This window comes from Saccopteryx leptura, chromosome 1 (genome assembly GCF_036850995.1).
Source record: "Saccopteryx leptura isolate mSacLep1 chromosome 1, mSacLep1_pri_phased_curated, whole genome shotgun sequence".
NCBI lineage: Eukaryota > Metazoa > Chordata > Mammalia > Chiroptera > Emballonuridae > Saccopteryx > Saccopteryx leptura.
In genome coordinates, this window is record NC_089503.1 from 244,966,352 (window position 1) to 245,035,834 (window position 69,483).

Genomic DNA, 69,483 nt, shown 5'->3' on the forward strand with positions numbered 1-69,483 from the left:
GAGCGTCGGCCTAGCGTGCGGAGGACCCGGGTTCGATTCCTGGCCAGGGCACACAGGAGAAGCGCCCATTTGCTTCTCCACCCCTCCGCCGCACTTTCCTCTCTGTCTCTCTCTTCCCCTCCCGCAGCCAAGGCTCCATTGGAGCAAAGATGGCCCGGGCGCTGGGGATGGCTCTGTGGCCTCTGCCCCAGGCGCTAGAGTGGCTCTGGTCGCAATATGGCACGCCCAGGATGGGCAGAGCATCGCCCCCTGGTGGGCAGAGCGTCGCCCCATGGTGGGCGTGTCGGGTGGATCCCGGTCGGGCGCATGCGGGAGTCTGTCTGACTGTCTCTCCCCGTTTCCAGCTTCAGAAAAATGAAAAAAAAAAAAAAAAAAAAAAAAAAAAACAACCCAGAAATGAGCTACCCAGCCAGAGCCATGGACTCATTTCTTGACTGCCTTGCAGATATGGGTGAGTTTATGACCACCTTAGCCCGTGGTCTCTAGATGCTGACTTAGACTTCAGACTGACTCCAGGGCACTTTCTGTTACCATTAAGCTTATAGTTAGGGAACTGATTCCACATATTTTCCAACCTTTGGTGCTGGACACAAATCTTTTGCCATGAGTTTTTAAGTTACTTGTGAAAGGTGCTAAATGATGAATGTCAAAACAAAAGGGACTCGCCCGGGCTAGATAGCTCCGTACGTAGGTTAGAGCATCATCCTGAAGTGCAGAAGTTGCTTGTCCAACCCCTGGTCAGGGCACATACAGGGGCAGCTCGATGTTCCTGTCTCTCTCCCTCCCTGCCACTCTCTTAAAATAAGTAAATAAATAAATAAACAAACAAACAGTACTCTTACCAGTTGAAGCTCTTGGTGTATAAAAAACTGAGATCATGACTCAAATTAGCTTAAGTAAAAAAAAAAAGTCAGAATAAAGCTCAAAGGCGTTTTTTTTTTTCCCTGAAGTTGGAAACGGGGAGGCAGTCAGACAGACTCCCGCATTCGCCCGACTGGGATCCACCCGGCATACCCACCAGGGGGCGATGCTCTGCCCATCTGGGGCGTCGCTCTGCTGCAACCAGAGCCATTCTAGCGCCCGAGGCAGAGGCCATGGAGCCATCCTCAGTGCCCGGGCCAACTTTGCTCCAATGGAGCTTTGGCTGCAGGAGGGGAAGAGAGAGACAGAGAGGAAGGAGAGGGGGAGGGGTGGAGAAGCAGATGGGTGCTTCTCCTGTGTGCCCTGGCCAGGAATCGAACCTGGGACTCCTGCACGCCAGGCCGACACTCTACCATTGAGCCAACCGGCCAGGGCTATTTTTTTGAGAAAGAGAGAGATAGGAAGGGAGAGAGATGGGAAGCATCAACTCATAATTGTGTCACTTAGCTGTTCATTGATTGATTCTCATATGTGCCTTGAATGGGGGGGGGGGGAGGTTCAAGCCAGCATCCTTGGATTCAAGCCAGCAACCATTAGGCTCAAGCCAGAGATCATGAGGTCATGTCTATGATCCCACACTCAAGCCGGCAACCCAGTGCTCAAGCTAGTGAGTCTGTGCTCAAGCTAATAAGCCCATGCTCAAACTGGTGACTTTGGGGTTTCAAACCTGGGACCTCAGCATCCCAGGTTGATCTCTATGCCCTGTGTCACCACTGGTCAGGTTCAAATGCTTCTAATACAAGCATGGCTGGATCCAAGTGCTTAAACGAGGTTGTCAATGTATGAACTGCTTTTTCTCCCTGGGATCTGCTCTCTTCAATCTTGGTTTCATTCACAGGCAAGCTCCACTGTTGGGTGGCAAAAATGATTCCTGGCAGCTCCAGGTTTACACCCTATAGCAGAGTGAGAGCAACTCTGCTTATAGTTCAAAGTCCAGGGATGACCGCCATTTGTCTCACTTGAGTCACATGTCTACTTCTGAACCAATCACTGTGTCCAGGGGGAAGAAAATGCTCTGATTGACAGGGTCCTGGCACAGAAACTGAGAGTGGAGGGGGGATGATCTCTCTCACAAAAACTGGGGTGCCAGGTACAGAAAGGGAGTTGGTGCTGAGTGGGCAGAATGAAGACATCACCTGTAGTGGGGCTTCCACTTTAGGGGATGCCAAATCACTTCCACTCCCACCCCAGTCTAAGTCTTGGAAACATAAACTCAGGTGGTTACCTCACCTTTTCCCAATCAGGACCAATGCTGAATAATATTCCACTGTGTGATGAAGCAGATTATGTGTATCCACTCATCTGTTGAGGATTTTTCTTTTCCCTGCAAAAAGCTTTATTGTTTCCACTTGGTTAAATGCATGGGGAAGGACTCCAGGGTGATTAAAAGAATGCCTAGGCCCTGGCCGGTTGGCTCAGCGGTAGAGCGTCGGCCTGGCGTGCGGGGGACCCGGGTTCGATTCCCGGCCAGGGCACATAGGAGAAGCGCCTATTTGCTTCTCCACCCCCCACCCCCTCCTTCCTCTCTGTCTCTCTCTTCCCCTCCCGCAGCCAAGGCTCCATTGGAGCAAAGATGGCCCGGGCGCTGGGGATGGCTCCTTGGCCTCTGCCCCGGGCGCTAGAGTGGCTCTGGTCGGGGCAGAGCGACGCCCCGGAGGGGCAGAGCATCACCCCCTGGTGGGCAGAGCGTCACCCTTGGTGGGCGTGCCGGGTGGATCCCGGTCGGGCGCATGCGGGAGTCTGTCTGACTGTCTCTCCCCGTTTCCAGCTTCAGAAAAATACAAAAAGGAAAAAAAAATTAAAAAAAAAAAAAAAAAAAAAGAATGCCTAAGCCCTGGCCAGTTGGCTCAGTGGTAGAGCATCGGCCTGGCATGCAGAAGTCCCGGGTTCGATTCCCGGCCAGGGCACACCGGAGAGGTGCCCATCTGCTTCTCCACCCCTCCCCCTCTCCTTCCTCTCTGTCTCTCTCTTCCCCTCCCGCAGCCAAGGCTCCATTGGAGCAAAAGATGGCCCGGGCGCTGGGGATGGCTCCTTGGCCTCTGCCCCAAGCGCTAGAGTGGCTCTGGTCGCGACAGAGCGACACCCCGGATGGGCAGAGCGTCGCCCCCTGGTGGGCGTGCCAGGTGGATCCCGGTTGGGCGCATGCGGGAGTCTATCTGACTGCCTCCCCGTTTTCAGCTTCAGAAAAATACAAAAAAAAGAATGCCTAATGGTTTCAGGGAGAGGTTCAGACAAAAGCCAGACACCAAGGGAATGCAGAAGGGCCCCTCAAAGGCCTCTGGGCTCTCCAGAGGCTTCTAATCATACTTGAAGGTAAGCATTTCGAAGAGATACTTGTCCACGCCAGCCTGGGGGCTGGCCAGCCTGTGGAAGTAGGTTAGGTGGTCGCCCATCTTCTTGATGAGTTTCACCTCCTCATCCAGGATGTGGTTCTCCAGGAAGTCAGAGATGAAAGTCTGTGCAGGTAGAATCCAGAGCAGGCAGCTCCAAAAGGGCCTGGTTTCATGGTAGTTTCCATGGCAGCCTGCGTTTTATTTACCCCACTCATCTTAGGAAGCCTTCAGTATGTACTGGAAGAGAGTGCAGCCACTCCACTGGTTTTGCATCTTTAAAAAATCCTTGGTGCCCTCACGCTTCTCCTCAGCTAACTCAAGGAAAAAAGTAGCCCATGCCCTCCAGAGCCACATCATAACCACTGAAATAGAAGCCCAGAGACAGGTGTAGGAGGCCCACAGATGCAGGTTGGCCAGGTGCTTGACGGCAGCTTCCATCTTGGTGGAATAACCCTAACGAATTTGGGAGCTCATTGTTGTTCGGCTATAAGGACTTAAGGTAAAAAAACAGTGTTGGTTGGTCTTGGAGGAGGCTGAGGTGGTTCCAAAGGTGGTGACTGAAAAAGAAGTTGGAGGATGATTGAAGGCTGGAAGAAGGGGATCCCCGGGTCTGTTTCATCCAAACACTGTGGAAGCACGAGACAGATCTGGGGACCTCTGAGGTCACTGCCTGATGAATATTTGTTTCTACTCTTTAGCTATTGTAGAGAATACCACTGTGAATATGGGTGTACAAATATCTGAGTGCCTATTTTCATTTCTGTTGTGTATATACTTAGAGGAGAAGAGCTGGGTCACAGCGTAATTATGTTTTACTTTTTATAGAACCAACAAACTGTATTAAAAGTCTGCTCACTATTTTACATTCTACGTGTATGTCTTTATTGCATTTTTTTTTTTTCTGAAGCTGGAAACGGGGAGAGACAGTCAGACAGACTCCCGCATGCGCCCGACCGGGATCCACCCGGCACGCCCACCAGGGGGCGACGCTCTGCCCACCAGGGGGCGATGCTCTGCCCCTCTGGGGCGTTGCTCTGTTGCCACCAGAGCCACTCTAGAGCCTGGGGCAGAGGCCAAGGAGCCATCCCCAGCGCCCGGGCCATCTTTGCTCCAATGGAGCCTTGGCTGCGGGAGGGGAAGAGAGAGACAGAGAGGAAGGAGAGGGGGAGGGGTGGAGAAGCAGATGGGCGCTTCTCCTGTGTGCCCTGGCCGGGAATCGAACCTGGGACTTCTGCACGCCAGGCCGACGCTCTACCACTGAGCCAACCGGCCAGGGCCTGTCTTTATTGCATTTTGTTAAAAACAGGTAGAAAATTACATTGAAGAGTTGTTTTTTTGAGGAGTCATTTTCTTTTTAATATGCAGAAAATTTAGGCATGGTTTTAAACATGCGGATCAAAGATCACCATCAATTTTTTTTAACTGGGCACTCAACAGGGGTCCTTTAGGACCTGGATTTTTCTCTTTACTTAGCAGTGGGATTAAACTAGGGTTTTCCAATCTCTGCACTGTGGACATTTGGGGCCAGTTCTGGTTGAGGAGAGCGTCTTGTGCACTGTAGGGTGTTGAACGGTATCCCTGGCCTCCAGGATTCGACACCATTTGATGCCAGGTGCAACTCCTAGTCGCGACAGCCCAGATATCACCCAGTACCCCTATGGCGTGGGGTGGGACAACTGCCCCTGGTTTAAAATCACTGGTTTAAATCTTTTTAACTACAACGAACAACTGGATTTGCTCATAAAATAAGCATGTTTTGTCCAGGAGAGTCAAGAGGTCCCCTTTGCCTACTGTACAGATGGGAAAACTGAGGCTAGGAGTCAACCAGGGCCCCAGACCAGAATTAAAAGCTGACTCCATCCCGTGGGACAGCCCTTTCGGAACTACGTCGCAACACTAAATAGGGCTCAGTGAGAGACTACACTGAGTGAGTCAGCGCGTCTTGCGCCCCTCTGACTCAGTCTTCTCAGTCTACCGATTTCCCAAAGGGCCGTTCTCCAGTAGGGTATTAAATCCACAACTCAGCGCATGCCTAACGCTCCCTCGATTCACTGGGCAAGCGCCCCAGATAACAGGAGAGGCGAAGCTGCCACGTGCCGCACTGCAGGGATTGTAGACCAGGCCCGCCGGCCCCCCCCCGGCGCCGGCCCCGCCTCCCCCCCCCCCCGGCGCCGGCCCCGCCTCCCCCCCCCCGGCGCCGGCCCCGCCTCCCCCCCCCCGGCGCCGGCCCCGCCTCCCCCCCCCCGGCGCCGGCCCTGCCTCCCCCCCCCCCCCCCCCCGGCGCCGGCCCCGCCTCCCCCCCGGCGCCGGCTCAGTTCCCGGAACTATACGCTCCCATCGGGCACCGCGGCGCCAGGCGCAGCCGGAGCTAGCGAATGAGCCGCGGTTGCTAAGCCTTGGTGAAGAGCATATCCTCACGCCTGTCTCCTGTGGTAAGCGCGCGGCTTCAGGGTCTCTGGCTCTTCTCTTCTAGACGCCCGTAGAGTGCAGGCGAGGACCGCCACGGGGCTCTGGGCTTCTGGGGGCACCGGCCGCGTGGGAGCGACGGGGCAGCCGGGCGGGAGAGCGTCGCGTGTTCCCGTAAGCACGCGCGCACGGGATGGCCGGGCCTCGGGACACGGCTTTCTGCGCCCATCGCCCTTCTGCGCGTGCGTGCGCCCCTCAGGCGCGGCTGTGGGCCCCGTGCGTCCAGCTGTTTCCGGCGCGCCCTGCCTTCGGATCAAGACTGCAAGCCCATGCCCACAGGCTGCCGATTGATCAGGTTCCTTTGCAATTTAGGCGAAGGTCCGTAATCTTTCTATACGCCCTCAACTTTGATGATCCTTTCTGATACCATGGAAAATGAGTTTTCAAGGCTTTTTCATATCCCGATCTCTGGATAAGGGGTGTGTCGCCCACACTCCACAGGCCCAAAATTGTTGAATTTTTTCATGTACAGAAAGCCCACTTGTAGGGTGTCAAGTTCAGCAAATAAACACTCAAGACACACCGTCAAATTCGAATTTCACAAACAATGAATAATTTCTTTTTTAGTACAAATATGTCAAATATTGCATGGGACACACACTAAAAAATTCTCCACTCATTTGAAATTCGAATTTAATGAGGGCGTTCTGTTATCTGTCAAATGCATTCCATCTGGGAGCTTGTTAAAAATACAAAATGCAGTTCTATCCTGTTTGTGGGGCCAGGTCCTAGAACCGTGATGGCGAATTTTTTTATAAAAACCGCCCACTTTTGCAGTGCTGGTCAACCTGGTCCCTCCCGCCCACTAATGGGCATTCCAGCTTTCATGGTGGGTCAATTGCTGCTTTGGTTGCTCCGCTATTGCCCACCATGAAAGCTGGACCGGCCCACAAGGGACCAGGTTGACCAGCACTGCAAAAGTGGGTGGTTTTTATAAAAAGATTTGCCATCACGGTCCTAGAAACTGCATTTGAAGCTGTGGGTGCCTCTGAGGCTCCAGCACTGGCTGTTCCTTCTGCTTAGGTCTCCCTACTCTGCTTTGCCTGCCTTCCAGGCCTTGCTGTGGGTCACCATCTGTAAACAGTTCCGCTGCCACAGACAGGGCACTGGGAGCTATGGGGTTGTATACAATCCAGGACAGTGTGGATTTTCTCACTTTCTGCCCCTAACACCCTGCAAGATCCTCATCAATTCCTGCTTCACAAGGGGGAAGCTGCAGTGTGGTTAGTCAGGCAATCGGGCCAGGACACAGCCAGGTCCAAATTTTGGCCTCCAGAGCCTGACCCAGCTCACTGAATAAGGACCATTTCCTGTGTCCCTCCCGGAGCCAGAGTCCATTCCTGCTGAGACCTCAGGCTTGTTGTCTTCCCCTCTCCCCACCTGCTTCCTCCCAGTGTCCCCGGGAATTTCCAGCACACACAGCTGTTTTCCATTTGGGTGCGTTGGAGGCAGGTGGTCTTAAACTGCTGAGCCGTCCATCTCCCTGGTCTACCAGACCCTTCAGGGACTGCCAATGCAGTTGAACTCCAGTTGGCACGTAGGGCGGAGGCACTGCCACCACAGATGTGACCAGGTTGTCCAGACCAGTGGATAAAGTGTTAGCCTGAGACATAGAGGCCCAGGTTCAAAACCTTGAGGTCGCTGGCTTGAGTACGGGCTCACTGGATTGAACGTGGGCTCGCTGGCTTGAACAAGGGGTCACTGGCTCAACTGGAGTCCCCCTTCTGCCCCCCTCCCCCCCTCCCCCGTCAAGGCACATATGGGAAAGCAATCAATGAATACTAAGGTGCTGCAACAAAGAATTGATGCTTCTCATCTTTCTCCCTTCCTGTCTGTCTGTCCCTCCCTCAAAAAAAAAAAAAAAAAAAAAGAAGGAAAAGAAACTTGTCCCCATTAGCAGTCACCCCCACCCCCTTCCCTCAGTCCTTGGCACCTACTAACTTTCTGTCTCCGGATTTGCTTGTTCTGGACATTTCACATAAATGGAATCACAGAATCACAGATTATGGCCTTTTGTCTCTGGCTTCTCTGACTGAGCCTCATGTATTTAAGGTCCTTCTGCACTGCAGTGAGTGTCAATGCCTCATTCCTTTTCATGGCTGAGTAATAATCCAGTGTATGCGTGGACCACATTGTATTTATCCGTCATACATTGATAGACAAGGGATGTTTCCACCTTTTGCCTGTTGCGAATCCTGCTACTGTGAACATGTGTGGACAGGTTTCTGTGTAGATACGGGTTTTCATGTTTCTGGGCACATACCTAGGAGTAGAGGGGAGTTACTGGGTAAAGTGGTGTCCATCCTGTGATTTTTTTTTAATGTTTGTTTTATTGACTTTAGAGAGAGGGAGAGGGAGAGACAAGAACATTGATCTGCTCCTGTATGTGCCCTGACCAGGAATTGAACTGTTAACCTCTGTGCTTCAAGACTATGCTCTAACAACCCAGCCACCTAGCTAGGGTTTCTGTGATATTTATCTGTCTCCTCTAGAAGTTGGTGGCCCAGCCAGAGGTGTCCCAAAGGCAGCCTTCTTTATTTGTCGCTTGTTTTGTTTTGGTTAAACAGAGGTTGTATTCTTAAAGGGACAAATAAGACTGTGTCTGTCTTTTGCCTTGCAGACAGTGAGAGCTTTTGTGGCCTGGGGCAGGCCTTGTGGGGTGTAGGGTCCTAGGCATGGTGTATGCTGGGAGCAGATTCAGAGTTGACACTGTGGACCCACCTGTGGGTCTTGCCCAGCATTGGCATTGTGGGCACATGAGGGACACCCTTCACGTGATCATTATCTCATGGCTGCCCTTGGCAGCCTGGGTCAGTATGTTTGTCAAACTTGTGAGCTTAGAACACTTTGTGGTGGGTGAGGACCTCACATGTCTTCTGAAGGGCCTGGCCGATAAACTGGAGGCCCATGGGGCTGAGGAGTAAGTCACGGGGTACATGATGAGCCATAAAAGCCCACAGTTGTAAAATGATTTTAAAACTTTTCTTCCACAGGGAAGAGGCAGGAGGGGCTGGTCCACTCCAAGAACCCAGTTGGGCAGTGTATTCTGGGTGGTCAGCGGCACCTGAGTTCCTCTGGAATACAGTTGAGATTTTCTGTGGTTGACCTCTAATGGTCTCCAAGGCAGCCCTGACCAATTAATATGAGGCATGTATATAATATTAAGTTTTTCAGAAGCCACATTTTTAGAAAGTATTAAGTAACAAGTACAGTTAACTTTAATAATGTGTTAACCTTTGACACATAGTCAATATAAAAAAAAATCAATGCGATAGTTGACGTTCTTTTTTTGTATTAAGTCTCTGTGATCCAATGTACATTTTGCTCACAGCACAATTCAAAGGAAAAGGGGGGGAGGGTCAGTGGGGTTTAAATTCTGCAAACCAAGAGTTGGTAGGACCGAGTGAGAGCATAGCTAGTGATGCATTTTACTTGGCCTGGAGCTCTCTAATGAGCCCTCAGATTCGACACACTCCTAGGATGGACTCCTCAGCTCACCCAGACCTCCTGCGGCTGACAGATGATGCTCTGCTCCGATCTCTGTCTCCCACAGTCGGAGCCCTGATAAGGATGGACCCCCTGGGTGGCATGGAGCAGTGTGAGGATGAGAAGGCTGCGAGCCCAAATCGAGAGCCTGTGCTGTGGCAAGCCCTTCCTGTCCTGTCGGAGCAGCAATCCAAGGATGTGGAACTGGTGCTGGCCTATGCCGCACCCATTCTTGACAAGCGCCAGACTTCACGCCTCCTCAAGGAGGTATCGGCCGTCCACCCACTGCCTGCCCAGCCTCACCTCAAAAGGGTTCGGCCAAGCCGTGATGCCAGCCGCCCACATGTGCTGGAGATGCTGCTATGCCTGGCTGGGCCAGCTGCAGGCACACCATCGCTGGCTGAGCTCCTCCCACAGCCAGCAGTGGATCCCCATGGCTTGGGGCAGCCCTTTGTGGTGCCTGTGCCTGCCTGGCCGCCCCTGACCAGGGGCCAGTTCGAAGAGGCACAGACCCACTGGCCCATATCTTTCCATGAGGACAAGCATGTGACCCGTGCCTTGGCAGGGCGGCTTTTCTCAGCACAAGATCGGGCCAAGATGCAGGACCATATGGAGCGGGCTGTGCAGGTGGCGCAACAGGCAGCTGCCAGGGGCCTGAGGGCTGTGGGAGCTGTGATGGTGGACCCGGCCTCAGGCCAGATACTGGCCACTGGCCACGACTGCAGCAGCACAGCCAGCCCCCTGCTGCATGCCACTATGGTATGCATTGACTTGGTGGCCCAGGGCCAGGGTCAAGGCACCTATGACCTCAGGTCCCATACTGCCTGCTCCTTTGCCCCAGCCATAGCCCCCCAGGGCTTCCAGGCCATCTCTGTACACAAGCTAGGTGAGGACATGGACATGGATGAGGATGGCCTCCCCTATGTATGCACTGGCTACGACCTCTACATTACCCGTGAGCCCTGTGCCATGTGTGCCATGGCTCTGGTACACTCCCGTGTGCAGCGTGTCTTCTATGGGGCACCCTCACCTGATGGTGCCCTGGGCACCCGCTTCCGCATACACGCGCGGCCTGACCTCAACCACCGTTTCCAAGTGTTCCACGGAGTACTTGAGGCCCAGTGCCTCCAGCTGGACCCTGACACATAGGTGCCATGCTTGCTGGCTCATACTGCCCTCTCTTCTGCCAGCCTCAGCCTCCTCTCAGGTCCACGTGGGCCCTGACTCCCTCATTGTCATCCAGGGACTGCTGGATTTCAGGGACATGCCTCCAAGCTTGAGGGCCCATTTCTACATCATTCCCACTGGTGTGTGGGGCTGCATTTCTGCTAAACCACACTTTTCCCTGGGCTGGAGCTTAATGGGGGTCCAGCCAGGCCTCACCACTGGGCATTCAGACATCCCTCCTTTGGTTGCCTTCATTTTGAGCTCACAGGTCCATTGGGATTGTGTTCCCTTTGTCTTGAAAATAAACACAATTCCAAACCAGGTTGATGTCTGTTGGCAATTGTGAGGCTGCTTCCGCCAAGGGCCTGGGTGTGCACAGGGTGAGGGGACCTTCTGAATCAAATGTGAGCAAAGCCCTACACAAGTAGAGGGTCTGGAAGGGTGTGGCTGGCTAGGGTATGGCGGGACTCAGCTGGTCAAAAGGCTCCTTTTGGGCTGTCCCATTTCCCATCCTTCTCAGGTGGCCAGAGGGGTCCCGAAAGGCTAATTGTCACAGAGCAGTCAGCACTAGAATCAACTTGTTTGTGTCGACTCAGAGCAATTCATTTTTCCATCCAGCAACCATGCACCATTTGACCACAAAGGCACTGCAGGGACTCTAGGACATCTTGTTCTAAGCCAACCATCAAGCCCCTGGGTATACTCCCATCCTGAGGGAACAGGGCAGGGGGTGCTTTACCTGGGAGCCAGTAAAGTGAACAGACATGGGTAGGGCATAGCCTGCCAGGCCTGTAGGGAGAATCAGCCAGGTCAGGACAGACAGAGGGTTTCAGTGGGGACACTGCTTAGCTGAGGGTTGGGCTCTGGGGAACTTGGCATCACTGGTACCTTTTTGCCTGGACAGTGGGTGAGAAACACATTCCCAGTGTCTGGCCCCAAGGGTGGCTTCTGGCTACCTTTGGTACCAGGCATCCCCTAGTGTTTCACTTAGGTAGCAGTGGGGTCATTGGCCCTATAAGGCTCATAGGAGAGGAAACTACAGACTAGAGAGATTGTGTGAACCCAGTCTTGATTTGAAAGTTGGGTACTGCAGCCATATTGAGATACTCAGAGGTATCTATGGATAAAGGGTCGGCGAGGGTGGGGTGGTTGGAGGGCAGTGGGAGTGTCACCAGGATCTCAGGAGTGGTCTGGCTCCAGGCTGACTTGTGGATGGCAGGAGGCTGCAGCCTGATCCTTCTGCTCCTGCCATTGCAGATGCTGCCCAGGGGGATCTGAGGTGAGGTGCTGACTGGGGTCACATATTTGGGTTGGCCTTTCAGGCAAGAGCCCAGACAGCCTTGTGGATAACCTGAAAGTTAGGACTCTATCCATAGCAGCCACATAGGCGTGCAGCTTGTGTTGGGGTCCCCTGGGAGCCATGGGACTCCCTGACTGTTGCTGTTTCCCCTTCAGGTGGCTGCAGGATTCAGCCTCACAGTGTCACCACAGCAGAAATGTCAGGTGAGTCTTTGCTCGGGGCTCCAGGGGTTTCTGTGTCTCTGTTTCTCTGGGAAGTGTCCCCAGGTGGCCAGACTCATTATGACCACCTCATGATCTTCCTCCAACAATGGCTGTTGGGAGTCGCCTTCCGGCAGTGAGCACATGACGAGGAATCACCCAGTTTCCATCAATTATTAGCCAGTGTTCCGCTGGGCCAGGCCTTCTGCCTGGAGCTCATTTTGTTGACACCACAGGTGGACACTGAGGTTTGATCACCTGGGTTCATGCCTGCCTGTCCACATGAGATGACACCCTCATTTCTTCATGGAGGCTAAAGTAAGCAACCAAGGTAGCCTGCCTTGTCTTGCTTGGAAACAGGCACAGTGTACAAATGAAATTAGGTGGCTCATGGTCAGCCCACTGGTGGCAGAGCTGGGATTTGAACCCAGGCTCATAGGTTCTAAGTCAGCACAGAACATTTCACCAAGAAAACAAGGTTTCAAGAGGCCTTGAGATTTTACTAATGGTTTTCATTTTTCTTTATTTTGTCTTTTTTTTTTCTTTTCTTTAAAGTGAGAGGAGGGGAGATAGACTCTTGCATGTGCCTGGACCGGGATCTACCCGGCAACCCCCATCTGGGGCTGATACTCAAATCAACCAAGCTAGTCTCAGTACCCAGAGCCAATGCTTGAACCAGTCGAGCCACTGGCTGTGAGAGGGGAAGAAAGAAAGAAGGGGAGAGGGAGAGAAAGAGAAGCAGATGGTCGCTTCTCATGTGTGCCCTGACCAGGGATTGAATCCAGGATGTCCACACACCAGGCCGATGTTCTGTCCTCTGAGCTAACTGGTCAAGGCGTTGCCGATGGTTTTCTACCTCCTTCCTGTCACATTGCTTACTGATGGGACTGATTGCTAGAAACATCACCCTGTTCTTACTGTGGGGGTTAGACATCAGTCAGACAAGGAGAGGGATGCTGAGAGCTTAGGGACTTGGGGGTGGGTGGCTGGGTGGGATCTGTGGTCAGGGCCTGGGGTGCCTGGTTGTGGGGTTTGGTCGGGGGCTATGAATGGGGTTTTTGGCCAGTGCATAGCTGGCTGTGTCCATACTGGGAAATCCCTCCAGACCAGCTCACTGGAAGGGCAGGAGGCTGGAAGCCTTACTCATGGTCTCGTGGAGCAGTCAAGCAGGGAAGCTTAGGACACTATGGGTTTCCTGTGTTACTTGGTAAATACCTGAGATTTTTCAGTGGTCAACAATGTATGGCTGCCCCTACCTCCTTCCTCCAGCCCCTGTTCTCGCTGCTCCTATACAGGTAGGATTTTACTTTGGGGTCTTTGCACTGGCAGCATCTTCCCCCAGAATTTGTTGGGCTACGTTTTTTACCTTGAGTCTTTGTTCAAATGCCACTCTTTAATGAGGTCCACCCTGACTGTGCTATTAAGTCACAGCTAATGACATCCCTAGTACAGTCCCTAGTGGCCCCCATCTTCTCCTGTGGTTCCTCTTTTTTATTTTTTAATTATTGATTTTTAGAGCAAGAAGAAGGGGGAGAGAGAGAGACAGAAACATCAGTCTGTTCCTATGTGTGCCCTGACTGAGGATTAAACTGGCAACCTTTGCATATCTGAATGTTGCTATAACCAACCAAACTTTCTGGCCAGGGCATCCAATGGTTCCTCTTTACAGTACTCAGCATGTCTCAGCGTACCACACAGTTACCCATCTGTCATGGTGGTCATTGGTCCCTCTTGTTGGGATGGGGTTCGAGGACAGGGCTCCGTGTGTGCTGTCCTTTCTCATCCTGGCAGGTGCTCAGAGAGTGTGCCCTGCCGTGGTGGGGATAAGTGGAAGCACATTGAGAGGCAGCAGGGCACCACTGATGTTACCCTATTGTTGGTTGAGTCATGTCCCCCAAAAAACATGTTCAGTCCTGACCCCCGGCATCTGGGAATGGGACCTCACTTGGAGATAGGGTCTTTGCAGATGTTATTAGTTAAAACAGGGTGACAATGGAGTAAGGTGGCCCTAATAATAAAAGAGAAATTTGGACACCAGTGCACAAGAAGAGGCCATGTGTCCATAGAGGCAGATACTAGGGCTTTGTGGCCACAAGCCAAGGACTCCTGGAGCCGTCAGGAGCTGGAAGAGGCAGAAACGACCCTTCCCTAGAGCCTTGAGAGCATAACCCTGAGTCACCTTGATCTAAGACCTCTATATTATAAGAGGATAAATCTTTTGTTTTAAACCCCTTAGTATTGTTGCAGGAACAAAGGAAGTGACTCCTGGAGGATAAAGATGCTCAGACAATGTCCTAGAGCAGCGGTTCTCAACCTGTGGGTCGTGACACACATTTTTAAATAAAATATGTATTTCCAGTGGCTTTAGGCGACCCCTGTGTTTCGGTCGTTCGACCCCCGCCCGGGTCGCGACCCACAGGTTGAGAACCGCTGTCCTAGAGGAAGAGGATTGGATTTGTTAACTGGCAGAGCAGTGTGGCCTAATAGGCACCAAGACACGAGCTCCCCAGAGCTTCTTGAGTGGCTTTCTTGAGTCTTACATACCTTTTACAGCTCTTACATGAAAGTCGCCCTATCCCTTTGTGTGCAGACCTACCTGAACTTTGCGTCTCTGGAAGGGGAGAGGGCTTGAAAGGGAGGTTTGAACTGTTTGTTCTTGACTATTCACAAATCCCATTTTCCTTGTTTGTGTTGCAAGTTGCTTCAGGAAGCTGATAGAAGAGCTGCATGGCTGTGCTTTGTTACTTTTTAAACTGAGTTAGCTTCGAATGCCTTTCTGTCCTCAGTATGTGGTTTGTTACAGGATGCTCACAAACGTCAAGTGCCAAAACCTTCCCTGGAGACACAGGTGTTAACAGCATCTGGGTTCTGCCTGTGAGTCTCAGTTTCTTGTGACGGCTCCAAGAAATCACCATAAATGTAGTGACTTAAACAGGGTTTATCAGGAGTGTGACACAGGCCTCATGGGGCTAAACCCTGGTGTGGGCAGGGCTGGTCCCTCCCAAGGCTCCAAGGAGAACTGTTTCTAACCTTTTCCGGCTTCTAGAGATGCTGTATCTCTGGCTCATGGCCTCTATTTTCATTGTTACACCCAGCAGTGCAGCCTCTTCTATCTCTGACTCTGACTTCTCTCCTCCTTAAGAGGACCCTGTGAGGAGACTGGGCCCCCCTGCGAATCCAGGGTCATCCCCATTCTATGGGGTTTTTTTTGTTTGGTTGGTTTTTTGTATTTTTTTCTGAAGTTAGAAGCAGGAGGCATTCAGACTCTCACATGCGCCTGACCAGGATCCACCCTGCATGCCCACCAGGGGGCGATGCTCTGCCCATCTGGGGTGTTGCTTCGTTGCAGCTGGAGCCATTCTAGCACCTGAGGTGGAGGCTATGGAGCCGTCCTCAGCACCCAGGCCAACTTTGCTCCAATGGAGCCTTGGCTGCAGGAGGGGAAGAGAGAGAAAGGAGAGGAGGAAGAATGGAGAAGCAGATAGGCGCTTCTTCTGTGTGCCCTGGCTGGAAATCAAACCCAGGACTTCCTCACACCGGGCCAATGCTCTACCGCCGAGCCAACCAGCCAGGGCCATTCTATGGGGTTTTTTTAGATTTTTATTCATTTATTTTTATTGGAGAGAGAGAGGAAAGAGATAGGGAGAACAGGGGGAGGAGCAGGAAGCATCAACTCCTATATGTGCCTTGACCTGGCAAGCCCGGGGTTTTGAACCAGCAACCTCATTGTTCCAGGTCGATTCTTTGTTTGGTTGGTTGGTTGTTTTTTTTGTTTTTTTGAGACAGAGAGAGGGATAGACAGGGATAGACAGGAATGGAGAGATGAGAAGCATCAATCATTAGTTTTTCGTTGCATGTTACGACACCTTAATTGTTCATTGATTGCTTTCTCATATGTGCCTTAACCATGGGCCTTCAGCAGACCCAGTAACCCCTTGCTGGAGCCAGCGACCTTGGGCTCAAGCTGGTGAGCTTTGCTCAAACCAGATGAGCCCGCACTCAACCTGGCGACCTCGGGGTCTCAAACCTGGGTCTTCTGCATCCCAGTCCGACGTTCTATCCACTGCGCCACCACAGGTCAGGCCCATTCTATGGGTTTTGACTTAATCCAGCAGCAAAGTCTCTGCTAAGTGAGGTAACATGTCAACAAGTCCCAGGACCAGGACAGGTCATCTTTGGGTTTTTACTGTGCTGCCCCCAGCCTGATTTAGTCCTGTGTTGCTGTGTCCCCATAGGAAAGGAAAACAACTTCCCTCCGCTACCCAAGTTCATCCCTCTGAAGCCTTGTTTCTACCAGAACTTCTCTGATGAGATCCCCATTGAGCATCAGGTCCTGGTGAAGAGGATCTACCAACTGTGGCTCTGTGAGCAGTAGACTGGGCTGGGCTGAGCGGATGCAGGCCTTCCTGTACCACTGCAGAGACCCAGGCCAGTCCCAGGCCATGAAGCTGCCTTTTCTTTGGGCTGGGAAAGTCTGAGGTTTTTGTAGTAAATCTGATAAAATTCTGCCCCAGAGGCAGCATGGTGTGGTATACGGGCTAGCTGGGTGGGAACCTGTGTCCCCCTGAGCCTTCTCTGGCTCGTGGTCCCTGCACAGTGGGGAAAGGTGTCGTAGTGTCCATGCCCTAAACTCCAAACCCTACCTCAGCCTCCTTGCCTCCCCTCCCCAGTCTACTGTGCCACACTGGGGGTCAACCTCATCGCCTGCCTGGCCTGGTGGATTGGTGGTGGCTCGGGAACCAACTTCGGCTTGGCTCTGGTCTGGCTGCTGCTGTTTTCTCCCTGTGGCTACGTGTGCTGGTTCCAGCCCGCCTACAAGGCCTTTCGGTAAGTGGGGGCCTGGCCATGCCCCTGTGGGGCTTCAGGGTGTCTGCTGGCAGAGGGCTCAAAATTGAGTAGTTAGGATGCTTTCCAACAGTGTGTGCACATCTCCATGCTGATTCCTGTACTCGGGATCTGAGCCTGTTCTGCACCTGTCATCCTAGCCCAGGTGCTAGTAATCTCCCACTCTCTTGTCCAATTTGGATGATAGCTTGTATCAGGGTACAAGTAGTAGCTGCGCACTACTACCCGTAGATACCTGTTGTGTTGTCTTTTAATAACTGTTGAATTATACTTAACATTTAACACAACTCACCAACCTAACATTTGAGTGTTTCTAGAGTCTTCTCAAGGTTGTACAACCATCACTGCCAGTTACAGAACATTCTTACTATCCAAGAAAAAGCCTCATCCCCCTTAGCAGTCACTAAGTACTCACGATATGAATCTACTTTGTCTCTGTGGATTTGCATGTTCTGGACATTTCATATAAATAGAATTAAATACTCTGTGGCCTTTTGTGTCTGGCTTCTCTGAGCATCATGTGTTCAAGGTCCTTCCATGCTATAATAAATGTTAGTGCATCATTTCTTTTCATGACTAATATTCCAATGTGTGCATGGACCACACAATATTTATCCATTCACCAGCTGATGGACACTGGGTTGTGTCCACCTTTGACAGTTACGAATCCTGCTATTATGAACATTTTGTCCCCAGCCCTCCTGCTCCTCAGGTGTGCCATGTTTGCCCCTAAGTGCTCCCTAAATCTCATCCTTAGGAGGCAAGAGAAGATCTTAGACTCTTTCCCAGTAAGGAACCTGTTAGTGCAGGGTCCTCTCAAAGGGACAGTGTTTCAGCCCCTCAAGAGCCTGGTGTGAGCATGTGTGAAGTAATTTGTACATGTAAATGCATTTGTCAGTACCTCAAGAGAGGAGAACAGTTCTTTCTTTCTTTTTTTTTTAATTTAAATGGGAGGATGGGAGATAGACTCCTGCATGTACCCGAACAGGGATCCACTCTGTGACCCCCATTTGGGGCTGATGCTTTGCTCATCTGGGCCCATCACTCACAACTGAGCTATTTTCAGTACCTGAGGCAGAGATGTCATGGTGGATTGGTGGTGGCTCGGGAATGTTCAGTGTTCAGGGCCAACACACTTAAATCAATTGAGCTATGGCTGCACAAGGGGAAGATAGAGAGGAGGAGGGGAGGAAAAGCAGATAGTCGCTTCTCCTGTGTGCCCTGACCAGAGAATCAAACCCAGGACTTCAACACAGTGGGTTGGCGCTCTACCACTTAGCCAACTGGCCAGGGGCAGGAGAACAAATCTATTGCTATCCCTGCCTCATGTCCTCCTCTGGGTCATTGTCACTGAGAGGCCAGGGCAGCCATGATGGTTGTTTCTTTCCCTTCCCAGGGCTGATAGTTCCTTCAATTTCATGGCGTTTTTCTTCGTCTTCGGAGCCCAGTTTGTCCTCACTGTCATCCAGGCTGTCGGTTTCTCGGGATGGGGTGCCTGGTAAGTCAGTGAATGTGGCCACTGTGTCATGTGTTAACTGTAGACACGTGAGTGAATGCATGTTTCAGTCAGTGAAGGCTGAGTACTGTAACATAGACCCCAATTTCTTATGGTTGATGGAGAACAGATGTTTTGCTTCTTGCTCTCATAAATGCTCCAAGGAGATGCCCAGGTGAGGTGTCTATTTCACACCAGTACCCAGCCTGTGTGTGGAGGCTCTGCCCATGCTGTGCTGTGAGTGCTTGGTAACTGGCCACAGGGAAGCTACTGGGAGGCATAGGTCAGCAGTGCATCCTGGGAGTAAGTGTTCAGAGAACAGCCACGTGTGACTGCACCATCTCGAGAGAGATCCGATCCTCTGTTTGCTTGATTTTAGAGTATCATATGATATTTCCATGGCTGCTGTAGGCAATTACTCACAAATTAGCGACTTCAAATGAAACATTTCTAATTTCCAGTTCTGGGGAGTTCGACATGGGTCTCATGGGACTAAACTCAGATTTGGGCAGGGCTGGTCCTTCCAAAGGCTCCAGGGAAAAATAGTTTCCTGTCTTTTCTAGTTTTTAGAGGCACTGCATCCCTGATTCATGACCCCTTCTCCATCTTCACAGCCAGCAGTACAGTCTCTCCCATCTCTCTGATTGTTCTTTCTGGTTCCCTCTTAAGAGGACTCTGTGATGACACTGAGTCCCTCAGGGTCATCCCCATTTCAGGGCCTTAACTTAATTCCACCTGCAAAGTCCCTTTTGTCATGTGAGGTGACATGTCCACGGTTCCCAAGAATAGGATGTAATTATCGGGGCTGTTACTCACAGGTCACAGGTGATGTCTTTGGTGTCCAGTGTTGGGTAGGAGGCATCTGGGGTGGCTCTTATCACCCATGTACTACCTGGGAATGTCCTGATGTGGTTGACCTCTTCATTGATTTTTCTCTGAGTGTTAGGAGCTCATTCTGTCTGTAGTTATAGCTTCCAGTACAGGGACATTTTCTTGTATCACGTCCTTGAGTCCTCTTGCTCCACTTTTTTTGGTGTTTTCTGGGTCTTATTTTGGATGCCTTCCTTGTTGCCATCATTTCCACGGTTTTCCTCCCTGTCACTTCCCTACGTCCACTGGGAGAGCCACTGTGATCTATCCTCCTCAACAGTGAGAAGTCATACAGTCTTGTTGTTTCTTGAGGCTCGTGTGGGTTTCTATGGCCTCTTCAGCCCCCTCCTCTTAGCTTCTTCCTTACTGTCCATTTCCTGCTGTCTTCTGAGAGCGCTCTTCTATACGGAATCACAAAATCATCTGCTTTTCACCTGAGACAATTTCCAAAATGCATAAATGCATGTCCCTACATCTTCCTGTTGTTGCTCCTTCCCTAAATAGATCCTGAATATTAGGTTTCTTCTTGGCTGACACCCTCCCATACTTGGGTCTGGAGGGCCGGTGACATGCAGTCTTGAGGTCCCCAGGACCATCCCAGTTGCAGGGACTCACAGGAAGTACCCCAGGACTCAGCAGGTGGTTATCCTCTTGGCTATGGTTTATACAGAGACAGGACAACAAAATGAGCTGAGGGAAAAGGTGCATGGAGCAAGTCAGGGGTGATCAGGCTTAAGCTTCCCAAGTCCTCTCCCAGTGGGGTCCCACCGGATGCACTTAATCCCTCTAAAATGAGATGTGACAGTGTGCAGAAGTTTCTCATTGGGTTTGGTCATATTGACTCCTCTCTGCCCTCCAGGTATGAGATCCTAAATTCCAGGACAAGAGTAGATGCTCAGTGTGAACTGTGTGTTTGCACTGATCTTTTAGGGCCAGGGAGCCCCCATGTCAGGGAGGGTAGTGAGAGCCCCCGGAGTCAAGTTCCCAGATGTTTTCTCACCATCCTGGTTTCTACTAAGAGAAGGTGCAGGCATCTTTTTTTCTACAGAGTTGAACAGTGAGGGAAAGGGGGGGATGGGTGCCAAGCAGCTGGGGACCTTGGAGAAGGTACTGTCAAAGTGCTTTACTCTTCTGTGAGATTAAGAGGAGGAATATAGTAATGGTGGTGGTGGTGCTTGTGCAGGCAGGGTCTGAGCACCCCATGCGCTGACTCTTCTGGTCCTCCTAAAGGAGTGTTGTTATCCCTCATTCTACAGAAGAGGAGACTGAGGCCCAGCAGGGACAGGGGCGATAGGAGACTGATATTCGAAGCCCGGTCACTTCCTTCAAGTGGATGGCCAGCAGCCCCTCCTGGCTCCCAGTGTTTTTTCACTGAGACCTCTGGGCTCTGTGGAAGGGGCATGGAAGACACTGTGCCCAGCTCCTTGGCCTCCTCTGGGCGCAGTACTGAGAGTGCTAGGCAGGAAGCTGGGACTCCAGGGTGCTACAGCTCTGGAAACTTGTACTTGCTCCCTTCCACATCTACCCTCCCCACTGCCCTGGCAGTCCCAGAGCTTACCACTTGGGGGTGTATAGACCTCAGCCTGCCATGGGGACTTCTGGTGGGGTGGGAGAAAGGACCAGTAGGGACAGTTTCCTAGGGAGACTTTCAGCTCATCCCCAAGCAAAGGGGATGGATGCTCTCAGAAGTGCCCCTGTCATAGTCACCCATTTCAGCCAATACTGTGTCACATGGAGCTGTCACTCCCTGCACACTCCTTAATCTGCTCTGCATACATGTTTCTTTAAATCTATAAAAGAGAAGGATGCTTAGAATATATGAACATATTATATGTAAATACGACCATGATATTTCACACCTAAGATTCCCACCAGTGTTCTTTAACACTGGCAGGTGCTCAAAAGTGTTTGTACTGTTATGGGTTTTTTGTTTGTTTGTTTGTTTGTTTTTAAGAGAGGAATGGGAAGAGAGAGAAAAGTATCAATTTGTTATTCCACTTTTTTATGCATTCATTGATTAATTCGTGTATGTGCCCTGACTGTAGATCAAACCTGCAACTTTGGTATATTGGGACAAGACTCTAACCAACTGATAACCTGGCCAGGGCCTTCCTGTTCCTTTTTATTTTTTTATTTTTTGTTCATTTTAGAGGAGAGAGAATGAAGGGGGGCAAGGAGCAGGAAGCATCAACTTCCATATGTGCCTTGACCAGGCAAGCCCAGGGTTTTTAACCCAGTGACCTCAGCATTCCAGGTCGATGCTTTATTCACTGCGCCACCACAGGCCAGGCCTTCCTGTTCCTTTTAAAATAGGCTTTTAACCTTGGCTACTTACAATTTACAGAAGGTATAGAGAAAGGACAGGGTCCTGCCATTCACCTGTCACCCTGACACCTTTACCCCCACACAGACTTTAGGCTCCATTTGTATTTCTGCAACATTTCAGTGAAAGCCCTTTTTCTATTCAGAATTTCTTGTGTCATTCAGCAGTGTGTTCACATCAAACCCAGGTGAGCTTTACCTTCTTTGTGGGTTGGTGTCTCTCTCTGGCTCTCCCTGATCTGTGGGCTTTTCTGTCCTGTGCAGTGAGTGTCCCACAGTGGGGTTTTTAGAGTAACAACTTTATGAGATGCATTCCACATACCAAATATTCACTCTTTAGGTGTACAAATCAGTGTTTTTAGTACATCCACAGAATTGTGCAACCTCTAAGTTCAAAACATTTCATCACCCCCCCCCCAAAAGGGCCTGTTGTCATCAGCAGTCACCCCCATTTTCTCTCCCAGGTCCCATCATTAATGTACTTTCTTTCCCTGAGGATTTGCCTGTTCTGGACCTCTTACATAAATGGAATCACATATTGTATGGCCTTCTGTGTCTGGCTTCTCTCACTGAGCATGATGTTTCAAGGTTCATCCATGCTTCCTTCCTTTTCATGGCCAAGTAACATTCTAGTATGTAGATGAACCATACTTTGTTTATCCATTCATCAGCTGATGGACATTTGGGTGGTTTTTATATACTTTTTTGCTATTGTTAGTAGTGCTGCTGTGAAATTTCTACCAGTTTGTGTGTGGACATGTTTTTGTATCTTTGAGTGTACACTCAGAAATGGCATTGCCATTTTAATATTAACATTTTATTTTTTTATTATTTTTATTTTTTTTTGTTTTTTTCTGAAGTGAGAAGCAGGGAGGCAGAGAGACAGACTCTCACATGCCCCAACCGGGATCTACCCAGCATGCACACTAGGGGGCGATGCTCTGCCCATCTGGGCCATTGCTCCGTTGCAACCAGAGCCATTCTAGTGTCTGAGGCGGAGGTCATGGAGCCGACGTCAGCACCTGGGCCAACTTTGCTCCACTGGAGCCTTGGCTGCGGGAGGGGAAGAGAGACAGAGAGAAAGGAGAGGGGGGAACGGTGGAGAAGCAGATGGGCGCTTCTCCTGTGTGCCCTGGCCAGGAATCGAACCCGGGACTTCCACATGCCAGGCCGATGCTCCATCACTGAGCCAACTGGCCAGGGCCAACACTATTTTAAAATTAATCGTCTGAGGAGCTGCCAGATTCTCCCCCAGATTTTACAAGCTGCATTCCCTGCTGTTCTTTCTCATGTTCTGTCCCCCTCTCCCTGGTTCTAGCCATGCTCTGGGGGAGCACCTGGCACTCCCTGGTCCCTAGGCCTTTCTCCAGTCTCCTGTTCCTTGTATGTCTTGGGCTCTCTGGATTTGGTTGAGGTGCAGCAGGCTAATACCCTCATCCGTTTGTAGCTGATTGAGGCCAGTTTATTATTCATTGTTCTGAGTTATGTCATTCTGCATTGTTAATGAGCTTGTTCTTTGGGAAGCTGGTGGTTGGCAGTTCACTCCGGGGTGACTCTGGGGGGCAGTGCCTTAGAGCAAGCAGGCATCTTGTTCTACATTTCCACTTGTGGATATGTTCACTCTCCCAGGAGACTACAATCTTTGGGCTGTGGCCCCTCACCTGCTCAGCCCCTTGTTCCAGGGTCCCAGCTCTGGTGAGAGATCCCCAGCAAAGACAATGCTTCCTCCCCTTACAGGAGCCTGCGGGTGTTGCCACCACCCTATAGGACAGCATCCAGCTGTCCCACCTAGCAAGCCTCAGCTTCCTGTCCATTTTGTCTAGTGTCCACCTGAGCCCTCCACTGCCCAATTTGTTCATACCCTTCAAGGTGCAAAGCAGTATATGTGTAGATTGTTCCCCCTTTACTCACAGAGTGGGGCAGGTACTGTGTTCACATGTGCCTTTAGTGTATACCTATGTGCACATTTCTAGACAATCTGTGGAAGAATACATATCAGATAGATCATATTGGTTCCCTCTGAGCTGGGCAGGGTGGTTGGCAGGAGAGAGATTGTCTGTTGCATATTCTTTTAAGTTTTCTGAACCTTGAACCATGTGGTTTTACTACTTGTTAAGGAAAAATATTCTCAAAAATACCTTGTTTCTTGCCTCTGCCTCCCAGAGGCAAGCATGGATAAACAGCTGGATGTTCTTTTGTGTGTGTGTGTGTGTGTGTGTGTGTGTGTGTGTGTGTGTGACAGAGACAGAGTCAGAGAGAGGTACAGATAGGGACAGACAGATGAGAAGCACCAATTCTTCATTGCGGCACCTTAGTTGCTCATTGATTGCTTTTTCATACGTGCCTTGACCGGGGAGCTACAGCAGACCGAGTGACCCCTTGCTCGAGCCAGCGACCTTGGGTCCAAGCTGGTGAGCCTTGCTCACACCAGATGAGTCTGTGCTCAAGCTGGCAACCTTGGGGTTTCGAACCTGGGTCCTCTGTGTCCCAGTCTGACACTCTATCCACTGCGCCACTGCCTGGTCAGGCACAGCTGGATGTTCTTTATGTGGGCCAATGATGTTCTTGTTTCAATAGTACCTTGCTGTGCTGACTGAGCTTCAACTTCCTTTTCTCCCTCTTGTTTTTTTATCATCTTAGTATTCTGTGTGGCTATAGCAAAATTTATATTCTTGTTGTTCCCAGCCAGTGGACATGTAGGGTACTCCTAGCTTTTTTTAAAACAATTGCTGTAGCATAAACTCTTAGAAGTAAAACAGTGAGGGTAGCTAAGTCTTTTTTATGGATAATGCCCCATTGCCCTCCAAAAACAGTGTACACTACCGCTAACAGAATGGTGTTTTTTTTTTGTTTGGTTGGGTTTTTTTTGTATTTTTCTGAAGCTGGAAACGGAGAGAGACAGTCAGACAGACTCCCGCATGCCCACCAGGGGCAACGCTCTGCCCACCAGGGGGCGATGCTCTGCCCCTCTGGGGCGTCGCTCTGCTGTGACCAGAGCCACTGTAGCGCCTGGGGCAGAGGCCAAGGAGCCATCCCCAGCGCCCCGGTCATCTTTGCTCCAATGGAGCCTTGGCTGCGGGAGGGGAAGAGAGAGACAGAGAGGAAGGAGAGGGGGAGGGGTGGAGAAGCAGGTGGGCGCTTCTCCTGTGTGCCCTGGCCGGGAATCGAACCCGGGACTTCTGCACGCCAGGCCGACACTCTACCAGTGAGCCAACCGGCCAGGGAACAGAATGGTGTTTGTATGTCTGTTCCATCATTACATGACATTTGTCCATATAATGGTAGGAAAGTGAGACTTGTTCTACCTTGCAAGTCTTTATTGGTGTGTTTGAGCATAATTTTGTGAGTTTATTGGCCCTACAGAAGTCCTTGTGAGAATCTACCATTGTTTTGCGGGTCATTTACCTTTCTCTTATTGGTTTGTCAGAATTCTTTACATATGGAGGATAATGGACCCTTGTCTGTCAGACATGCTGGCACCTACATTCTCTCTTGCTCCTTGCAGTGGTTGGCTGGCAGCGATTACGTTCTTCCAGACCAGCACCGGGGCTGCTGTGGTCATGCTGTTTCCAGCCATCATGTTCACAATGTCAGCTGCCATGATGGCCATTGTGATCATGAAGGTAAGTCCTATGAGTGCTAAGACATCCAACTTCTTCCCATGTATCCTATCACCTCACCCTCCTGGCCCCAGGGACTCTTATCATCCCAGTTTCGGGAGCAAGAGACTGAGTAGGAAGTAATATGATCTCTATCAGCAGGGAAGTCTCTCAGGGTCTGAATACTTGACTGCTCAAGCCAAGGGGACCCCACCTCTCCCACGAGTGACAGCCTTCCAAGGTAGATGGACTTGAGGGACTGTGGGCTAAGGATGACTACACTTGCCTTTGGCGGTTTCCTCAGCACACACAGGTCCCAAAGTATTGTCTATACTGCCTGATCTGCCCACACTATCTACATGTTGCCATTTGTAGTTAAATTCAAATTAAGTTAACACTAAATATTCAGTGCATCCAGCTTATCTCATGTGCTCAGTGGCCACATGGAGCTTGTGTCTTCACATCAACTGTCTGCAGTGTCACAGCAAACTCCCCTGGATTGCACTGTTCCCGATATATGGGGGCTTCCAGTGAGAAACATTTGTGCTGTAGTCTTGGAGGCATTGGTCCTCGAGTGTTGTCCTGGAACCATGTGAAGGCCAATGGATGATGACAAAGTTGATGGTGTTTCTGCTCCAGCCTTCCTGAAGATGGCCATTTCTACTGCACGCACAGAGACACTGCTTAGGGAACCTGGCCTCGTGCTGGGCAGCAAGATTGCCACAATTTTTAGAACTGGGTTTGGAGTCCCTCCCAGCTTTCTTGTCATGTGGTTCTAATTGTTCTAGCATGCTTTGAGGCTGGTCTGTTTAATCGGTGTACTTGGCTGTCAGCGATGACAAAGGAATGCTTGGCTCTCCTACTTTGCATTCCACCATCCTTTCAGTTATATGGACGGTCTGAAGGGAAAAATCAACACAAACCATGACTGTCCTTAGAGATACCACAAGTGAATCTTGGCAAGATTCCAAGGCAAAATCCACCGGGAAACTGAGGACGTGTCCACCAGGAGCTTTTGCTCAGCAGCAAACATAAAACAAGAAATACAAGCTGGGGAAATACCTGCAAAGTACAAGAAAGAAAAGGTTAATGGGCTCAAAGAGTGAGTTCCCTCCCAAGAAGATAAAAAAACATGACTCCCTCTGTCAGGGTCCCGAAGGCCACACTGGGTTTGGGGATTTACCAGGAAGATAGTTGCATAGAATAGGAAAGATACATTCCTGTGGAAAACAATAAGACCATTCTTTTTCACAGGTAATCAAGAGCTTAGTGTTAAAACAAAGTGCCATAGCCCGGCTAGCTAGCTCAGTTGGTTAGAGCATTGTTTTGATACACCAAGGTGTGGGTTTGATCCTCAGTCAAGGCACATACAAGAGTCAGCCAGTGAATGTATAAATGGGTGGAACAACAAATCAATGTCTGTCTGTCTCCCCCCTCTTCCTCTCTCTAAAAATCAGCCAGTAAAAATGTTTTAAAACAGTGCCACAAAGATGTGTTGGCGAGGATGTAGAGAAAAGGAAACCCCTCATGCACTGTTAGTGGGAATGCAGATTATTGCAGCCACTGTGGGAAGTACTATGGAATTACCTCAAAAAATTAAAAACGGAACTGCCTTATGAGTCAGCGACTCCACTTCTGGGATATATCCATAGAAACCCAAAACACCAATTTCAAAGAATATATGTACCCTTATGTTCATTCCAGCATTATATACAATAAATAGCCAAGATTTGGAAGTAGCCCAATTGTCCATCAGTAGATGAGTGGATAAAAAAGCTGTGGTATAGGCCCTGGCCAGGTAGCTCGGTTAGAGCGTTATTCCAGTATGCTAAGGTTGCAGGTTCAATCCTGTCAGGGCACATGCAAGATTCAACCAATGAATGCATAAATGGATAGAACAACAAATTGATGTTTCTCTCTTTCCCTTCATCTCTGTCTAAAATCATCAATAAATTTAAAAATATATTTTTAAAGCTGTGGTTTAGTTATACAATGGAATACTACTAAGTCATAAAAAAGAAGGAAGTCTAGACCTGTGGTGGCACAGTGGATAAAGTGTCGACTTGGAACCTGCTGGTTCAAACCCCTGGGCTTGACCAGTCAAGGCATGTACAGAAAGCAACTAATATGAATTGATGCTACCTGCTTCTTCCCCCTCTTTCTCTCTCTCCTTCCCTCTCCTTCCTCTCTAAAAATCAATAAATAAAATCTAAAAAATAAGTAAATAAATTTCAAAAAGCCTGATCTGTGATGGCACAGTGGATAAAGGGTTGACCTGGAACGCCGAGGTTACAGGTTTGAAACTCTGGGTTTGCCCAGTCAAGGCACATATGGGAGTTGATGCTTCCTGCTCCTCCCCCACTTCTCTCTTCTCTAAAATGAATAAATAGGCTCTGGCCGGTTGGGTCAGTGGTAGAGCATCGGCCTGGCGTGCAGGAGTCCTGGGTTCGATTCCCGGCCAGGGCACACAGGAGAAGCGCCCATCTGCTTCTCCACCCCTCCCCCTCTCCTTCCTCTCTGATCTCTCTCTTCCCCTCCCGCAGCCAAGGCTCCATTGGAGCAAAGTTGGCCCGGGCGCTGAGGATGGCTCTGTGGCCTCTGCCTCAGGCGCTAGAATGGCTCTGGTTGCAACAGGGTGACGCCCCAGATGGGCAGAGCATCACCCCCTGGTGGGTGTGCCGGTTGGATCCCGGTATGGCGCATGCAGGAGTCTGTCTGACTGCCTCCCCGTTTTTAACTTCAGAAAAATACAAAAAAATAAAAAGAATAAATAAAAGAAGAAAGAAGTCTTACCTCTTGCAACAGCATGGATGGATCTGCTGGAGAGTATTATGCTAAGTGAAATAAGCCAGTCAGAAAAAGACAAGTAGCATATGATTTCACTCATGAAATCTAATGAACAAAATTAACTAGCAAAATAGAGACAGATTCATTAGAGAGCAGGTTCACAGCTTTCGGGGAGGGGGGCTGGTTGGGGGAATTGGAGGGATTGAGAAAAAAAGAAAAAACTCATAGACATGGAAAATAATATGGTGATTGCCAGGGGATGGGGGGAGGTAAAGGAAGATATAGTGGGGATAAATGGTAATGGGTGGAGATGACTTGGGGTGCGGAACACAGTATACAGATGAAGTATTGTAGAATTGTGCACCTGAAACCTGTAGAAGTGTTAACCAGTGTCACCCCAATAAATTAAATAAAAAGGAAAAATGTGCCATTTTCTTGGTTATTGAATTTGCTAGGATTTCTAGAAATAGTACAGCTGGGTGTTCCAGAGATGCAACCAGGACTAGGTTGGCACAGGCTTTTTTTTTTTTTTTTTTTTTTTTTAAATTTTTATTTATTTATTTTTTACAGAGACAGAGAGTAAGTCAGAGAGAGGGATAGACAGGGACAGACAGACAGACAGGAACGGAGAGAGATGAGAAGCATCAATCATTAGTTTTTTGTTGTGCATTGCGACACCTTAGTTGTTCATTGATTGCTTTCTCATATGTGCCTTGACCGCGGGCCTTCAGCAGACCGAGTAACCCCTTGCTGGAGCCAGCGACCTTGGGTTCAAGCTGGTGGGCTTTTCCTCAAACCAGATGAGCCCGCACTCAAGCTGGCGACCTTGGGGTCTCGAACCCGGGTCCTCTGCATTCCAGTCTGATGCTCTATCCACTGCGCCACTGCCTGGTCAGGCTAGGCTTTCTTGATAGTGGGGATTTAGTGGTCCATCCCCAGAGGTCTGCTGAGATGATCACCACTAGCATTCAGGGATGGTTATTTGTGCACAGTCTCAGGCCCGAAGCTCCCATGTCTGGAGGCCATCAGGTGATTGTCATACTAGTTTCTTACAGGTTTCTCCATGCTAAGCACTGCCTGCAAGTATCCAGTCACTTTCGAGGCACAGGTGTGGGGGCAGTCCACAGGGAGAATAAGCCCCAAATCCATGACAGGAAGAGCTTCTCTTTATGATAGATATGTTGTGGGCTTCAAAGGGCAACAGAGGTTGGCACCAAGAGCACCAGGGGCTGTGGCTCAGGGCTGGGTCTTCCAAGTTTACATCTTGGATTCTGTGCATTTTCTAACATTTAAACCAGGGGTCTCAAACTCAACTCAGCATGTGGGCTGCAGAGCAAGATCACAGCCGTTCGGCGGGCCGCACTAGGTCTACAAAAGGCAACTGTTACGCAACACTTTTCTCACTGCAGTTGAAAACAAAAAAAAAATCAGTACAACAAGCACAATCGTACATGCAGTTTACTCAGTGTCACAAAACGACCAGAAACTGTAGTTCGCATCACAACTGCTGTTAACTAAGCTAATATCTAGCTAGGATGCTAGAGAAATGAAAAATACAAGTAGGCCCCTAGGCTTACTTAATTTTATCCAAAATATTTTGAACTTCGTGGATTAGTCTGCGGGCCGCACAAAATTGTTCACGAATTTGAGACCCCTGATTTAAACAAAGACCATTCTGTGGCTTTTTTTCTTTTTTTTTTTTAAATTCTGAAGCTGGAAACAGGGAGAGACAGTCTGACAGACTCCCGCATGCGCCGACCGGGATCCACCCAACACGCCCACCAGGGGCAACGCTCTGCCCACCAGGGGGCGATGCTCTGCCCATCCTGGGCGTCGCCATGTTGCGACCAGAGCCACTCTAGCGCCTGAGGCAGAGGCCACAGAGCCATCCCCAGCGCCTGGGCCATCTTTGCTCCAATGGAGCCTTGGCTGCGGGAGGGGAAGAGAGAGACAGAGAGGAAAGCGCGGCGGAGGGGTGGAGAAGCAAATGGGCACTTCTCCTGTGTGCCCTGGCCGGGAATCGAACCCGGGTGCTCCGCACGCTAGGCCGACGCTCTACTGCTGAGCCAACCGGCCAGGGCCCATTCTGTGGCTTTTGTAATTCCTTTAAGCATGACTTTAAACATGAGCGGCTTCCCGATCACTCAGACAAGTATTGATCTCTGCCCTCTGCTGACATCCTCTACCCTGCAGGTGCACAGGATCTACCGAGGAACCGGTGGAAGCTTCCAGAAGGCACAGACAGAGTGGAACGCAGGCACTTGGCGGAACCCACTGTCCCGGGAGGCCCAGTTCAACAACTTCTCAGGGAACAGCCTGCCTGAGTACCCCACTGTTCCCACCTATCCAGCTGGTGGTAGCCAGTGGCCCTAGAAGGAGTTGACTGGCCTTGCCATCTCCCTGCCACCTCCAGGCCTCCGCCTCCTCCTCATTCACTCCTGAAATTATTTTGGGTAGTGAGGCCTTAAGCGTCTCCATTGCCCCTCACCCAGCCAGGATGGCAGCAAGTTTCGTGGCCACCAGGAGCTCCCCCAGCTGGGATGGCAGATCCCAGGAACTCCTGGGGATGCATGCCCATGCTCATCTCACATTCAAAAACAGGTCTTGTAAGTACTGCTCAGAAGTTGGCCAGCCCCACCAGCTGCCAGAAGGATGTTCCTCTTGCTCCTGAAAATGTTTGGTCAAGTAGTATCCACTGTGGCAGCCACACCTTTCTCCTTGGGGTTTTTTTTTTTTCTTTTTTTTTACAGGGACAGAGAGAGGGACAGACAGACAGGAACAGAGAGAGATGAGAAGCATCAATCATCAATTTTTCGTTGCAACACCTTAGTTCATTGATTGCTTTCTCATATCTGCCTTGACCACGGGCCTTCAGCAGACCGAGTAACCCCTTGCTCGAACCAGTGACCTTGGGTCCAAGCTGGTGAGCTTTTTCTTTTTCTGCTCAAGCCAGATGAGACCGCGCTCAAGTTGGCGACCTCGGGGTCTCGAACCTGGGTCCTCTGCATCCTAGTCCAGTGCTCTATCCACTGCGCCACCGCCTGGTCAGGCCCTCCTTGGGTTTTTAAGAGGGCTGACTTTGGGCCTCCCCAGAAAGTTGGAAGCAGGCTGGTTGCCCTCCCTCCTAGAGCTGGTGATGCTAAAAAGTGCTCCTTGAATCTACCCCATCCCCATCAGGGCCATCAGTCTCACCAGTGCTCAGGAAGAGGGAAAAGCCTTCTCAGCACCAGGTTCTTTCCCTGCTGATGATACAGGCACTTGATGCACAGCTGGGTCCTTGACATTCTTGTCTTCTTGAGTTCTGTGTCCGTCTGCAGCTGGGGGCTCATAGGGATGGACAGAGGCCAGTTCACCTCCTCGGTGCCATGATCTCAGCTCCCTATCCATCTGTCCCAGTTGCTTCCTGCTCATGGTCGCTCTACCTGGAGATGCTTTCTTCCCCCATAATAAGAGTTAGAACCCCAGTGCCTGACTGGTTGCACCCGTGCTAGGAATACCAGCAGGATGTTTCTAGATCTAAAACTTAGGATGGAATCCTTTGTTGGGGGGGAGTATCAGCTTCTCTTCCCCCACCATGCAAACAGGAAAACAGGTGCATCTCATCAGAGTATGTATGGCCTGAGGTCAGCCATCATCTGGAGGCCCAAGTGCTGGGCCAGCCACTCTGGCTGTGATCTACACCACTGTTTTCTGGATGTGCAGAAGCAGATCACATATCTCAGAACAGCCTTTTTGGAGGAAATAAGATGTGACAAATCTCTGTGCCTTACTAAGGAATCTAAACACTGTCACTTCTTTCCCCTGGGATTCTTCTAGCTCTTGAGATGGAGAAACCAGATGTCGTGAGGGCATTGCCACTGCACTTTTATGAACGGATGGGCCGAGGGAGGTTTCCAGTAATGCTGCCACTTGGCTGCTGACTCATGGTCCCTTGAGGCAGGACAGGAATTCACCTTTCATGCAGTGCTCCGCTGGGCTGCCATCTCCAGAAGCTCCAGCATGGCTGGAACATATTTTCACACCTGCTTACTTTGGTTTCTTGTGCTGAATGTCATATGGTGTCCACAGATGGCCAAGGTCCCTGAGAAAGCACCTGGGGCTAGGTCTCTGAAGGCCAAAACCTGAACATAAAATGCAAGCAAGCCTCGGGTTTCCCAGGTTCTCAGTAACATCCCCAGCCAACCTCCTGCGACTGGCAGGATCCACACTGTGCTAATGGTGGTCTGAATCTCATGACTGTGATGCCGATGAAAACAGCTTGTTATCAACAGCAGGATGAGTATCTACCCTGTCCCCACTCACTCCTCTGTACTTGTCATCTTTGTTACATTGTAGTAGCTTTTGTTACTTGAAAATATTCTGGAAATAAATCTTTTCTGCAGCAGGACTAAGCCTCCTAGAGGCTGTTTGTGGCACTTATGCATGTGTGAGTGTGCATTTGTTTTTTTCCTCCTAACCTGGGCCTTCCTCCTAACAAGTACCCCAGGTTGTAGACCAGGCCCAGCCTGTACACATGTACCCGGGTTTCGTTGATGGTCTGCCCTTGCCCTTGGACCCTGCCCCACAGGCACTGAACCTCTCTGTGCACCAAGGCTGGAGCCCAGCTTAGTCCCATACACCCCAGGCATCTTCGCCCTCACGTGATGTTCCCACATCCCTGTGGTGTGGTTTCCTTCAGGTTTTTTGGGGGTTTTTTAGATTTTATTTATTGATTTTACAGAGCAAGGAGAGAGACTAGAGTATAATGATGTGTCAACTCATAGTTGCTTCACTTTAGTTGTTCATTGATGGTATGTGCCTTGACCAGGCAAGCCCAGGGTTTCCAATCAGTGACCTCACCGTTCCAGGTCAACACTTTATCCACTGCGCCACCACAGGCCTGGCTCTGTCTTTCTAAATTCAATACAGTTGGCCCTGGCCGGTTGGCTCAGTGGTAGAGTGTCGGCCTGGCGTGCAGGAGTCCCAGGTTCAATTCCTGGCGAGGGCACACAGGAAAAGCGCCCATCTGCTTCTCCACCCCTCCCCCTCTCCTTCCTCTCTGTCTCTTCCCCTCCCGCAGCCAAGGCTCCATTGGAGCAAAGTTGGTCCGAGCACTGAGGATGGCTCTGTGGCCTCTGCCTCAGGCGCTAGAATGGCTCTGGTTGCAACAGAGCAACGCCCCAGATGGGCAGAGCATCGCCCCCTGGTGGGCATGCCGGGTGGATCCCGGTCGGGCGCATGTGGGAGTCTGTCTGACTGCCTCCCTGTTTCTAACTTCAGAAAAATACAATAAATAAATAAAATAAATTCAATACAGTCTTTAAAAAATATTTAAGAGTTGAATTGTGTTTCCCATCCAAATATCCTATGTTGGAAGTCAATCCCCAGGACTTTAGAATAGGACTGTCTTTGGAAACAGGGTCATTGCATGTGGGATTAGTTAAAATGAAATGATACTGGAATAGGATAGGACTGATGTCCTTGTAAAAGGGGAGCTGTGCACCCCGATACGCACACAGGGAGAACACCATGGGAAGACTGAAATAATGCTGCCACAGCCAGGGGAGCACCAGAAGCTCAGAGAAAGGCCTGGAACAGATCTTCCCCAAGTGCCTTCAGAGGGAGCGTGGCCTACTGACACCCTGATCTTCGGCTTCCAGCCCCCAGAATCGTGAAAGAATAAATTTGTCATTTCAGCCCCCCAGTCTTTGGAACATCTAGAGCAGGCATCCCCAAACTACAGCCCGCGGGCCGCATGCGGCCCCCTGAGGCCATTTATCCGTGGTCGTCGTCGTCCCCCCCCCCCCCGCACTTCCGGAGGGGGCACCTCTTTCATTGGTGGTCAGTGAGAGGAGCACTGTATGTGGCGGCCCTCCAACGGTCTGAAGGACAGTGAACTGGCCCCCTGTGTAAAAAGTTTGGGGACCCCTGATAGAGCATGCTATGTGGCCAGTGGGGAGGACCCACGGCCATGCCTGGTAGAGCTGCTCGGAGCCGGCTCTTTTTATCACATGCTGCACTTTCCATACTTCAAACAGGACTACTGAGGTGCTTAGTCTTATGGAACTGATGTAACAACCACAAACGGTGAATTAAAACAGCAGAAATTTATTCTCTCCTAGTTCTGGAGGCTGGAAGCCCAAGATCAATGTGCTGGCAGGGCTGAGTCCTGAGGCCATGAGTGGAAATGTTTTAAGCCTCTTTCCCAGTTTCTAGTGGCCCCAGCAATCCTTGTCATTCTCGGCCTATAGATACATCACTTCAATCTTTGTGCCATCATATGGCTGCTTCTCTGAGTGCCTGTGTCCAGATTTCCCTGTTTATATAAAGACATCAATCATGCCTGACCCTTGGTGGCAGTGGATAAAGCATCCTGGAATGCAAGCAATCAATGAACAACTAAAGTGATGCAACTATGAGCTGATACTTATTCCTCCCCATACCCTCTCCTCTCTAAAATCTATAAATAAATAAAAATCTTTTTAAAAAATCAATAAAATCTTTAAAGAAATATAGACACCAATTGTTACATTAGTGCCACCCCTCATCCAGTGCAACTTTATTATTTTTAAATTTTTTAAATTTCTATTTATTGATTTTAATGAGAGAGGAGGAGGGAGAGAGACAGGCAGACAGACAAAAACAGAGATCTGTTCCTGTATGTGCCCTGATCAGGGATCGAACCAGCAAGCTCTGCACTTCAGGAGACGACATGCTAACCAACCAAGCTATCAGGCTAGGGCTTATTTACTTATTTAAATATTTTATTTATGTATTTTATTTTATTTTTTTACAGAGACAAAGAGAGGGATAAATAGGGACAGACAGGAACGGAGAGATGAGAAGCATCAATCATCAGTTTTTCGTTGTGACACCTTAGTTGTTCATTGATTGCTTTTTCATATGTGCCTTGACCGCAGGCCTTCAGTAGACCGAGTAACCCCTTGCTGGAGCCAGCGACCTTGGGTCCAAGCTGGTGAGCTTTTGCTCAAACCAGATGAGCCCACGCTCAAGCTGGTGACTTCGGTGTCTCGAACCTGGGTCCTCTGCATCCCAGTCCGACGCTCTATCCACTGTGTCACCGCCTGGTCAGGCTGTATTTATTTTTAAATGTTTGTTGTACTGATTTTAGAGAGGAAAGGAGAGAAGGAAAGACAGGAACATCGATCTGCTCCTGTATGTGCTCTGTCTGGGAATCGAACCAGCAACCTCTGTGCTTCAGAGCATACTCTAACCAACTGTGCTATCTGGCCAGGGCATTATTTATTGATTTAGAATGGTGGGGGAATGGGCAACATCAACTCATTGCTTCTCATATGTGCCTTGACCAGGCAAGGGTGGGGTTTTAAACTGGCAACCTCAGCATTCCAGGCAAAGCATTATCCACTGTGCCACCACAGGTCAGGTAACTTCATTTTAACTTAATTACATCAATAAAGACTCTATTTCCAGATAAGGTCCCTTTCACAACAACTGGACAGGAGGTCATGATTTCAACTTCTTTTGGAGGAACACAATGCAATCCATAAGTGGCCAAATCTGGATCTATACCTGTATGGTTTTCCTGGAGCCACTGTAACAGCACCACAAACTGGGTGGCTCAAAACAATTTATCCCCTAATATTCTGGAGCCCAGATGTCTTGAGACCAAGATGTTGTAGGGCCCCACCCACTCTGGAACCCCAGGGGAGGATCTTTTTCGCCTCTTCAGACTTCTGGGGGCTCCAGTGTCCCTGGGGTTGTGGCTGCATCACCCATTTCTGCCTCTGTCTTCACATGGCTGTCTCCACTCTTTACTTTTTACAAGGATATCAATCATTGAATTCAGAGCTCACCCTAATTCAGCACGATGTCATCTTAATTACATCTGCAAAGACCCCATTTCTACTATAGTCATATTTTAAGGGCCTAGGTGGACATGAATCTTTTGGGGGGGATGCTATTTAACCCTCTACTTTCCTCAGGCCTTGGCCTCTAGGAGTGAGGTGGAGCTCCTCCTTGTGGCTCTCAGTTAGAGGTAGGACATTGCATATTCCACTCAGGTGACTAAGCCATCCCAGTTTATTGGGACTTTTGGGTTTTAGCACTGACAGTCCCAGGAGACCCAGGCAAATTAGGGTGCCTGGTGACCCTGCACTATATGACAATGGGGTAGGCAGATGCCTAAGAAGCCACCTGTGGCAGGATACTATCTAGTTACACTTCACAAGTCAGTTGCTTTCTCTTGCTCAGCAATCCCAGAGGAGGATCTGATTGGCACTCTGGGAAAATCAGAGATGGCTGGGCAGTCATATGGTACATACTTGGTTGCTAGGGGCTGTTCTCAGAGGATGGATAGATAGATCCTGGAGGTGGACATTTCACCCCAGGAGCTTCTGCAACCTCTGGACCTCTTTCTTCAAGGCTGCCCCACATCACCTCTCCCATGTGTCTTCTGGCCCCAGTTTTTTCTCTATTGCTCACAACTTCCAGAGAGAGAACTTTGACTTTTCTCAATCAGTTGTGTGCATATGGTGCCACACCCCACTTTGGGTTAAATGCCCTCTTCCATTGCAGTCACTGGGACTCCCTCAGAACAGTAGAAGCCAGCACTACCCACTGGTGGAAGACAGCAGCATTGGAGTTTCATGGCTGGGGGTCAGTGGGTAAATCCCTTTGCCTCTCTAAACCTGTCACATTTTGAAAATAGGGATGTGCACATCCAAGTGAGTCTCTGCACCATATGGGGAGAGATCTGGCTGCATGGTACATTAATTCAACTCAACAAAAGTGAACCAGAGTTAGCCCTGGCCAGTTGGCTCAGCGGTAGAGCGTTGGCCCAGTGTGTGCAAGTCCTAGGTTTGATTCCTGGTTAGGGCACCCAGGAGAAACGACCATCTGGTTCTCCACCCATCCCCTTCCCCTCTCTCTCTCTTCCTCTCCCACAGCCATGGCTCTTAATTGTTCAAGCAAGTTGACTCCAGGCACTGAGGATGGCTCCATGGCTTTACCTTAGGCACTGAAATAACTGTTGCTGAGCAACGGTGGTACAGCAGCTTCAGATGGGCAGATCACCAACCTGTAGGGGGCTTGTCAGGTGGAGCCCGGTCGAGGTACATGGAGGAGTCTCTCTCTACCTCCCTGCCTCTCACTTAATAATAATAAAAAAGTAAACCAGGGTTCCTGTATTGGGGCTAGCACTGGAACCCAGGACGCAGCCCTGAGCTCATCCTGCAGTCTAAGGAGACTGTGAGGATGGACCTGCCTCACATAAAGGTAAAAAAAAAAACCAGAAAGGGGCACTTGCTGCCAGCTCCTCCACTAAATCCACAGCAATTGGTACTTACTAGCCAGGATATTGTTTGACTTTCTGGGAAGTGGCAGGGAGAACAGCTCTTCCTCTGTACAATGTTATTATATAATAAAGAACCCCAAAGGGGCTGTTTCTCACCCCAGCTTTCCCAAATAGTGATGAAAGACAAAAGACATAGGAACATGTGGACCACATATGAAATGGTTAAAAATGAGAAAGTTGGAAAGGTGGTTTGCTTTTTCAAAGATCCCAAGTGATTAGAGAGAAATATGTTTGAAGCCAAAGGTCCTATGCTGGCAGTTCTTTATTCATTAATTCATGGGTTCCTATGATATACCCCAGGGAACTTTCATTAGTCCTAACGAACAGATGAAGATATGGAAGACCAGAGAGGAGCATTAACTGGTACCCACAGTCACACAGCCCCTGGCTGGCACAATCCCTAACTTGGCCTCTCTCTCTGTATTCTTTTGGCTATACAAATCACCCTGCCAGTTAGAGGGGCAAGGCTGGAGTTTGGATTTAGGGCTGAAATACCTCTAGAAGTGAAGCCATGATGCTCCCTGCCTGCCCTGGGGGAGTTGAGCGCCTGAAAGCAGATTTTCCTGAATGTCAAGAGTGGGAGGCCTGACCTGTGGTGGCACAGTGGATAAAGCATCGACCTGGAAATGCTGAGGTTGCCGGTTCAAAACCCTGGGCTTGCCTGGTCAAGGCATATATGGGAGTTGATGCTTCCAGCTCCTCCCCCTCTTCTCTCTCTCTCTCTCTCTCTGTCTCTCCTCTTTCTCTCTCTGTCTCTCCCTCTCCTCTCTAAAAAAAAAAAAAAAAAAAAAAGAATAAATAAAATCTTAAAAAAAAAAAGAGTGGGAGAGCAGAGATGGAACAGGGAAGTCTGAGGAAATAAAAACCCCAAGTTCTCCAGAATCTGGGAGGGCCGTGGAGTTCATTTCTTCCTTCATTTGCCATAAACAGACTGAGCTCCTAGAGTACGTACAGGTACGGCAGTGATCAAAGCAGTTGCAGTCTTTGGCCCAGCATGGCTGGAGGAGGAGGTTGATTTTAAATAAATACACACTTTATGGTAAGGTTCAGGTTAGAGAGGGTCAGGATGCAGTGAGAAAGGATAACAGGGGACATATGACTTGGGCTTCCTGGCGACCGTGACACTGAAAGTGGAACTGTAGGAGGAGGATTGGGGCAGAACAGGCCTTAAAGCTCACCTCTCTGCAAGGGCCTGGCTTGGCCACAAACCCTTGCCTTTCCACCGTCCCATTCCCGTCTAATTCTCCTTCTCTACTTTTTCTTTGTACCCTCCATCTGGCTACTGGTCAGTGGGACAATAGTCAAGAGACTATGGAATTTTCCTCCCATTTGATCACATCTAGCGTTAGCCTTTACAGTGCGACCCTAAGTCACTCTGCGTCGCGCTACTTTATAACATCCTCTAGAACCACCGTGTCCATTTATTTACTGTCCTGTCCCCACTTCCCTCCAGTACTGAGGTCTTCCTAGCAAGCGATGCCAAGAGTTCAGCTCACCATTTTATTCTCAGAGTCGATGGCAGGCACTTAATAAATACTTGAATGGATGCGTCTTCAATGTTAAAATGCCCCCCGCCCCCAGGAGGCACGCAGACCATGCGGAGCAGCAGGCATCCTTTCTCCAGGCTCTGTCCTGGGTGGAGTAGGGCCTCCCGCGAGTACTTAGCCACTCCCTCCCCAGGCCTCCTCTCCTCTGGGCAGTGGGCATCATTGAGTGCCAGCTGCGTGCAGGGCCCGCTGCCTTGGGTGACCCACGGCGGACAAAGTCCGAGCTGAGCCTTCCTTTGCTCCTCGCTGACGTCAACACTTATTAGGACACCGCAAAGTCCGGCCACACGGCGTCCTGGAGTCCTTTACCCTTCCGGGTCCCACCCAGCCCGTCTCCCGCCGCCAGCTCCGGAAGCCAGCCAATACCGGCGCTGACCACGCCCCGACAACGCCCTGTCGTGACGTCAGGTGGCGAGACCGTAACGTCATTGAAGCGCGGCGGGGAGGCCCCCACGCCTTGTCATGGCAACGGTGGGGTAAGCCTGAGCGGCCGACGGGAGAACCGCCCCCCAAGGGGTAGACGCAGTCCCGCTCCCGCCCCTCCTGCACGCGCCCCCGCAGCCATACGCCTTCTATGGCTTCGCGGATAGCGACCTGACTACCCAGGACTGGCCGCAAAGCGCGGCGGCCGTCGTTGGCGCTGCCAGCTGCCGCAAAGCTAGTTCCCACCTCACTCTGTGACGTCGACGCGCGCAGTACGTGCCGCGCCCTCCCCGCGACGCTGGTGGCGTAAGTGAGGGCCGCGCCGACGCTGCGAGAGGGGCGAGCCGGGCGCCCGCGCGGCGGGGACGGCCCGCGCCCAACATGCGAAGGCCAGCAGTGCGGGAGCGGGGGCTCAAGCGGGCGCCGGAGCGAAAGCGGGGCCCGGAGCGGGGGCCCACACTGCGCTGCTGAGGGAGACCGGGCCACCCAGCTCGGCCGGCTGGCCGCGGGGCCACGGCCACGGCGGAGGCCGAGAGGTAACGACGCGCGCACCCTCGCCGGCTGCTGCGGCCACGCGCTGGGCCCTCGGCCCCAACCCCGCGGACCCGGGACCGGTCGCCCCTACACCCACCCGACCCACATACCCCGCCCACTCTCATACCTCAGATCTCGCTAACCCTTTAACCCGCACTTTGTACCCTAGATTTCTGTGCCCGTATAACCCGTGGACCCCCACACTTTGCACCCCGCTAACCCCCACCCCACTAACCCCGCAGTCCAGACTCCCTGCTCCAACGCTTTCCTGAGCCCCCACATTTCGACTCCACTGCACTGTACTCCTAGACTGCTACTCATTTCTTCTTGCACTCTAGACCTTGCTCCTCCAGTGACCCCTAAACTTAGTTTTTGCCACCTTTCAAACCCACTGATCCCACATTCCAGGCCCAGCTGCCCCCACTGATCCCTCCGCTCCACACCCTGAGCTCCCCGATAACTCCTCACTCGGACCCTACTGCCCCCACTGTCCATTTAGTCCCACTCCACCTCTCCCTAGTGATCAAGCTCCCTGCCCATTCCCTATGATACACACCTGTCCAACTCTTTCCCTTGGACCCCCGCCTCTGCTCACTGGTCTCATTGTTTCTCTCCACAGCGGCACACATTTTCCCTTCCCTTTATGGTCCTGAAGATTTTGGGAGGAGAGCTGGGAAGGGGGCTTTGGGTGGGGAAGGTGTGTGCAGCAAGGAGGGTCCTTATCTGGAGTGACCTGTTAAAGGGCTGCTCAGGAACTTCTGGTCGCGACCTGGCTTCGCTTTACCACTGGCTTTGTTTTCTGGAAACACTTCAGATCCCCCCACCCTTGGGGGTGGTAGGAGGTCTGTGCGCTACCTCACAGTGACCCACTGATTTCTACCCTGCCTCAGACAGCGCTTACCCCGTTCCCTCTGCCCCAACTCCCTTCTGGGGATTAGAGGCTGTGAATGTAAGAGAAAACCTGAGGTGATGTCCAGGGCAGGCGTTGTTTGCAGAAAATGGCCCTGGAGGGTTTTCTGCGCGTAGGTGGAGTCTGGCATTTTCTCATTTTCTTCCACAAGGGCACCCAGGCCTGGCCAGTGTCTGGGACTCCAGAAGGGTGGCTGCATGTCCATCTGGTGGTGCTCCATCTGGTGCTGCTCTAGTTCCCTGGGTCCTCTGACCCTGCTGGGATGGGTGGGGCATGAACAGGCCCCCAGGCTTGTGGGAGTGAGATGATTGGGGAAGTATTAAGGCTCCTGTCCAGAGAAGAGCCACCTGCTAGGAGCTGCTCTAATCAGGGAATGGGTGGCTGCTGCAGGGGATGGAGTCACCTCGGTGAGGAACAGGCTGTGAGCGTGGCCCACAGGTTTGAAAGGGGAAGTTTGCCAGTAGTTAGTTTCTGTTTTTCATTGTTTCTCCAACAAATTGTTCTCTGAGAAAGGAACCACTTTGGGTTCTGCAGACTGATAGGCTAAGGCTAAGGCTAAGGCTTGGTGCGGCGTCCCCAAATTCTGTGCTCAGGGGCCTCCCTGGATTCTCCAGGTGTTTGCCTCCCTCAACCCCCCCGCCATGGGTTCTGTGTCCTTGCCTCTCAGGAACAGAATGGGAGGGCTGCTTCAAGTGCTGGGGTGGGCCTGATCCCAGGTGAGGGGGTCAGTTGTGTCTACTGCAAGGGTGGGGAAGCTGTCTAGAAGTAACTGACTGGACACTCCACCCCGTCACTAGGCAATGGCACAGGTCTGGTTTTTCCGTGCACCATTGGCAGTCAGCCCTTCTCTTGTAAAGTGGCTTCGTGTCTGGTGCCAATTCCTCTATATTCTCTAAAGCAGATGGTGATGGGCATCTCATTACCTGGCTCTGGGTGTCCATGCACTGTAATAACAACCCTGTGCACACTGACTTTTTTGAACTGCTGGTTTGGGTTCCATCTGATTGTCTTGATTTTATAGTAATTACTTCTGGGTGGTAAGAGGAAGCAGGTGAGAGGGGGTGCGCGCGCGCGCGTGTGTGTGTGTGTGTGTGTGTGCGTGTGTGTGTGTGTGTGTGTGTGTGTGTGTGTGTGTGTTGAGAGAGGCGCAGAGAGAGTGAGAGAGTTCAGGAACATTCAGCTGCTCCTGTATGTGTCCTGACCAGGGAATTGAACCGGCAACCTCTAGGCTCTGGGACAAGGCTTCACCCAAACAAGTTATCTGGCTCAATTTTTATTATTTTATTTATATGTTTTTTTTTAGAGAAAGAAATAGGAAAGGAGAGAGAGGAGAGGGTAAAGGGAAGCACTCATTTGTTCCACTCAGTCAGTCAGTCATTGGTTGCTTCCTGTGTGTGCCTTGACTAGGGATTGAACACTCAACCTTGTTGTTTAGGGATGATGCTCTTAACCTACTGAGCTAACTAGCCAGGGCCAGGTGAGGTTTTTTAAAACTGAAAATGTTCCTATGTGCTCATCTTAGCTTTGAGGGGGTGCCAGCACACCAGCCAGTAATTTGGGAAGCAAGCCAGCCGAGAGGCATCTTGGACAGCTGTGGAGCCACTTGTGTCTGTGGGGATTTACTGTTGGGTCTGAGCAAGGTTCCTGCAAGGCCGAACTTAGGAACAGTGACATCTTCCTTGGAATACAGCTTGTCCCATGGTTAATTCTGCCACCCCTTCTGGGCCCCCATGCTTCCCCAGGCCACCACAAGAGTAGCAGTGTTCCTGGTCGCTGTGGTTGTGGTAGGGTTGGGTCTCTATTTTGGTATATCCTTTCTGGACCCTGAAACCCAGCAGTGAATAGGCAGGACAGGAAGCTGGGCTAGGGACAGGAGAGGTGGGGCACCTTTGGAGCTGGGTGCACGGTGCAGTGTGGCCAGCGATCACCAGCCTTCAGTTAGTTCTCCGTGGTGTTGGGTGGGTCAGCTACCTTTGTTTTAACCCTGAGGGGGAAGTCAGGTCTTTGTGAAGGATCTCGGCATAGGTTGGTGTCTGGCCCTATGGTGCAGCAGTAACGGGTTTCCTCTTCTATCAGTGGCCTCTGTCATGCCCAATGAAGTCCTTGCTGTTGTGAACTCCAGCCACCTGGTGGGGACTGTCCCTGAAGGCAATGTCCCCATTTTGGCACAGCTCTGGGTTCTTGAGCCAAGGCCTAGTTGGGCTGAAAGACCCCAGCCTTGGGCCCCTCTGCATTTGTCCTCACCCCCCTCCCCATTTTGAGAGCTTTGTGAAGCCTTGCTGGACACCCTCCTTGTATCCTTATTGCACAAAGAGGAAGTTGAGGCCTGAGTGGCCTGCTGGAGTGAGGAGGATCTGGCCCTGATGAGGCTCCTTGGTAAACAGGGTGCCCAGTCCAAGGTGTGCCTCCACCTGGCTCTGCTGTCACCTAGCTCCTCTCCAGATCCTCTCTGGGGTCTTAGAACGACTTAGGGCAGCATGAGGCCCCCTCTTCAGAGTCTTCTCCCATTGGAGCCAGCCCCCTCAGGATGGATCCTTTCTCATCCAGGAGCTCAGCAGCATCCACAGTTAGAAGCCACGTCATGGTAAAAAGCAGTCTTATTGCTGTGAGTTCTTGTTGGCCTGTGTCCAAAGTCAAATGAAGTAGTGTACCAGACCCAGGCTGCAGCCTGCTCCTAGGTTATGTCCTCAAACTCCACAGAAGCATATTGACATGGAGGAGGAAAGACTGAGGCTGGTAGTGTGTGCTAGGCTAGAGAAGGTTCCCCACTGAGGGCAGGACAAGCACTGCTCACTTGGGGTACAGCCACCTCAGTAGGTGAGGGCCAGAGGACACAGAACTCACTATGTTTGCCCCCTGCAGGGCAGGGCAGAGCAGGGCAGGACTTATGTCCTTTCAGCAGCTCTCCCCTCCAGAAGCAAGAGTTCTGGTAGAATGTTCTAAGAAGACTGAAAGAGCTGCCTGTGGTCCTTGGACCTATATCACTCAGAACCTCTTCCACCAGCAACAGGCAGGCGCCGCAAATGTTGGCTGGGTGCCCCAAATAGTCCTGGGTCATCTTGAGTTGTCCTAGGTCATGGAGGGGTCCAGGGCGGCCCTGGGGTAGGCAGTCGCTGTTTAGAAGGTAGAAATATGTATATTGTTGTGAGACCTTAGTTGTTCATTGATGTTGCTTTCTCATATGTGCCTTGACCATGGACCTTCAGCAGCCCGAGTAACCCCTTGCTCAAGTCAGCGACCTTGGGTCCAAGCTGGTGAGGCTTTTGCTCAAACCAGATGAACCTGCGCTCAAGCTGGCAACCTCGGGGTCTCAAACCTGGGTCCTCTGCATCCCAGTCCGACGCTCTATCCACTGCGCCACCGCCTGGTCATAGAAGGTAGAAATATGTATAAAATGTCATTATGTGCAATTAATTTTTAAGGATTTTACTTATTGATTTTAGAGAGAGGGGAGTTGGGAGAGAAGTATCAACTCAGAATTGCTTCACTTTAGTTTATTGATTGCTTGTCATATGTGCTTTGATTCGTCCAGCCCAGGTTTTCGAACCCGTGACCTGAGCGTTCCATTTCTATCCACTGCACAACCACAGGCCAGTCTGTGTAATGATTTTATGTTGGTTATTAACTCATCTTAGAGCCTTAAAAAAGTTGTGCTTAAATGTTACCTCTTATCCAGAAACCTTCCTCAGAAGATGTGGGGTTTCAGGGCAGCTCTGCTCTTGGGTTCCCAGCCTTCACAGGGACCTTGTCTCAGGTAATCCTGATATGGTGAATGTAACTTGTCGCTGGCTTGAGCAAGGGGTTACTCGGTCTGCTGTAGCCCCACGGTCAAGGCACATATGAGAAAGCAATTAATGAACAACTAACGTGTCGCAACGAAAAACTGATGATTGATGCTTCTCATCTCTCTCCGTTCCTGTCTGTCTGTCCCTATCTATCCCTCTCTCTGACTCTCTCTCTCTGTTAAAAAAAAAAAAATCCCAAGGTCACCAGCTTGAGCATGGGATCCTAGACATGACCCCAAGGTCACTGGCTCGGCTGGAGCTCCCCAGTCAAGGTACATATGAGAAAGCAATCAATGAACAACTAAGGTACCACAACTATGAGTTGATGCTTCTCATCTCTCTCCCTTCCTATCTCCCCCCCACCGCCCCTCCTTGTTGGCTTAAAAAAAAAATCAATTATTAAGTCTTATAAAAAAAGAATTTCAAGAATATTTTAAATGTTTAAACATATCAAGTTAAACAAAATGTATTAAAATTACTTTTATTTGTTACTTTTTAAAAATGTATTGATTTTAAAGTGCGCACAGGTGCGCACAAGAGAAATATCAATCTGTTCCTGTATGTGCCCTGACTAGGGACTGAACCCATAACCTTCGCAAATTGGGATGACACTCTAACCAACTGAGCTATCTGGTCAGGGCTGTTGCTTTTTGCTTTTTAACGAGGCTACTGGCATACTGTCAACTACCCACATCGCTCATGTCCTGGGCTACTAGCATCGCCAGGGGTCTTAAGGATCTGTCCCTTCCAAGCAATTGTCACTACCCATGAACCAGGTACCATTGTGACCATATCACACAGGGAAGCTGAGGCCCAGGGTTAAGGTATTTGGCATCTCTCTGTAGCCTGCAAAGTGAGGGGCACAAGCCACAAAGTGCACTGGGGTCAGCAGGGCTGGACTCTCAGCTTTGGAGGACAGCAGAGAAACTGTCCTGTCCACTGTGCCCTTTGCTATCCTAAAACAAGCAGGGAAGTCCCCTAATCAGCTCCCCAGCTGACTCCCATCTAGCAGGTGTCCCATGGGATGAAGTACCCAACCTGTATAGGAAGCCAGAGAAAGCAGGGCCATATGTGTAACTCTGCCCTGACAGCCTGGAGCAGTGGTCAGGAACCTTTTTGGCTGAGAGAGCCATGAATGCCACATATTTTTTTTTTTTTTTTTTTTTTTTTTTTTTTTTTCTTCCATTTTTTCTGAAGCTGGAAACAGGGAGAGACAGTCAGACAGACTCCCGCATGCGCCCGACCGGGATCCACCCGGCACGCCCACCAGGGGGCGACGCTCTGCCCACCAGGGGGCGATGCTCTGCCCATCCTGGGCGTCGCCATATTGCGACCAGAGCCACTCTAGCGCCTGAGGAAGAGGCCACAGAGCCATCCCCAGCGCCCGGGCCATCTTTGCTCCAGTGGAGCCTTTGGCTGCGGGAGGGGAAGAGAGAGACAGGGAGGAAAGCGCGGCGGAGGGGTGGAGAAGCAAATGGGCGCTTCTCCTGTGTGCCCTGGCCGGGGGAATCGAACCCGGGTCCTCCGCACGCTAGGCCGACGCCACATATTTTAAAATGTAATTCCGTGAGAGCCATACAACGACCGGTGTACGTTACGCATTATCCAATAAAAATTTGGTGTTGTCCCGGAGGACAGCTGCAACCATGAACATGAGCAGTAGGAAATGAATGGATTGTAATACATGAGAATGTTTTATATTTTTAACATTTTTTTTATTAAAGATTTGTCTGCGAGCCAGATGCAGCCATCAAAAGAGCAACATCTGGCTCGTGAGCCATAGTTTACATTTTGTTTAACTTGATATGTTTAAACATTTAAAATAAAATATTCTTGAAATTCTTTTTTTATAAGACTTAATAATTGATTTTTTTTAAGCCAACAAGGAGGGGCGGTGGGGGGCAGATAGGAAGGGAGAGAGATGAGAAGCATCAACTCATAGTTGTGGTACTTTAGTTGTTCATTGATTGCTTTCTCATATGTGCCTTGACTGGGGAGTTCCAGCCGAGCCAGTGACCTTGGGGTCATGTCTAGGATCCCATGCTCAAGCTGGTGACCTTGGGATTTTTTTTTTTTTAACAGAGAGAGAGAGTCAGAGAGAGGGATAGATAGGGACAGACAGACAGGAACGGAGAGAGATGAGAAGCATCAATCATCAGTTTTTCGTTGCGACACGTTAGTTGTTCATTAATTGCTTTCTCATATGTGCCTTGACCGTGGGGCTACAGCAGACCGAATAACCCCTTGCTCAAGCCAGCAACCTTGGGTCCAAACCGGTGAGCTTTGCTTAAACCAGATGAGCCCATGCTCAAGCTGGCAACCTCAGGGTCTCGAACCTGGGTCCTCCGCATCCCAGTCTGACACTCTATCCACTGCGCTACGGCCTGGTCAGTCCTCACTGACTTTTAAACAGCTTTATTGAGATGCCACATACTCGTCTATCACAGGGGTTAGATCCCAGAACCCCCTGTGATAGGCGAAAATGCGTGAAGTAGCGACCTTATATTTATATTATTATTTATATATATTTTAAGGCCTTATAAACCCTCACCACACTCTTATAAACCTTTCCCACACTCTTATAAACACTTTCTATGCTCTTAAACCTGTTAATTTTAACAACATAAAATTCGATTAGGTACTCACCAGTGAATATACTACAACCTGAATGATGATGATGATGAATTAACGTGCAATACTGATAAGGATGAAGGTGATGACGATGAGATGAATGTACTGCACAGCCAAGAAGTGCATTACAGCTCTTCTGAAGGCGCCACTTCATCAGGTGCTTCATCAGGTGGCGCAGTATTTTCGCCCTCATATATAACTTTCATTTTTGCTAAAGGCATAGGCGTAACTGGTGTCTTCTAATGACTGAGGAAAATAGTTATGGGCAGTTGCTAGGGCTGCTTTTTCTTCTGGGTGAAAAGGTTTTTATAAACCGACATGCCACTCTCTATTGTTTTTTTTTTTGTTGTTGTTGTTGTTTTTGTATTTTTCTGAAGCTGGAAACGGGGAGAGACAGTCAGACAGACTCCTGCATGCGCCTGACCGGGATCTACCCAGCACGCCTTCCAGGGGGCGATGCTCTGCCCCTCTGGGGCGTCGCTCTGTTGCCACCAGAGCCACTCTAGCGCCTGGGGCAGAGGCCAAGGAGCCATCCCCAGCGCCCGGGCCAACTTTGCTCCAATGGAGCCTCGGCTGCGGGAGGGGAAGAGAGAGACAGAGGAAGGAGAGGGGGAGGGGTGGAGAAGCAGATGGGCGCTTCTCCTGTGTGCCCTGGCCGGGAATTGAACCCGGGACTTCTGCACGCCAGGCCGACGCTCTACCACTGAGCCAACCGGCCAGGGCCCCACCCTCGATTGTTTTTGAGGACTGCAGCAAACGAAGTATATGGGGGTCCCGTTCTTGAGCCACTCACTGAAGTTCTTTGGCCATTCTGACCATGGTTGCGAGGTGTTCGAGTGTTAGGCCAACCTCCTCTTCTTCAACCCCTAGTTCCTCTTGTTCTTCTTCCTTTTCTTCACTTGCTGACTTCATTATCTCCGTCAGGTCTTCATCTGTCAAGGATTATGAGTGGACATCGATCAGGTCATTAACGTCATCAGAAGTCATATTGAAGCCATCTCCTCCCTGTAGTTTTGCCAGTTTTATTTTGATTTAATATTCTTTTAATATGTTTTAATTAATATTTTTTATGTTGTTTTCATTTTTTTAGGCTAGAAAATGCTTATTTTACCACAAAAAACAATTAAAATAATAAATATGTAAAAATACCTATGCCTGACCTGTGGAGGCACAGTGGGATAAAGCGTCGACCTGGAACACTGAGGTCGCCGGTTTGAAACCTTGGGCTTGCCGGGTCAAGGCACATATGGGAGTTGATGCTTCCTGCTCCTCCCCCTTCTCTCTCTCTCTCTCTAAAAAATTAATAAATAAAAAATATTAAAAAAAATAAAATAAAAATACCTATATACCACAAAATCCCGTGATATAGCAAAAAATCCACGATACAAAATTAGGTGTATACAATTTAAAAATTTGTGATACAGTGAGACTGCAAAAAGTGAACCACAATATGGTGAGGGATGACTATACTTCCCTTTTTTATTTGAGATATAGTTCACAGACTCTAAAGTTCCTTGACATGGACACCTCAGTGATTTCTTAGTACATTCACAGTGTTGTGTAACCATCACCTCTGTCTAATTCCAGAATGTTCTATAAACCCCTTAGCTCACTCCTCATCACCTCCCTCAGCAACTGTGGCTCCACTTCCTGTCTCACTTGACTGTTCTAGACATTTCATAAATAAAATCACACACTGTGTGGCCTTTTGTGTCTGGCTTTTCTCATTGAGCATTGTATGTTCAAGGTCCATTTACATTATAGCAAGTGTCAGTGCTTCACTCCTTTTTATGGTTGAGTAATATTCCAGTGGGTGGATAAGAGTACATTGTGTTTATCTGTTCACCAGGTGGTGGACCTTCAGGCTGTGTCCACCTGTCCACCTTTGGCCTTTGTGAATCTTGCTGTGTGAACAATGTGCACAGGTTTGTGTACACAGGTGTCTTCAGTTCTCTTGCCTGTGTACTGAGTAGCTGAGTCATTGATGTCTTTTTTTTTCTTTTTTCTTTTTTCTTTTTTTCTTTTTTCCGAAGCTGGAAACGAGGAGGCACTCAGACAGACTCCCGCATGCTCCTGACTGGGATCCACCTGGCATGCCCACCAGGGGGCGATTCTCTGCCCCTCTGGGGCGTCGCTCTGTTGCATTCAGAGCCATTCTAGCACCTGAGGCAGAGGCCACAGAGCCATCCTCAGCGCCCGGGCTAACTTTGCTCCAATGGAGCCTCGGCTGTGGGAGGGGAAGAGAGAGACAGAGAGGAAGGAGAGGGGGAGGGGTGGAGAAGCAGATGGGTGCTTCTCCTGTGTGCCCTGGCTGGGAATCGAACCCGGGACTCCTACACGCCAGGCCAACGCTCTACCGCTGAGCCAGCCGGCCAGGGCCGTCATTGGTGTCTTTGTTAAACTTTTTGAGGACCTACTGATGATTTCCCACAGTGGCTGCACCATTTTATATCCTACCTGCCATTGATGAGGGTCTGCTTCTCCATACCCCTCAACGATTTTCCCCCCTTCTCCCGATTCACGTTTTAGTGTCTATGCCCTGGCTTCTCTTCAGGCCAGTTTTCCTGTCCTGTCCTGGGCTCTGACCCTTTATTGTGGCATCTCTCTCTGCTCAGAGTCCGTGAACACTGACCAGTTTCCAGAACCTTGTTTATTCGCTGCCCTTCTAGAAAGCCAGAAGTTCTAAGTGAGTGTCAATGCACCTGTCACTTTGGTGGCACTGGGCTAGGTCCTGCACTTTGAGACTTTCATAGAAGACAGTGAGCCAGCCAGTGGCCTTTGGTCATGGCGAGTTTTGCAGCCAGGCATCCTTGACCACTCTCCCAAGGAGTGTCTGGTGCAAGTGACCAAAAGGACCAGGACCTGGTGTTCCAGCAAATGAAACCACAAAACCAACATCCTGTTCTTGGTATTTTTAAGTAGCAAAAACAAAGTGTGCATGTTGAAGAAAATGAACCTTACAGCAAAGCATAATGACTGCTTTTGAAAAACCACTCAACACCTAAGAGGTAGGCATCATTCATACTTGAGATCTCTCCAGACACCTGAAAACAAAAGTAAGTTTATAAATGGGACCTGGCACATTATACACCTGTGCCCCCTGGGGAGTGGCCATGGGCCCCCTCCATCCCAGGCTGTGCTCACTCCTGCCTATCAACTTCCAACCAAGTTGAAGTTCAGTCCTGAAGTGGTACTTCTGAGAGCTCTGGATGAGGGTTCTGTGAGAGTCTGGGAGGGAGGCCCAGCTGGAGGGTGCTGGGCCGCCTATCTGGAAGGATGGCTGCCTAACATGTCCTGTGTTGACTCAGTGGCCACCCTTCTGGCTTGAATGTGTCCAGTTCTGGGGGACGTGTCTGATTTGAAGGATATCTTGTTACCCCAAGGAAGCTGGCTGGCTCTTTCTCCCTCCTGCATGTGATCATTTCCCTTGATCAGGGCTGGCCCTTAGGGATGATTCTGGGTCTACTCCAGGAAAATCGGGGAACTGGGTAGTGTCGCTTGCTGTGCAGGTGCTTTGGGGTTCCTTTCATTTCCTCAGCATAGGTTCCACCAGAACTTCTGGTCATGAGGTCTCCAATCCAGCATGCACCTGAGCTTTGCATCTGCTTGTACCTACTCTTCCCTGACAGCTCTGCAAGGGGAGGTGGGAGCTGGAGAACACCTCCTCACCCACTTTTCCCCACCATGACTGAGTTCAGGATACATTGTTTTCATTTTGCTCACTGAGAAGGAGGAAGGTAGATTCAGGCCTAGGAAAGGCGGGGGGGGGGGGGGGGTCGAGCCCCAGCCATAGGGACCATTTCGTGAGCTCTTGCCCACCTGCAGGGACAGCTTTGTAGGGCTGCACCATCTGCCACTTCCTCTCTGTTGCATGGGTTGTTTGGGGTTGCTTCGTAACTCTGCAGATGATGAGTGTCACTAGTCCTGCTTTGGCCATTCCTCTGGGTTGTGTGGCCTGGATAGAGAGCCAGTGTTTCGTTTAAATCAAAGTTCCCATTCCCCACACTCTCACCACTACTAAAAGTTACTTTTCTAACCCCAACAGGCTGGGAAGTAAGAGCGTCTCTGTTATTTTCTTTTGCTTTATTTTATTTTAAGAGAAAGAGAAAAGAATGTGGGGAGGAGTGGGAGGCATCAACTTATAGTTGCTTCTTATATGTGCTTTGACCAGGTAAGCCTGGGGTTTTGAACCAGCAACCTCAGCATTCCAGGTTGATGCTTTATCCATTGAGCCACCACAGGCCTGGCAAGTCTGTTACTTGAATCAGTGCATTATGCTAGAGAGCCAGAGCTTTGTGCGTCTGTGAGGCCATCTATGTATATACCTCTTCTGTAGCTTTGCCCACTTTCTCTTGGATCTGTTGGTCTGCTCTGTTCCATATCATTTGTTCACTAGTCTCTTGAGTTCCTGCATGGTGCCCACACAAAAGGCCTTGGGTGTCCTTGAGGAACTCATGGTTAGGGGGCAGGCACATGGTGACTGTATACGTGCTGCCCCATGATGGAGGGATTTAGGTGGGTGGGATGTGTGGTGGGCTGGAGGGGCAACCTTATTGGTGACATTTGAGTAGGGACTGTGCATGAGTACCATACACATGTGCTTGAGGGAGGGACAGGAAGGTAGCACCAAAGGAGATGGGAAATTTTTTTTAAATAAAATTATTTAGAAAATTAACTTTTTCTGTGTGTGTGACAGAGACTGGAGAGACAGATAGGGACAGATAGACAGGAAGGGAGAGAGATGAGAAGTATCAATTCTTTGTTGTGGCACCTTAGTTGCTCATTTGTTCATTGATTGCTTTCTCATACGTGCCTTGACCAGGGGTTACAGCAGACTGAGTGACCCCTTGTTCAAGCCAGCGACCTTGGGTCCAAGCTGGTGAGCCTTGCTCAAACCAGATGAGCCCGCGCTCAAGCTGGAGACCTTGGGGTCTCGAACCTGGGTCCTCCACATCCCAGTCCAACGCTCTATCCACTGCACCACTGCTTGGTCCGGCTAGAAAATTAAATTTAATGGCAAGTTTTGGATTTTTAAAAATAAACTTTATTTTAGAGCCATTTCAGAGTTACAGAATTACTGTGAAGCTGATGCAGATTGCTGTGTCTCCACACCTGGTCCTCCTGTTCATACCAGCAGTCAGTGTGGTACCTTTGTCACAGCTGATGAGCCAGGACTAAGATGTTATTAATAACTAAAGTCTACATTTACTCAGATTTCTTCAGTTGACCAATGGCCTCTGCCCCAGAACCCCATCAGGATCTCACATAACACTTGTCACATCCCTTAGACTCCTCTGACTGAGATGTTTCATGTGTGGATGCCCTGGACTATTGCAGAATGTCCCAGTCTGGGTGTTCTGGTATTCTTTTATTTGTTAGTTTATTTATTTTATTTTAGTGAGAGGAGGGGAGACAGAGAGACAGACTCCCACATGCACCCTGATCAGGATGCACCCGGCAAACCCATTGGGGGGCAATGCTCTGCCCATATGGGGTTGTTGTTCTGCTGCTCAGCAACTGAGCCTTTTTTTTTTTAAGCGCCTGTGGTGGAAGCCACAGAGCCATCCTTAACACTAGAGGCCTACTCTTTTGAACAAATAGAGCCTTGGCTGTGAGAGGGGGTGAGAGAGAAGAGAAGAGGAGGGGAGTGGAGGGAAGGGAGGGGAAAGGTGGAGAAGCAGATGGTCGCTTCTCCTGTGTGCTCTGACCAGGAATCAAACCTGGAACATCCACACACTGGGCTGACGCTCCAGCACTGAACCAACTGGCCAGGGCCTATTCTGGTATTCTTTTTCCATTGCACTGAAGGACATGGCCCTGCTCATCTGTCATCTTGGTCCCTGTTGTCCCCACAGCTCCTCACTGCTGACACTGACTCTATACCTCCCTGCAGGGGTGCTGGTCAGATGCCTCCACTGAGAAGTCCTTTTAGTCAGCCACCTGAAATGAAGGTGTTGAAGGGTCGTGCTCCCTTCTGAGGCTCTAGGGAGGAGGGTAGGATTCCTTCTGCCTCTTCTAGCCGTTGCCCAAGTTCCTTGGCTTGTGGCCGCATCTTTTCTGTCTCTGCCTCCATGGTCATATGACCTTATTTGCTTTTGTGTCTCTGTCTCCTCGTCTCATAAGGACACCAGTCACAGATTAAAATCCACCCTAATTTGTAAATAAGGTCACATCCCCAGACACCAGTGGTTAAGACTTATCTTGGAGCCGTGAGTGGGTATTTCAGTTGGTGGTTGGTTAGAGCATTTCTAGATACGCAGACGTTGCCAGTTCAATCCCCAGTCAGGGCACATACAGAGAAAGATTGATGTTTCTGTCTCTCTCTTCCTTCCTTTCTTTCTCAGATCAATAAACAAATAAAAGAAAAAGAAAAAAGACATCTTACTGGGGACACATCTCAGCCCACACTAAGAACCGATACAGTGTTGTAAGCATAGTTACATCAGATAGCAGAAGTGCCCAGGACAAGCCTGGTTTGACCAGGATGAGGAGCCTGCAGGGACCGTTGGTCACATGGGGTTGGGACACGCCTGCCCCCTTGAAGGACAGTTAGCTTGCTTGAGAAGATGTGAATGGGGGTTTGAGGTGTCTGTAGGGCCTGTGGGGAGTGGCCAGTGTTGTCAGGAGTGCACTCTGAGATGGTGGAATGTGCCAGACATGCTCTAAGAGGACCGTGTGCACCAGCCCCAGGCAGTAACTGTCTCATATCCCAGGGCAGGAGCCTGGGTTCCCCGCTCTTGCCCAGCCCTCCTTGTTTTCCTTCAGCTCTTTAGACGGCCTGGTGTGGAGAGTATAGAAACCCCTAGTAGCCTGTGACCTGGCTCAGATTACCAACATTTGCCAACAAACTCAGTTCCCCCATGTGTTCTCTGCAGCATTGCAGCAGGTCTCAGTGGAACCCCACATCACTAGTCTTGGCCAGTGCCTGCAGTCAATGCCAGTTCCAGAGCTGCTATATGCCAAAGCCATTCCTGTGTCCCTAGCTATCTAGAACAGGGGTCCCCAAACTACGGCCCGCGGGCCACATGTGGCCCCCTGAGGCCATTTATCCGGCCCCCCGCCACACTTCCAGAAGGGGCACCTCTTTCATTGGTAGTCAGTGAGAGGATGCATCCTGTGCTCCTGGAGTACTGTATGTGGTGGCGCCACAAAGCGCCACAGTACTACTTCCGGTGACGCTGGACGCACGCTTCACGAAGCGCATCATATCCCTTGTTATGGCTAGCAGTGACAAATATGGAACCGGACATTGACCATCTCATTAGCCAAAAGCGATACTGTAATTCCCATTGAAATACTGGTCAGTTTGTTGATTTAAATTTACTTGTTCTTTATTTTAAATATTGTATTTGTCCCTGTTTTGTTTTTTTACTTTAAAATAAGATATGTGCACTGTGCATAGGGATTTGTTCATAGTTTTTTTTATAGTCCGGCCTTCCAACGGTCTGAGGGACAGTGAACTGGCCCCCTGTGTAAAAAGTTTGGGGACTGCTGGTCTAGAAGATGAACTTTTATGAGCCACACTGACTTAGCTTTTGATCACCATGGTCTGAGGTTGCAGAGTTTTTAGCAGCAACCTTACCTTTTTGTAATCTTAATTTTGAAAACATGGCAAGTCTGTTGAAAGCGTGCAAGAAAAGTACCTGACCCCCTCTGTTCTGCATGGGCTCACTGCCACCTGTGCTTATTTTTGCTTTTCCTGAACTGTGAGCATCCTGCCACCTTCTCCATCCCCAGGGAATCTCTAGCCCTCTCCAAAAAGCACAAATGCATCTAGTCCATCTTTCTGTGACAGGTGCAGTGGTAACTGTCCCTTCTCACAGGCCTGCCTCCTTCCTCCACCCAGTCCTAGTCAGGACATGAGGCAGGAACTCTGCATGCCCTCTGGAGTGACACTGACTGATGTTCACACCCCCGATCACTGACACGTGACCTCGGGGCACCTGCTTGGCACACTCAGTCCCATGTCTGTGCTGCCTGCTGATAGTGCTTCCCACAGGTCTGGCCATCTCCTCTCCCTTTATCTGTGACTTGGTGCATAAAGACCTGATTCTGCTTAATCCTTTTCGACACTGATCTCATCCTAGGGGGCTGGGCAACTGGTTCCTGTGCAGTCATCGTGGGGCACTTCCTTCCTCTTTGTCACAACATGATATTGCAGGTGCCCTGGTATTTGTCAGCTGTGGCTCCAGGTTGGGCACACCTCCCTGGTCTGGGTCCCTCAGGGAGTAGTCACAGACTCCAGGACGTGGCTCACTGTGTGTTCATGGTTCCTGGTATGCCGTGTTGCTAGGTCTGGATGGATCCTGGGGAGGAAGCCCTGCCTCTGTGTGTCACCAAGTTCCTGGGCAGAAGTGAGCTTCTGCTGTGGGGAGATGCATGGGTCTTGGGTTGCCTAGAAGGGGTATAGCCAGGATCACCTGGGTCCTGGTGCCTCTGAGGCTATACTAACAATGGAGTCCACCATGTGCTATGAGGCCAGGTGACCTGTGAGGGGCCATCCCCCAGGGAGAAAAGCTTCCTGCATCTTCCTCAGACTTGACCCAACTCTGGGCTGGAGCTGTGCTGGTGATGTCAGCCAGGGACTGTGACATCACTTACTGGAGATGGTCAGAGAATGGGGTTCCTGGGGCCCTCACAGGGGAGCTAGCCCCTGGCCCTGGCAAGATGGTGGACCCAAAAAAGAACAGGACAGGTAATTCACCTTAGGTGTGCATTGGTGGAGCAGCATGGCCCTGACATAGAGTATTCTCTGCGAGACCCACTCACGATGGACATGGGCGGAACAGCAGCTTCCAGTGGCCGCCTACTGATCATGTCAGTGCAGAATTGAATTTGTCCAGGAGGGTCCATGCGGAGCCCTCACCACTGGAGGGCTTGCCCTCTGTAGGGGAGGCTGGGGTTGGAATTGGGGGCCATGCTGGTGTGGTGTAGAGCAAAGGAGGAATGGAGAGGTCTCTTCTTGCAGGATAATTACTTTTAGCTCCTGGGCCTGGACTATGGTCAGACACTCCATTCTCTGAGGCCTTAGGTCACCCGCTTCCACCCAATGTGCTGGGCTGGGCGTTCAGCTCTGGTCCCAGCCCTACCTTGGGCTTTCTTCCTTTACGCTGGTGTGTGACTTACTCTTGCTGTTCCCTTGCAGGTCCCATCTGGCTCCGAGTGTCCGGGAGAGGACCCAGAATGCCCCCTGTGTAGCTGGTGGGTGGTGGGGTGGAACTTTCCAGAGTTTTTACAAGTCTGTGCTGCCCACTGAGTCTGGGGTGGTAGCTCTTGTTTGTAGCGTGAGCAGATCCTGATACCCTTGGGGTGGGCTCACCAAGGCCCCTCGCCTGCCTCCCACTGTCCACTGTCCCCTGAGGGTGGTGACTGCATACCTGCCCTGTGTAAGGGGGCTGCGTGATTCCCAGACACAGTGCAGTAGGGGTCACTGGGGTCGTGTTGGGTGCCCAGATGGGGCAGCATGTGTGCTGGAATTTTTAGTCCTGGCTGGCTTCTGTCTACCTGTGTCCCACTAGGGCAAGCCACCCATGTCTGACATGTATATAGAGCTTCCATTCTCATGCGGCCATGCCCCTTCTTCTTGTTGGCTGTGCCCAGGCCCAAGGGTCACATGCAGATCAGGTACCTCCTCATGCCTGGTTATGCATTCGGCCCTTCTGGAGAGGACTGCCTAGCATGAGGGAATGGACACTTGAGGTGTATACAGGGAGGGGTGTACATGCATGTGGGTATATAAGCACAGGAGGGGGTATGCATATACATGTGTGAGAGCACAGGAAGATGTGTGCATGCACTGTGCCTCTGGGTCCCTGCTCTCTTGTGGTCCAACCTCTTCCGTAGTATGTGGCTGGGATTCCCATCTGTGGGGTGCCTTTTCCTGCCTCTGAGACTCAGGCCAGCTCTGAGGCCCAAGAACCAGAGCCAAGGGCTGACAGCAGGCAGTGTCATTGGCCTGGTTCTTACAGACCCCCCATTCTTGTTTCTTGTCATCTCCGGGGTCCCATTTCTGCCTTGGGATGAGAGAGTTCCAAGTCATGGGTTGAGATTCCCCTGGGATTCTTGCCCCAAGGTCTGATGCTGTCACTGTGTCCAAATCATTACTACTCCCATCCATGGCTGGCCAGACCCTCGATCAGTGGCGGTGGCTCTCTGTGGTCTGTCCTCTTCCCTTTCCAGAGGAACAACCCTTTGGCTAGGGGGCAGGGGCTGTGGATAGGGTGGCTCCCACTCCTTTCTACACCCAGGTTGGGGCTCCCTGCCAGGTTCTGGGGCCTCTGTCACTTGATGGCCATCTCTCTTGCTAGTGCAGTTGTCCTTGAGACGTGTTGTGGGCTAGCCCACAATAATGCATATCTTATGCCACCTTGACAGGTGGAATTCATGGTAGTCTCTACCCCCCCCCCCAAAGCCACAGGTCACACTTCTACATTCAAAGATCTTTTCAGAATGCCTTCTAGCTGTGCCACAACTGTCAGTTAATGCCACCCTGCTGGGCTGTTTTGTGGGCAGGAGGGTGGGTGGGTCTCAGTCTTCTAAACTGTGTCTCTGTTTTCCCCCCAGCTGGGAGCCACGAGATTGGAGGTGGCAGGACCTGTTAGCAGAATGTGTCCTCCCCTTGCGTGCAACCCCGAGGCCACCGAGATGACTGCTGCAGCCTGGCTCTCACGAGCACCCACGTCTCACTAGCCAGGAGTCCACCAGGCGCCATGGTGTTCTAGCCCCTAAGAGCTGCCTGTGACCTCAGGTCTCCACAGGCCTGGGATTGGTACAGCAGCAAAGTCACCGTGGAGAGGCCGGGGTACCACAAACTTATGGATTTTGACAAGAAAGGAGGGAAAGGGGAGTCGGAGGAGGGCCGGAGAATGTCCAAGGCCGGCGGCCGGACCAGCCACAGCGTCCGGAGCACAGGGACCAGTTCGGGGGTCCTGATGGTAGGCCCCAACTTCCGGGTTGGGAAGAAGATAGGCTGTGGCAACTTCGGGGAGCTCCGGCTAGGTGAGCTCCACTCATTTGCATTCAGGGGACAGGGTGCGGGGAAAGTTGCCCGGTGGGGTCATGGCCACTCAGACAGCCTCCCTGATTATTGCAGCCAGGATGCAGGTAAGTGTGTGTGAGTTTCTTTTCCCCAAGGAGGGGGTTGGGCAAGAGGGATAGATTCCTGGCTTCACTGTTTGTCCGGGGAACACCTCTGTTGTGGGATCCAAGCCCACACACAGGAAGGCTGACATAGAAGCTGTTAGTGTAAGCTGATGCACTTATAAACTCAGCTCCTGCTTAGCATTTGGCCATCAGGAGCTGTAGGTAGCCCCATGTTTGGGGTTCCTGAATCCATGCAGTGTCACGGGATGAGGCCCAACTCTGCTGTTGGGAGGGGCATATAGGGTGAACACTGGGCTGTCACATCAGTGACTAAGACTGGTAGGCAAGGGAGAGAGGCTTTCCCAGACATAAGGCCCCTTGTGCCCAACCTAGTCTACACAGAGGGGCCTGAGTAGCATGGCAGCCAATTTTCAGGTTCCTCTGGACAGAGCTACCCTGCTGCCCCATTAGGGTGTGCATGTGTCTGTGTGCACACACAAGCATGAGAATGCATACACATGTCCCTGGGCCCAGTCATGATTTGCAGCCTTTGGGGACTTAGAAAATGTCTTGGGTCCTGTTCTTGGAGTTAGGAGCAGAAGCCTAAACAGTTCAAGTCTGCGCAAACAGATGAGAGGTCATGTTTAGGGGATCATGGGATGTGGTGGCTTTTGAGTTGAAACATTTTTTGAAAACTGAGGTTTGTGTTCTTTTCTGCTTGGCTTCTTTGCTCAGCACGTTTTTGAGAGTATCTGTGTTGTCATGTGTGTCAGTAGCTAGTTGCTCTTTGTTCTCTGTTCATTTGAATGACTACATCCCAGTTCATTCATCTGTTCTCGTGCTCAGGGATATTTGGCTGTGCCCAGATTTTGGCTATTGCAAATAAAGCTGCCCTGAGCATCCTTCTCCAATTCTTGTGTATGAGTGTTTTTGTTAAAGCACTGGGTCACAGGGGAGGTATGTTTTAAGAAAAACTGCCAAACCGATTTCTGGAGTAGTTGTACACTTTAACCTCCTGCAGGCAGCATATGGGAATTCTGGGTATCCTATATCCTCACCAACACTTGGGGTTGTCAGGTTTTTCTTTGTTTATGAGTATGAAGTGGTATCTCTGGATTTTATTTGCATTTAATTGATAACTAATGTTGAGCATTGTTTGTCTATATATAATGTGTCATTTCTGTTTTTAAGATTTTCTTTGGTTTCAAATTTTTATTCTGCCATCATTTAGGTGTGGTTTCTTTGTGTTTATCCTGCTCGGGATTCATTGGACTTGGATCTGTATGTTGACACTTTTTCATTAAATTTGGAGCTACTTCAGTCATTATTTCTTCAGATATTTTTTCTGCCTCAGTTTATGTCTTTATTCTTAGACTCCAGTTACACGTGTTAGGAGTATTTGATGCCCCCAAAGTCACTCAAGCTTTTTTCTGTATTTTTCCAGTTTCTTTATCTCTTTGCTTCAGTCTAGACAGTTTTTATTGCCCTGCTGTAAATTAACCCTTCTTTTTCTTTCTTTTCTTCTTTTTTTTGTATTTTTCTGAAGGGGGGGGCAGACAGACTCCCGCATGTGCCTGACCGGGATCCACCCGGCATGCCCACTAGGGGGCGATGCTCTGCCCATCTGGGGTGTTGCTCCGCTGCAACAGGAGCCATTTTAGGGCCTGAGGCGGAGGCCATGGAACCATCCTCAGAGCCCGGGCCAACTTTGCTCCAATGGAGCCTTGGCTGCGGGAAGGGAAGAGAGAGACAGAGAGGAAGGAGAGGGGGAGGGGTGGAGAAGCAGATGGGCTTTTCTCCTGTGTGCCCTGACCAGTAATTGAACCTGGGACTTCCACACTCCGGGCCAATGCTTTACCACTGAGCCAACCAGCCAGGGCCTTTCTTTTCTCTTTTATTTTGAAAAAACAAAAAGTTTTTTTTTTTTCTTTTCTTTTTTTACAGAGACAGAGAGAGAGTCAGAGAGAGGGATAGACAGGGACAGACAGGAACGGAGAGATGAGAAGCATCAATCATTAGTTTCTTGTTGAGCATTGCGACACCTTAGTTGTTCATTGATTGCTTTCTCATATGTGCCTTGACCGCGGGCCTTCAGCAGACCGAGTGACCCCTTGCTTAAGCCAGCGACCTTGAGTCTAAGCTGGTGAGCTTTGCTCAAATCAGATGAGCCCGCGCTCAAGCTGGCGACCTTGGGGTCTCAAACCTGGGTCCTCTGCATCCCAGTCTGACACTCTATCCACTGCGCCACTGCCTGGTCAGGCTGAAAAAACCAAAAAGTTTTAAAAAGCTTTATTGCCTGACCAGTAGTTGCATAGTGAATAGAGCATCAGCTTGGGGCACTGAGGTCCCAGGTTCAAAACTGGCTCAGGTTGAGCTCCCCTCCCCTGTCAAGGTACATATGAGAAGCAGTCAGTGAACAGCTAAGGAGACACAGCTACAAGTTGATGCTTCTTGTCTCTCTCTCCACCATCTCTCACCCTTCCTCTCTGTCTCTCTGCCTCTTTCCCTCTCTTTCTCTCTTTTTATTTTCCTCTCTTTCTCTTAAAAAAAGAAGAAAAAGCTTTATTGGTTCTCCAAGAGATCAATGCCAGGAAACAAATAGTCCCTGTCTCCCACCCCGGGGGATAGTACAAGGCAAGGCACGGTCCCTCCAGTCCAGGTTGAACTTCCAGCCCCTGGAGTCCCCTTCATTCAAGGTATTGTTGGAGCCGTCCAGTGAATTTTTCATTTCATACACAGTATTTTTCATTTCTATTTGACTCCCTATTTCTCTTTTGAGATTTCCCATCTGCTTGTTCATTTTGCCCTACTTTAAATCCTTGAACGTACTTGTAGTTTTATAAATCCCCATGTATGTGGTGCCTTTGCCTTTGTTTATCCTTGTATACAGTCTTGATTCCTCTTTGTTCATGTGTCTAGTGATGTTTTATTGTATGTTGGACATTGTGGGTACCACATGTCACAGATTTTTAAGTCTGGGATGAGATTTGTCCTGATGACTTGTCTTGACTTCATCAGGGACTGATTTTGGCTTTTTTAGGGCAGTCTGAGAGCCCATGTTACTCATTGGCTGGAGTTGCCCCTCTCCACACATGTGGGCTTTCTGGGTTCTCAGCCTAAGGTTGGGGGTGTTCATGGAAGCCTCCCTTTTCTTGATGACTGCACCTCTAGCATCTTCCCATCTTGTGTGACTCCAAAATCTTTCTGCTTATAGCCCCATGGGAGTTGTTGTATTCTAGGCCTTGCACACTTTGCCTTTTGTATGCTTAGCTAAAACATAATGTGAGCATTGGTGAAGCTCTCAGAGCCCAGAGCACCTGAACTCTTCCAGAAGTCTGTAAACCCACAGACTTCAGATGCCTGTGTGTGTGCATAAATATATACGTGTACGTGTTCATTTTAAACTGAGGCTGAGCCCTGGCCGGTTGGCTCAGCGGTAGAGCGTCGGCCTAGCGTGCGGAGGACCCGGGTTCGAATCCCGGCCAGGGCACATAGGAGAAGCGCCCATTTGCTTCTCCACCCCTCCGCCGCGCTTTCCTCTCTGTCTCTCTCTTCCCCTCCCGCAGCCGAGGCTCCATTGGAGCAAAGATAGCCCGGGCGCTGGGGATGGCTCTGTGGCCTCTGCCTCAGGCGCTAGAGTGGCTCTGGTCGCAATATGGCGACGCCCAGGATGGGCAGAGCATCGCCCCCTGGTGGGCAGAGCGTCGCCCCTGGTGGGCGTGCCGGGTGGATCCCGGTCGGGCGCATGCGGGAGTCTGTCTGACTGTCTCTCCCTGTTTCCAGCTTCAGAAAAATGGGAAAAAAAAAAAAAAAACTGAGGCTGAACTCCAAGGACTTTGGCTCTCCTAGAACTTAGTGTGCAGTCAAAATGTGAGGTTTCTTCAGTAAGACAGAGAATAAAAGGACCATTTACCATAAAGGATCATGACTTCATGACTGTTTAAAATGCCTGTTAAGAGTTGAATAGGCAACCCACAGACTGGGAAGAAATATTTTCAGAGCACCATTTAACAAAGTGCTGGTATCCAAGATACATGAAAGGACAACTTGATAATAAAAGGATAAACACTCCAATTAAAAGTGGGCAAGAGCCTGGCCAGATAGCTCTGTTGGTTAGCGCATCGTCCAGAAGTGTAGAGGCTGCCGATGTGATCCCCAGCCGGCATGTACAGGGACAGATCAATGTTCCTCTCTCTCATTCTTTCCCTTCCTCTCTCTAAAATCAATAAAATAAACATTTTTTTAAAAATAGGCAAGAGTTATGAACAGCTTATATAAGCAGACAGATAAATAGCCGGGAGCACAGAAGCCACCCAGCTGAGTTAAGCTCCACATTTGCAGTACAAGCCTTCAGACCTATTAGAGAAGTGACTAACCTGCCCACAGAAAGGCCCATAGGCAATGTTTTTTTTGTTTGGTTGGGTTTTTTGTATTTTTCTGAAGCTGGAAACGGGGAGAGACAGTCAGACAGACTCCCGCATGCGCCTGACCGGGATCCACCCGGCACGCCCACCAGGGGGCGATGCTCTGCCCCTGCGGGGCATCGCTCTGCCGGCCATCTTTGCTCCAATGGAGCCTTGGTTGCGGGGGGGGGGGGGGGGACACACAGAGAGGAAGGAGGGGGGGTGGAGAAGCAAATGAGCGCTTCTCCTGTGTGCCCTGGCCGGTAATCGAACCCGGGTCCCCCGCACGCCAGACCAATGCTCTACCGCTGAGCCAACCGGCCAGGGCCAAGGCAATGTTTAATACAGCTCTGCTTATAACAGAAGACAGGAAACAAGCCAGGTACCCCCCATGCTGATTGGGTATGTCCCCTTGATGGGTTAGGGTGCCTGTCAGTTGGAACCACAGACATGTTGAAACACAGGAATCTTGAGCACATCATGCCATGTGAAAGGAGCCAGGGAGGAGAGACGATGCCAGATGATTCCACCTCAGTGCAGGTGGGGGTGGATCAAGGAGAGGTGTGAGCGGTTGGGATATTCTATGTCTTGATAGGGGTGGGGAGGGTTGCACAGGGTCACACATTTGCCAAAGCTCATTAGATGGCACACTTCAGATGTGTGCATTTCACCGGTAAAAGTCACCATCCACAGGATAAACAGGAACTATAAATACACATTGCACTTGATCTGCAGGCTGGAGTGTTTAGGGGCTGGGTACTGATATCTGCTACTTGGAGATGTATCTACAGATCAGAGAGACTCATGACTGATGGATAGATACACTGCAGAGCTGATAGCAGTTTGTTCATTTTCTAATCTCGGAGGTGAGGATATGGCTATTCACTGCACTTCTTTCTGTTTTTCTGTGTTGGAAACTTCCGTAATTAAATGATGAGGGAAAAGCACAAGAGGCACACTGTTGGTTTGTTTTTTATCAAAGCCCAGGAACCAGGAATAGGAGGAGGCTTTCTTTCCCTAATAAAAGGTGTCTGTGAAAAGCCTTATGTTATAACAAATGGGCACCTCCTCTCACCCTTTCTCAACAGTGGCAAGGAATAGAAATAAAAGCCAAAGAGATTGGGAAAGAAGAAATACAGCTGTGACCAGTTCCTGATCACACCTGTGCAGCAGCCGTAATAATCTCAGTAAGCAAGTAGAGGGGGGTGAGTTTAGGAAGGCTGCGGCTTGTACCAGCACACAGAGCTGTATTTCTCTACCTGAGCAACAATTGGATAATAGAGATTTAAAAACAATGCCAATCATAAGAGGCCACAACTCATCAAGTGTTTCCAGAATAAATCTAACAAAGGCTGGACAAGCTCTCTGAGAGCCACAAAGCATCACTGGGAGTGCATTCACAGGGGTAAATGGAACAGTTCAGTATGAGATGTCATCTCCTCCAGCTCTGCTGCAGACTCCAGGACACCCTGGAGGGTACTGAGAAAGTCAATAAGCTGACTCTGAACCACAGTGAAAACCAAGACCCTAGAATAGCCACAGCAGAGTGGGAGACAAACACCTGCTGCTGAGTGCCCCATTGTTGGACACCTCGGCACATACCAGAATGGGGTGTCCAAGACTATGGAGGACTAAAGTGGTGGGGAACTCTGGCCTCAACCTCTGAGGTTGAACACAGTGGTGTCTGCTACCACATGAGTGGAACAGGAATAACTAGAGTACCAATGTCACCCAGACTGTCCAGCTGCAGCAGGCAGAAAGTAAGTTGAGGACTAGAGGTGTGGACACATGGTGTGGGGCCATGTTTGCAGTGTACAGGACCTGGTAATGGTCCCAGGACAAAGTCAGAACAGGACAACAGTGGGAGGGGCTGCTGGACCAGCAATGATTGTGTGGGTGTACACAGCACTGTGCACAGTAACTTGCAAGTGCGCATGAGGAGCTGGGGCGGCTCCTTGTTTATGTGGCAGGTCACCTACCAGTGGTGGCTGGACCATCTGGGGATCTGCTAGCCTTAGAGACTGTAACAGGTGAAAAACTGGACTTCATCAGGTTCTAGAACTCATATTTGCAGTTCTGTGAGTTTGGGCATGTTGGCTCCTTCTCTGTGGGTACCTGGAGGTCCTCCTGATGGGTGGGCTCAGCAACTCCTGGCCCTGGTGGTCTTTCTAACTCAGAGTGCAGGTCCCCTACCCTGGCCTGCTGGGCTTTGTTGCCTGGGGAAGCCAGCTTGGGCTCTCTTGTCTGTCAGCACTGTGGTCAGGATCTCACCTGACCTAGCCATTATGGGGGATCCCAGCACTAGGGTTGGGGTGCTAGTGGAGGACGCAGGGCACCTGAGGTGAGTCCTCTGTATGTCATGACAATCCTCCCAGAGTAGAAGTAGAGTCTTGGCCAGAGATCTTTATCCCACAGTCATGGTGGAAATGGGGGAAGAAGGTACTGAGGTAAACCATGGGAAGAAGGCAGGGTGCAGATCTCCCCACTGGTAGGAGGGACCCACTACTTGGTCACCAGAAGAGGGACATGGGCTGGTCCGGGCTATTTCCACTGTCTTCAGGTCCCATGTGGAGGCGTTGAGCAGACTACACCCATGAGGGTCCTGGGGATTGAGCAGAGGCGAGAAGGAAATGCTTAGGGGGTATGGATGTCTTCAAGTTCCCTTCTCGGCAGTGGGTGCGAGAATGGTCATCAGTCATGGGGTCAATGGGAGAATTGGAGCATGTTGGTGTGCTTGTGGAGAGGATCCCGCTAAGTTAGGGTAGCTGCTTTTATAAGTGGAGGCAGAGTGAAGGGAAATGCCTGGGTGAGCTTGGAGGGCTGGTAGGGGGCTGGGATCTATAGTACATAGAGGGTGGTGGGTGGGGGCTGTGGAGGAGAGGGCACCAGTAAGAGGTGGGAGCCCAGGACATGAGGGTGCTGGGCAGATGGGGATATCTAAAGGAGTACAGGTATCTTGTGGGCATCCTTTTTACTCCCAGGACCTGGGAGGACAGGGCCAAGCTAAAGGGAGACTGCCAGGGAACAGGAAATGCCTCTTAGAGGTGGTAGGTCACACGAGGTCTCCTACCTGCTGTGGGGAGAGGTGAGAATGGGGCTGAGTGGCCCTGCTATGCTGATTCCTCTCTCCTCCACAGGAAAGAATCTCTATACAAATGAATACGTAGCTATCAAATTGGTAAGTCCAGGTTGTTCCCCACAACAGCAGATACTGTCCCCATATGGAACCCATTTAGGTGTGGTCTGGGGCAGAGGGAGGGGGCATGCTATGCCCCAGGTAACCCTCAACCTAGTCTGCTTTGTCCCTCCAGGAGCCCATCAAATCCCGGGCACCACAGCTACACCTGGAGTACCGCTTCTACAAGCAGCTCAGCACCGCAGGTACCCAGCTGGGTGCAGTGGGCCAGTGTGGGTGGGGCACAGAATCAGTGGGCAGCATTGGGGGCCTGCTGCAGGCCTGGGTAAGCATCTGTGCATGCTTTGGCCGCAGAGGGTGTCCCTCAGGTCTACTACTTCGGCCCATGCGGGAAGTACAATGCCATGGTGCTGGAGCTGCTCGGGCCCAGCCTGGAGGACCTGTTCGACCTGTGCGACCGCTCGTTCACGCTCAAGACTGTGCTCATGATCGCCATCCAGCTGGTGCGGACTGTGAGACCCCTGGCTGCGGGGCTGGACCCTTGGCAGGGATTGATGTAGGGGGTGGGGCCTGGGGGAGGGGCCGTGCAGGGCCTCAGCAAATGGGGACACTGGTTCACCCACTCCCAGATCACGCGCATGGAGTATGTACACACCAAGAGCCTCATCTACCGTGATGTGAAGCCCGAGAACTTCCTGGTAGGGCGACCGGGCAGCAAGCGGCAGCATGCCATCCACATCATTGACTTCGGGCTAGCCAAGGAATACATTGACCCTGAGACCAAGAAGCACATCCCCTACCGTGAGCACAAAAGCTTGACGGGCACAGCGCGCTACATGAGCATCAACACGCACCTGGGTAAAGGTAAGCAGCACACGGGTAGGGGTTGGGAGGGTTGGGGGAAGCACGCTGACCTGCTCTTCCCCCGCAGAGCAGAGCCGCCGTGATGATCTAGAGGCACTGGGCCACATGTTCATGTACTTCCTGCGCGGCAGCCTGCCCTGGCAGGGGCTCAAGGTGGGCCAGGGTGCACAAGGTGGGGGTGGAGGGTGTTCATGCCTCCCAGTGATGGCACTGACTGCTCTCCCCGCAGGCCGATACGCTCAAGGAGCGCTACCAGAAGATCGGGGACACCAAGCGGGCCACGCCCATTGAGGTGCTCTGCAAGAGCCATCCAGGTAAGGGCTGCTCCTACCTGGTGCTCTCTGCCCTCAATGCCCTGCTCCCACCCCCCACCCCCCACGTGTCCCTCGCCCACGTCCACTCCCAGCTCTGCTGGCTCTTCTCAGAGGAGATGGCCACGTACCTGCGCTATGTGCGGCGCCTGGACTTCTTTGAGAAGCCGGACTACGATTACCTGCGCAAGCTCTTCACTGACCTCTTCGACCGCAGTGGCTTTGTGTTCGACTATGAGTACGACTGGGCAGGGAAGCCCCTGGTATGTGGGGGCGGAGCCTAGGTCTGGGGCGGGGCCTAGGTCTGGGGCAGGGCCCTGGACCTTGGGAGCTTTACTCTGGTGAAGAACTCTGAACATGAATGTTTTTACCTTGGATATGGGGAGTCCCTGGATGTGAGGAAGGTGGGACCCTGAATGTCGGGGTGGGGCATGGGGCCTGGACATGAGGGGGACCCTGGGTATGGGGGGCTTTACCCTGCATGTGATGGGAACCCTGGGATGTGGGGGTGGGACCCTGTATCTGAGAGTTGTACCTGGACGTGGAGGAGGACCCAAGTACCCAGAGCCTTGGTGCAGCTTCAGGTGTGACCGTGGTTCATGTGGGTGTAATGGTGCTGGGTCTCAGCAGCCTGTCCTGCTTTCCCTGCAGCCGACGCCCATCGGCACAGTCCACACAGACCTGCCAGCGCAAACTCAGCCTAGGGAAAAAGCCCAGCTGTACAGCAAAAACCAGGTGAGGTGCCAGGCCAAGGACCCCAACAACCTTGTGGGGGTAGAGATCATGGCCCACATGACTGCCCTGCCATCCTCCCACCCAGGCGCTGAATTCCACCAATGGGGAGCTGAATGCCGACGACCCCACTGCTGGTCACTCCAATGCCCCCATCACAGCCCCTGCAGAAGTAGAGGTGGCAGATGATACCAAGTAAGACCTTAGGAAGCATCTGGGGGCAGAGATGCCTTGGGCCCAGCTGATTTATCCTCCCCAACCCATGCCCACCTCTCATGCTCTTGCCCCCTCCAGGTGCTGCTGTTTCTTCAAGAGGAGAAAGAGGAAATCATTGCAGAGACACAAATGACCCTGGCGGTGGTGCCCTACACCCTCCTGCTGCAGTCCCTGGGGGAGCTTGTCTTGGTGGCCACAGCCAGGACATAGACTGTGGCCCTAGCTGCCCACCCCCACATGGGTTACTTCCTTCACATAAGACTTTGGCCGAAATTTCTACACCTGTGTCTAGTCCTCCCTTCCACCAAGAGCATTAACTATTTAAAATAAGGAAAAGAAAACAGTGGCCACCTGCCCTGCGCCCCTCCCGCCATGTCTGCTGAAGTGAGTAGTGTGACCTGGAGGCCCAGGCCACCCATGCCGTCTAGCCCACCCTGTTAGTGTCATAAAGTCTAGTTTGTCTCCCTCTATCCAAAGGCCATTTTCTCGAGGGGGTGCTGTAGGACATTGTTGCCTGGGGTGGTGGTTGAGCCTGCCGTGGGCCTCCCCAAACCAAAGGGGGAGGTGGGGTGGGGGTGGCACCCCAACCAAAATGCTGCACCAAAGCTTGGACAGCGTGGCCCGCAGGTGCTCTGCTGCACCTGCTTCTGAAGTCTGGCGCGGCCACCCATGTGGCCACAGGGCTGTGCCCGGTGTGGGGGCTTCTTGTGTCCACGCTCAGGCTGCTGAGCCACAGGAGACAAGCGCCTTAAAGCCCCATCTCAGCCCACAGGTGCGGCGGAAGCCAGGTAGTCAGGGTTGGGCGGGCAGAGCTGCTGGGGCGTTTGCGGCAGCTTGTGCGTCTAGGTGTTGCTTTACAAAGTGTACAGAAATGGCACTTCTGTTTCTCTGATGCTTCCTGGAAGCCATAGAACTTAGGGGCTTTTTTTAAAAAATAAAGGAAAATGAAACTAGTTTTGAGTCTAGTGTCTGGTCTTTCTTAGAGTCTTGGCTGAGATGAGCAGCAGCTCAGATGCCCATGTCCTTAGGAAGGGGCAGGCTAGGAGGAGATGGTGACAAATCAGGCCTGGGAGGGAGTGTAGCCTGGAAGGAACAGAGAGTGAGAAGCAAAGTAACAGAACTAAAGTGAGTGTAAGATCTGGGTTTGATTGTGTTCTTGGGAGGTGAGCAAAGGAAAAGTTAACCAAATGACAAGAATGGGAGAGTTTACAAATAGTCAAACTGCAGAACATCAGGTGACCTTGCTAATTCCATATACATAGAATGAAGCACCTAACAGCACTAAGTGGAAAGTGGCTGTGAGTATAGACAGCACAACTGGTCTCCTTGGTGCCTATGGACTAAATGTTTCATACATTGACACCCAGCTCCCCCAGGGGAATAATGTTAGGACAGTGGTCCCCAACCTTTTTTGGGCCACGGACTGGTTTAATGTCAGAAAATATTTTCACGGACCAGCCTTTAGGGTGGGACGGATAAATGTATCACATGACCAAGACAAGTGTCAAGAGTGAGTCTTAGACGAATATAACAGAGGGAATCTGGTCATCTTTTAAAAATAAAACATCGTTCAGACTTAAATATAAATAAAACAGAAATAATGTAAGTTATTTATTCTTTCTCTGCGGACTGGTACCAAATGGCCCATGGACTGGTAACGGTCCGCAGCCCAGGGGTTGGGGACCACTGCGTTAGGAGGTGGGGCCTTTGAGAGGTGATCAGAGTTAGAGGTGGTCCACAGGTGAGACCTCCATGATAGGATTGGTGTTCTTGTCAGGAGAGAAAGAGACCAGGCTCGTGCTTTC

At 50.6% G+C, this 69,483-nt stretch overlaps 2 protein-coding genes across 9 annotated transcripts; both read left to right on the forward strand.

Moving 5' to 3' along the window:
* Positions 1-5,565: 5,565 nt before the first annotated feature.
* On the forward strand, positions 5,566-32,210 carry LOC136376520 (secretory carrier-associated membrane protein 4). 6 transcript variants are annotated; one of them, XM_066342645.1, is made up of 7 exons: positions 5,566-5,686; positions 11,829-11,876; positions 16,109-16,237; positions 16,544-16,700; positions 18,115-18,216; positions 24,911-25,028; positions 29,985-32,210. In XM_066342645.1, the coding sequence occupies exons 2-7, from the start codon at positions 11,870-11,872 to the stop codon at positions 30,162-30,164; spliced, it is 693 nt and encodes a 230-aa protein (XP_066198742.1). In that variant the 5' UTR covers positions 5,566-5,686; positions 11,829-11,869; the 3' UTR covers positions 30,165-32,210. The 6 variants fall into 6 exon arrangements, with proteins under 6 accessions (XP_066198742.1, XP_066198764.1, XP_066198725.1 ...); XM_066342637.1 differs by lacking the exon at positions 5,566-5,686 and adding an exon at positions 5,716-6,038; XM_066342651.1 differs by lacking the exon at positions 5,566-5,686 and adding an exon at positions 9,392-9,473.
* Positions 32,211-39,138: 6,928 nt separating this feature from the next.
* Positions 39,139-68,631, forward strand: CSNK1G2 (casein kinase 1 gamma 2). 3 transcript variants are annotated; one of them, XR_010746192.1, is made up of 12 exons: positions 39,139-39,610; positions 57,498-57,932; positions 65,557-65,597; positions 65,731-65,800; positions 65,910-66,067; positions 66,185-66,419; positions 66,487-66,572; positions 66,649-66,733; positions 66,845-66,968; positions 67,382-67,465; positions 67,551-67,657; positions 67,757-67,798. XR_010746192.1 is itself a non-coding variant. In XM_066342613.1 (12 exons), exons 2-12 carry the CDS (start codon positions 57,749-57,751, stop codon positions 67,809-67,811), a joined length of 1,254 nt encoding a protein of 417 aa, XP_066198710.1. In that variant the 5' UTR covers positions 39,146-39,610; positions 57,498-57,748; the 3' UTR covers positions 67,812-68,631. The 3 variants fall into 3 exon arrangements, 2 of the variants coding, with proteins under 2 accessions (XP_066198710.1, XP_066198718.1); XM_066342613.1 differs by having other exon boundaries at positions 39,146-39,610; positions 66,845-66,993; positions 67,757-68,631; XM_066342621.1 differs by having other exon boundaries at positions 39,153-39,610; positions 65,910-66,058; positions 66,845-66,993; positions 67,757-68,631.
* Positions 68,632-69,483: the final 852 nt, after the last annotated feature.

What these genes read in the sequence shown, in the direction of transcription:
- LOC136376520 (XM_066342628.1), top strand. Translation starts at nt 5,990, where the DNA reads ATGCCCACAGGCTGCCGATTGATCAGGTTCCTTTGCAATTTAGGCGAA. An exon ending in CCTTTGCAATTTAGGCGAAG is followed by an intron (nt 6,039 to 9,273) that starts GTCCGTAATCTT and finishes TGTCTCCCACAG; the next exon opens with TCGGAGCCCTGATAAGGATG.
- CSNK1G2 (XM_066342613.1), top strand. Translation starts at nt 57,749, where the DNA reads ATGGATTTTGACAAGAAAGGAGGGAAAGGGGAGTCGGAGGAGGGCCGG. An exon ending in CTTCGGGGAGCTCCGGCTAG is followed by an intron (nt 57,933 to 65,556) that starts GTGAGCTCCACT and finishes TCTCCTCCACAG; the next exon opens with GAAAGAATCTCTATACAAAT. An exon ending in GCTCTGCAAGAGCCATCCAG is followed by an intron (nt 66,734 to 66,844) that starts GTAAGGGCTGCT and finishes GGCTCTTCTCAG; the next exon opens with AGGAGATGGCCACGTACCTG.